General features: G+C 40.7%; 4 protein-coding genes across 5 annotated transcripts; 1 reads left to right on the top strand and 3 right to left on the bottom strand.

Annotated features, from left to right (window-relative positions):
• Positions 1-25,331: 25,331 nt before the first annotated feature.
• LOC129720101 (uncharacterized protein K02A2.6-like) lies at positions 25,332-30,284 on the bottom strand. The gene is made up of 3 exons (XM_055671521.1): positions 29,489-30,284; positions 28,899-29,422; positions 25,332-28,217 (listed from the first exon to the last, which is right to left on the bottom strand). Exons 1-3 carry the CDS (start codon positions 30,282-30,284, stop codon positions 25,332-25,334), a joined length of 4,206 nt encoding a protein of 1,401 aa, XP_055527496.1.
• A 743-nt stretch (positions 30,285-31,027) lies between these two features.
• On the bottom strand, positions 31,028-34,720 carry LOC129720100 (uncharacterized). Its single transcript, XM_055671520.1, has 4 exons — positions 34,652-34,720; positions 33,482-34,189; positions 32,132-33,343; positions 31,028-32,056 (listed from the first exon to the last, which is right to left on the bottom strand). The coding sequence occupies exons 1-4, from the start codon at positions 34,718-34,720 to the stop codon at positions 31,028-31,030; spliced, it is 3,018 nt and encodes a 1,005-aa protein (XP_055527495.1).
• Positions 34,721-35,789: 1,069 nt separating this feature from the next.
• Positions 35,790-59,049, top strand: LOC129725656 (probable ATP-dependent RNA helicase DDX56). 2 transcript variants are annotated; one of them, XM_055681712.1, is made up of 6 exons: positions 35,790-35,971; positions 36,027-36,775; positions 57,381-57,480; positions 58,177-58,514; positions 58,577-58,718; positions 58,775-59,049. In XM_055681712.1, exons 1-6 carry the CDS (start codon positions 35,906-35,908, stop codon positions 59,012-59,014), a joined length of 1,635 nt encoding a protein of 544 aa, XP_055537687.1. In that variant the 5' UTR covers positions 35,790-35,905; the 3' UTR covers positions 59,015-59,049. The 2 variants fall into 2 exon arrangements, with proteins under 2 accessions (XP_055537687.1, XP_055537686.1); XM_055681711.1 differs by having other exon boundaries at positions 57,369-57,480.
• On the bottom strand, positions 59,038-59,945 carry LOC129725661 (39S ribosomal protein L14, mitochondrial). Its single transcript, XM_055681717.1, has 2 exons — positions 59,689-59,945; positions 59,038-59,619 (listed from the first exon to the last, which is right to left on the bottom strand). Exon 2 carries the CDS (start codon positions 59,516-59,518, stop codon positions 59,066-59,068), a length of 453 nt encoding a protein of 150 aa, XP_055537692.1. The 5' UTR covers positions 59,519-59,619; positions 59,689-59,945; the 3' UTR covers positions 59,038-59,065.
• Positions 59,946-72,089: the final 12,144 nt, after the last annotated feature.

The raw sequence follows: 72,089 nt of genomic DNA, 5'->3' as shown, positions 1-72,089 counted from the left end.
TGTTTAAAATAAAATATTAGCAAAGTGTTGCCATATTTACTGCTTTTCTCTTTGCGTATCTCTTTATAACACAGTCTCTAGTTTGCCCGTGTTTGCCCCATGTTAAAATTGGAGAGTGACAAATAATTATCCTTGACCAATTTTTTATCTGTCAAAATGGGACAAATATTTGACGCTCGGTCAAAGAGTGTACTACAGGCTTCAAAAGTGAACCTACTCTGAACAGAGTTTTTATGATATTACTCATTTATGGGTAGAGTCACCATGTGTCAGAAATAGAGTAGGAATTACCCTCTTCTTAGAAAACCGCTTTGAAATGAAGCTGAGTAAAAGCTACTCAGTTTGCTCGTTTTGACTTTTAATCCCTCTGATGAATGAAACTGCCAGAGGATTGTTGCATACAATTATAACAAAATCACAAGTTTTTTTTTTCAAATCTTTGTATTTTGCATATACATATATGTAATAAAAAAACGAACCTTATTAAATCATTAGTGTATCTTCTGCCTTAGGAGCTTCATTAAAAACCGCAGCAATACGGTTCACTGTTACCCGGGAACTGTGACTTGAGGTTTTAAATAGTACACATGCCAAAAAATCCATGACCATTCTCATATCTGGAGGAACTCTAATACACAAATAAAAAACACTTTTTTCAAACAACAATACAACACGTTTTTCCAAACAACAGCTTATTGTTGCATACAATTATAACAAAATCACAAGTTTTTTTTTTCAAATCTTTGTATTTTGCATATACATATATGTAATAAAAAAACGAACCTTATTAAATCATTAGTGTATCTTCTGCCTTAGGAGCTTCATTAAAAACCGCAGCAATACGGTTCACTGTTACCCGGGAACTGTGACTTGAGGTTTTAAATAGTACACATGCCAAAAAATCCATGACCATTCTCATATCTGGAGGAACTCTAATACACAAATAAAAAACACTTTTTTCAAACAACAATACAACACGTTTTTCCAAACAACAGCTTATTTTTAGCGGAACGTTTTTAAATGTTTTCAATACCACTCAAAAAAAAGAGTAAAGCAGAAAATTATGACAATCTGAGTAACTGTTACTCAGTTCGGTAAACGAAACATAAGCCTGTAGTACACTCTTTGTCTAATGGTCAATATTTTACCGCAGACAGACGTCCAAGCTGAGTTCCAAACTTGTGTAAAGTTTTTTGTAGTAGCAATCCGTAACCAGATAGCGCTACCAGTACCGCCAGCCTCGTACACCAGCGAAAAAAAAATTATTGTAGCGATAAGGTCACCAGGCAGCGCTAGTGTACAAGTGATTTATAACGCAATTTACTTTGAAGATTTACACGGAAATTTTGATCAATGTTGTTCTTGCTTGGACGTCTGTCTGTGATTTGACCTTCTGACATAATGGTCAAATTTATTTGACATCATGGTTGTTGTTTGCCCGTGTTTGCCCCATGTTAAAATTGGAGAGTGACAAACAATTATATTTGACCAAATTTTTATCTGTCAAAAAGTGCCAAATATTTGACGCTTGGTCAAGGAGTGTAATACAGGCTTTACTCAATTTTTGACGTTTTAAGAGACAATGTAAAAATGAGTCAAAGTTGCTCAATTTGGAGTAAAATTAAAGGAGCGTGTACTATTCAGTAGTCCGCAAATCTGTCATTTTTACTGATACCGCTAAATCACAGAACGGAAGGTCATCTGTGATTTGAAAACTGCTGAGTGCTCAGTGAATTTTGCAGCGCTCCCTTATGGTGGAAAGAACGCATTTTACACGGAAAATAAACAGAATTTATACTTCTTTTATTGACATCTGTCATACACACTGGTATAAATCTGCCAAGCGAAAACACTACATGTGCACTCTTTTAATGCGGTTATGTGTTTATTCTATATTATTACTTTTAAATTCTCTCAAGTTTCCTAGCAATAACGGTTATCACAAGCATTTGAAAGATGTTTTATATTACACTTTTGACGTATGAGTACGAATAATATAATCGATCTGGAAATTTGCAAATTTTTACTACTGAAAGGTACGGGGATGAAAGCAATATTTAAATTGCGTCCGTCACGAAAAGTGATTAGGATTCGAATGCTTATTGAATCTGCGATCTCGAACCGTCCCACATGGGCTCGAGGTACGATGCTAGCCTACCAAGCCAGTTGTCGTAGGTTCGAGTCTCGGCTCAGAAGAGACTGTTAGTGTCAGACTGACACTGTTAGTAGGATCGTAGTGCTAGCCCCGCAATTGTCCTGTACACTCAAACAGTTGGATGCGAAGTCGGTGTATAACAGAATGTCGAGTTCCGATTTAGAATGTAGTAGCAAGGCTTTGCTGTGCTTTAGAATCTGCGATTTACATAGAATCGCTGCACCAGAGAGATTGCATATGCTATTTGCTTAATCCTTTGTACTACCATTGAAAAGAAGATATTGGTTATATTCACATAATGTGAAAGATTATTCTAAGACTTATTTCAATTTAATATAAAAGTATTCTAAATTAGTTTCGCTTCGACGCAAATTGATTTTGTGGAATAGAACTCTGTGTGAAGAAGACCTGCTTTTTCGTGTGCATTTTTCGAAATAAGACCAGTAAATCAGGAGGTGTGAAATGACCCGGGGACAAGCTATTTCATTCGCACTCCTGCTCAACATGCCGACTGGCTTTGGCAAAATGTATAACTGTGTTATTTAGGCCGAAGAGCAAGAAGAGATTTTTATTAATTTTCTATTGTTATCCTTCGGTTTTAAAATTCCGATTTAAAACAGTTCTAAATCTGCTCGAAATCGCTACAATAACAGTTCGTCCATGTACCAACTGTCATTTATGCGATTTTTATTCTTCATTAAAAAATTGAAGGACAATGATATAAAATCACGTTTGTTCAGAAGATTACACTCTTTTAGCTGATATATAAACACCAGAAATCCGTGAATAGTTAATATCGAAATATCGTTCGCAAAATTAATATGCTACAACCACATTATCCGTTCGTACAACCACATTATCCGTTGCTTCAGAAGCTTATCCAAGTTTATCTAACGTCATCCTCCTTATTTTTATTCCATCGGATGCATCTAGCATCAATGAGTCCAAAACCGATATACCTTCAGAGTTTGGATCTCGGGTGATCGATAAGCATGTGATATAATGAAATAACAGGATGAAATTTGTTTAGAAATTTCATGGTCGACTAAGGTATTGATTCAATATTATAAAATTTAAGCTCGTAGTCGGCAGCGAGCATAAAAAATTTGCCTTTAGCTTATAAGATATTTTAGACCATAAGGCATTAGACTTAATTGGCTCCGTAAAACATTAATTTGTATTTTCCCGTGTCAAATAAATGTTGTGTGACCAAAATAGTAGGAGGGTGGTAACCAAGACACGACCGCATAGTTGACGTAGGACTACAATAATTTTATAATTTTATTTTGAAGCTATGTTTGATTTGAGCTCGTTTTACTTTTGTAGTTTGCTTGATTTATTTCAACCAATTTAAGCTCAAAATCTTCCAAAAGGAAGGTGTTTTGGTTCCGGTGGTAATATCAAGTATCTAGGTCGTCAGCCCAAATTCATCAAGCGACACCTCAAACGACTTGGAACTAAAACTAGTTCATTGGTGGCCATTTCTACTGTTAAGGTCGTCTTTGACCATTTAAAAAGTCGAAAAAGTCATGAAAAAAACCGTTCATTATTGGCATGGTTCGATTTTGGCAACAGAAAAAATTCTGAGGTGTTGCCAAAATCGAACGGGGTCTGTATTTTGATTATTTCTTTGTAGCACTCTATCTTAGAAGAAAAAATATTCTCTTTAACATTCACAATGGTCCAGAAACCAAATTTAGGAGAAAATTTGGGTCTAGAGCTCTATAGCAATGTTTTAGAAAAAAACTTTATTTTACAAAGTTACTTAAAATTATTGGAGCTATAAAATTGTAAAACAAGGTTTTCTATCTACAAAAATAAAAAAGTTAGATACTTGATTTTCCCCTAAATTCGGTTTCTGGACCATTGATGAATACCTTTCATTCTAATACAGCGAACTTTCTTTAATGCGCGAAAAGGCAACCTTCTATAAAATATTTAATTGAGTACGATTTAGTAGAAATTAAACTTCCTTCTATATCTATTTGTCTTGTTGAAGTTGGCTCACTCACCGATCACAAAGCGCTAAGATGTCACATAAATTTTTTTCCTGTAATTACAAGCTCGTGGAAAAAATATCGATTACGAATTACAGTTCTAGTAGAAAATGTATATTCACAGAAAATTTGAAATTGACATAGAATTTTATGAACATGTTAACATTCAATTCAGGTCAATTTAAACATTTTATCAGTATACAGAATCAATCAGAAAAAAATTTGATCAGTTTCAAGATACCAAAGAACAACGAAGATACCATATTTGAAAGTTATATGTCCGTTATCTTCGAAAATAAACTGGGCTAGAGTGATGCACATCATTAGCCTCAGCAATTAATGTTTGCATAGCGTTGTTCAATTACAAGTAAGGGTATGGAAAGTAATATTTTCTTGCAAATGCAAATTCAAAAAAATTTCAATTGAAAAAAACAAACACTAACGTCGGAACTCTAATATCAAGATGAAATGAATTTGGTTTTTCTCTAAACCGCCACCGCGTAATGCAACTAGTATTGTCATATTGGACTAAATTCATTTAGCTAGTAAAATATAATCATCAGTACAGCTCGTTAACTACCTATTCAAAGATCTGTACGGAGCATTTTGGTTTTCTATTGTCTTTTAAATACCTTATATTTAGTTATTTAAATAAATCTAAAAAAAAGGCAGAGTGTAGAGTTCAAAAATAAACAACGCATTTTGTTGTCCCCGGCGGCGCAGCCTATTTTGCGACATCCGAAAAATCATATTGAATTCTGATATTTGCTGCTATACGAAACAAGAAGAAGAAGAAGACAATTCAAACGGCAATTCGATTGTGTTCCACGCCCCACTGTGCGTCAACAGTGGCAATGTAGTTTTCACTTGGCTTGACTGCACAAAAATGAATAACAAGTTTTCCTGCACTGATAGACGACGAGTAACCAGCGCTCTGTTCATACATTACTTGGTGCAGTACTGTTGCCTGTGCCATCATATTCTCCTTCAAGACATCAGTTTTATTAACATTAACATATTTGTTAACAGCAGAACGTAAAACTGTCTGGTAGTGGAGGTGGTTACGAACTTTCCGAAAAAGCTTTACCTTCAAGTCATCAATTTAGTCTAGGCTGATGGAAGCTAACGTTAGTTGACCTATTGGGACGGGGAGATTCTGTCAAATTTTTTTTTGCCACTGCTATACAGGATATCACTGCAGGCAGTTGGTGTCTATTCATGAAGTTTATGCTAGGCGTGCTCGCATATGATTGGTACATTGTTGGTGAAAATTCGACCTTGAAACTTTTATTCAATTTTCACTGTTTAACAATGAAGTGATATGAAAATTGAAGAATCACAAAATTGTCCATCATTTTATCAATCCAACGACATATCGATTATTGTGATCCATCATGTGGTTACATCAGTATAACCGTTTGAAATCTTTCATTCCGTCGTTACATCTTGGTTTTTGTTTTCGCGGAATGTATCTCGGTATAGTGCGGTTAGACGTAGTCCTACGTCAAAAAATATTATAAAATATCTAGATATTTGCCAAACAAACTTTATCTGTACAACATCTTCTTACAACACGAAGTAGCACTTCCTTTAAACAGAAACAAAAAAAACACTTCATATTTGATTTATGACAACGATAAAGTTTCAAACTAATTTTTATAAATATCTGTCGCTAACACATGATACAATCGTGAGAGGAAGACCTTCGCAATAATTGCATCATTAACAGTTTCGAACACCCGGTTTTAAATAGTATTGATTGCGGTTCGTGTTCCAAACCAACATGTACGGGACATCAGATAGCTCGTGTTGATACTTTTACTTCCACTATGCCACATTATAGATTTTCGAATATAAGAAAATGCACAAATGTGAAACTTTGCTGTTTTCGCACAACGTTTTTGCATTGCACGTAAAAGTTCGAATTAAACAGGTTAAACTGTTGAAATAACCGTCAATATTTATTAAATTTATTTATAATTTCAGATCTCTGTTTTCAATCGACTTGAAGTAATCCTGCAGATACACGGGTGTTTTTCTTTCTCGGACTGTACGTTGCAAGACATTTTGATTCGGCTGAGCACCTTTTGTTCTGTCCAATGGCTCCGTGTTATTAGTGTCGCGCCACGGATAAACCTTCTTTGTTTGCGATACATGGCGTTTAAGAATTTAGCCTGCGTCGTTCTTTAAAGTGAAACTACCGTTTTGTTCTTCAACTACCGTGTACCGCAGAGGGCAAAATCGAGTTTCTCCATTTGCCCGTGACAAACGTTCGACGATTACATTATCGCCGGGTTTTACTCGACAGGGCCGAGCATTTCGCCGTGGATCTTCACGCTGTTTTGCTTGTCCTTTAGCTTCTCTATCCCTCTGCTCCAATAATTCCTCATCAATGTCGCTCTTTTCGTAGTGTAAAAGTGGAAGGTTACGTTTGATTTTAGGCCTGTCAGAACTTCTTCCGAAGCAATGTTAGTCACCCTGTGGATAGCAGCATTATGTGTAGAGGTGGGAAAAATGGTTCACTATAGTGAGCGGATCAGAGCGGTTCCGCTCACTAAGATGAACTAGTTCTATTTAACAGCTCACTCGCTCTTTTCGTTCCTACATAATTTTTGGTTTTTATCAGTGTAGCTAATTATCAGACACCGCAAGCGAGAGCCAGGTGAAAGCTTTACACCCGATTTGCAAAGCGCAAGGTCGCGCGCAAAATTACAATAGAACTCCCAGCAACAAGTTGCCAACAAACGTCTGCCCTAATATGCATGACTTGCATTTCTCATCACCCAGCCACCAAAAAAAAACAACTTGTAACAGTCCATACACAGGTACAAGGGTTGACTAACGCCGAGTACGCACACGAATGGATGTGGAACGAAAAGAACGAAAGAACTGATTCACTGATCTGGCAATCCGCTCGCAGGCTGATCAAAAGATTCAGTTCTTTGAAAGAGCGAAATCTTTCGCTCTCAGAATAACTGGTTCTTCCGATGGCTCTTTTGTTCAGCTCGCAGGCAATCCGCTCGCGATCACAAGATTTCGATCTTTCAAAGAACTGATTTTCTGATCAGCTCGGGAGCGGGTTGTCTGCATAGATTCAAAAGATCAGTGAACCAGTTCTTTCGCTCTTTTCGTTCCACCTTTCGTTTGCGTCCCGGCGTTAGCCAGCCCGTGTGCTGTGTGTGAACTGTGGCAAGTAGATTTTATTTTTTATTCCCGCGGCCGGTGGTTGGTTATGCATAGGAGAGCAGGCAGCCGGCGGCAGCTATTTTCTGGGAGTTCTATTGCAGTGTCGCACGCCGCATTGCGCTTGGGGTGTAAAACATTAATATGGCTCTCGCTTGCGGTGTCTGATCAACAAAATCGGCTTCAGCTTTTTGCTTGAAGTAAGGGGTGAGTTACCGCTCTTTAAAAAAGCGCGATAGATCACTCACTCACTTTGAAGAACCAGCTCTTTAGATCAGTTCGTGAGCGGATTGCACACCTCTAATTATGTGCATCTACAGCTGCCCGAAGCTCTGCAACGTTGTTAGTTTTATTAGAAGATGCAGTGGACATTGCCTTGTTTATTATCTTCATGTAACCTTCTACAAGACCGTTTTGCTGAGGAAATAAGGAAGTATAATAAATGCTGTTAATTCCGCGTTCCATACAATAACTCTTGTATTCCGTTCAGTTTAAAGGTGGACCATTATCAGTTTTAATGTTCGCCGGGTAATCTTCCCTTCCAAAAATCGTTTCAAGTGCATGTTTAGTGTGATAGAAGCTTGTCGATTTGACAGGCTTTGCCATCAAATACCGTGATCGATAATCAACAACTACAAGTATATATATTCCACTGAACTTAACATATGGGCCGTAAAAGTCTAGAGCAATTGTCTCCCAAACGCCCTTTGGAGCAAAAGTACGTTGCATTGGAGTAGGTTTTTCCGGCCGACCATTCACAGCGCAGACAACACAAGCTTTCACCCACTTCTCAGTATCTGCGGTTATTGACGTATTCGTTGACGTAGGATAGATTTCATCTTTGCCGCTGACGGATGACCTATGTGTGCGACCTCTAATGCTTTCTTCTGAAGTTGTTCGGGAAGTACCACACAACCAGTTTTCACAACAATACCATCACGATTAGTTAAATCGCTTTCCAGTTTCTCAAACCTTCGTAAATGAGGGGGCCATTCTCCGGTCTGCAAGTATTGTATTACGAGCTGCAGTGTTTCATCTCTAGTGGTAGCTTCTATCACTTCTGTGTTTGTCAGGACACCAACGGTGTTTGCTTGTAGCGAAGCAATCTCCCAAGGACTTGTTTCTTCATTAAAAGGAAGGTCACTTCCATTATATAACCGTGATGAGGCATCCGCAACGTTGTCCCTTCCTCGAACATACTCAATATCATAATCATATGGGCTAAGTCACAGCGCCCAGCCATCAGCTCGAGTAAGAGCTCTTTTTGATTCTTCCCGGGAGCGATTCAGGATGAATGACACTCCCTGAGCATCTGTGCGTAGCGTAAAATGTCTGCCTAAGAGAAAATAAGAAAAATGCTCTACTGCCCAGACGGCCGCTAGAGCTTCGCGTTGATTTTGCGGGTATTTTTTCTCGGTCACTGTATAGGGTTTTAGAGGCGAATGAGATGATTCGGCGGGCTTGATTATGTCCTCTTGAACAAGCACAGCACCCAGTGCTATCGGAGAGGCGTCCGTGAACAAGATTGTTTTGTCTGCTTCTGAAAAGAATCCTTGTGCTATGGTACATTGTATTATCCGTTCTTTAACTATGTTAAATGATTCTTTTTGCTGGGGTCCCCAGTTCCACGAGGTTGTTGCAGTCCATACTGGGCTAGTTAGGTTAGCAAATTTTTGAATGTGCGGACTGACGAAAGAAGCAAGACCCAAGAAGCTTCGCAGTTCCGAAATCGTTGCCGGCTCTCTGAAAGACTGAATGCTTTTCACTTTAGTCTCTTCGATGTGAAAACCATTTTTGTCAAGCTTGTGTCCAAGGAATTGGATATGAGTTTCATCAAACTCACACTTTTTTGTGTTGATTGTTAAATTATTAGCCCTCAATGCTTCCAGCACAAGTGCTACTGTTGCGCGGAGCTCCTTTATCGATACAGCATAAATTAAAATGTCATCGATATACACACTTAAAATTTTTTGCCGGGTCTCGGTAATTTATTGCCGAGAACGGCACCACTGAGTGCTCGGTTAAAAAAATAATGACAGCTGTCACATTTTTTCGTGAATCTCGGTTCACCTAACTGACGTTTCGGCTCGTTAATATTTTGTGCCGAAACTTCAGTTAGGTTGAACCGAGATTTTCGAAAAAAATGACAGCTGTCATTTTTTTTCTAACCGAGCACTCAGTGGTGCCGTTCTCGGCAAAAATTACCGAGATCCGGCAAAAAAATTTAAGTGTGTAAACGATTACGTTGTATATGCCATTCAAAATACGAACCATTTCGCGTAGAAATATTTCTGGCGCACAGTTTACGCCAAACATCAATCTCGTAAAACGGTACATACCATTTTCAGTCAGAAAAGTTGTAAGATCGCGAGACTCATTGCACAATTCTAGGTGATAGTATGCATTACTTAAGTCGAGCTTTGAGAAATAACGAGCACCATGAAGTTTAACTTTCATTTCGTCAATTAATGGTAGGCGATAGTACTCCAGATTAATTGCCTTGTTCGGTCCCCTCATATTGACAACCAATCGGAAATCATCTTTGCCTTTCGCGACTGCCGACATACCGCTTATCCACACCGGGGCATCAGTGACTCGCTCTATTATACCGCGAGTTTCCATCTCTTGTAACCTATCTCGCGCCCCCTGTCTAAAGGCAGCCGGAACATTGTAATAGGCGTTTTTGACAGGAACAATGTTTTTATCAACACTGAATTTAATTTGTATTCCCGGCATTTTTGGGAATTTCTCGTTACTCGGGTTCTCACAACTGTTTAACGACATTCCTACATATAGTAGCCTAATGTCGCTAGCAGTTGATCGACCAAGTAATGAAGGTCTTCCCTCACTGGCTACATAAAATAATGCTTCAACTGGGTAGTTTGTGGTACCGTGCACACAAATTTTAGCTCTGAATGCTGCGTTGATATTTATTGGTTCTTTTGCGCCGAAAGCGTGTAAGGTGTTGCTTACTGGAGGTTGAAGTACAGCGCGGCCTTCATGAAATTCTCTTTTTAATATACTCAATTCGTTATCTCCGATGACATTTACATCGGCCCCAGAGTCAATTAAGAACGTTATTGGGCTTGGTGATCCCACAATACAATCAATCAATACATCGTTAAGGGATAAGGCATTTACTTGCTGAAATGTAAATGAAAAACAGTTTATTTAGTTGTAACATGAAGGTTCTTGTTTTATATTTTTATATTGTATAACTTATGAATTCTTATTTAGTACCTTTTTGTCTGCAACCCTCGAGGTTGCAACTAACCCAAATTTGTGTAAAAAACGCCGAGCGTGTAAATATATGTTGCTTGTCAGTTGTGTGTAGGAGTTGTTTTTGTTTTGATTTTGGTTGTAGTGACAAGCAACATACTCGCTGCTGCATGTTGCATGTGTAATTTTAATTCGTTGTTTTCACGTGAGATTTTATTTAGCAGTTTGTGATAGGTGTTTTAGTAGATAGGTTATAAATTATCGGTGTGAATTGTCTCGCGTGTGAATTAAAATTAGGCCCCGTCTCTCCTCCCGCGGCGGAAAAGAAAAATGCATTAACGGCGAGCCAAGTGCGGTTGTGTTGGTTCGAAGTGATGGGAAAAAACGTCAAGCGGGGTGTTTGATTATGCTACGGGAGGAGATCGCAGTGAACCGCAAACAAGAAAGTCGCGTTTTGACCGCCGGGAAGAACTTCGACTAAAAAGCGTACACTTACAATTGGCGCCCAACTGAAATAGAATTTTTTCAACCCTCGAGGTTGCAATTAACCCAAATTTGTGTAAAAAACGCCGAGCGTGTAAATATATGTTGCTTGTCAGTTGTGTGTAGGAGTTGTTTTTGTTTTGATTTTGGTTGTAGTGACAAGCAACATACTCGCTGCTGCATGTTGCATGTGTAATTTTAATTCGTTGTTTTCACGTTGGATTTTATTTAGCAGTTTGTGATAGGTGTTTTGGTAGATAGGTTATAAATTATCGGTGTGAATTGTCTCGCGTGTGAATTAAAATTAGGCCCCGTCTCTCCTCCCGCGGCGGAAAAGAAAAATGCATTAACGGCGAGCCAAGTGTGGTTGTGTTGGTTCGAAGTGATGGGAAAAAACGTCAAGCGGGGTGTTTGATTATGCTACGGGAGGAGATCGTAGTGAACCGCCAACAAGAAAGGACGCGTTTTTTGGTCCGCTTGAAAAGGAATCGCGATGGGAGCGTGAAGTGTGCGTGGGTGAGCGGAAAAAAAAAGAAACGCTGTGAGAAGTGCCGTGTTGAAGAAACCCGAACGGTGCGTGTGCCCCCCCCCCCACAGTGAAATACACCCCGTCAGTGTGGAAAAAGCCGCTACAGAGAGTGCTGGATCGCCACGCCAGCAGCGAGTAGCCGAAATAATTCACTGCCAACGGCTTCCTCTGACAAACCCGCCATTGCGAGGAGTCGGCGAGGAGGACGGAAGGTTAGTGTTAGGTTATCTTGTTTTCATTTATTTTTTCTGTTTTATTATTTATTTTATTTAGTGTTTTGCGATTATTTATTTGTTTACATTAAATATCCACCCAATCTAACCTCTTTTTGGGAAAGTACCCCAGTGCTTCGCCGCCCGCCGGGTAAATCGGCCCCGCGAAAGCTGGGGTGGTAAGCGAAAACTTACATGTCTCTCTCCTCATCAGACCAACCAGGGGGGTTAACTTGATCTATCTCTCGTACCACAGTGTTTACGCGCCGCTTCCGGCAAGTCGAAATGAAATGTCCGCGTTGTCCACATCCATTGCAGCTTTTGTCTAAAGCCGGACAAACTGTGCCGATTCTGTGTGAAGGTCGATTACAACGGGAACGGTGGCGACGCCCAATAGGCCACCTGTCAGAGCTGCGATATTGTTTTTGTTGCTGTCTATCATCACGATCATCCTCCCTTATGCGCTTTCGATTCATCCTGGAAATGGCTAAATTTCTGGTCTGTGCTGCTTCCGCATCGTGAGCCTCCTCCCTTGAAGCTGACTGAACGATAAAATTGATGTCGTAGTTATAAACTCTTGCGTTTTTGTAAGTTCGGTGTTTCGAAGACCATTCAGTAATTGGGCTCTGACGAAGCGCTCTTGATCTGTGGTACTGTAGCCGCATAACCTAACCTTCTCCTGAAGTCTGGCGTGGTAGACCACTGCGGATTCTCCGAGTTCCTGCTGCATTCCAGCAAACGTTTCGTGCTCTGCTCCGGTGTCTGTCATTGATTGTAAATATTTTTGGACATTGCTAACGAAAATTGAATGGCAGTCAGACTGATCCAAACTTGGTCTTAATTTTGCTGCTCTGACGATGCCCTGAAACTCTTGCCCCAAGCAAAGAAATAATAACTTGGATCGTTGTGCGGCGTTAACGGCGTTTCCAAGAGATGCAGCAATTTCAAAATTTCTCGATAAACCTGTTCCACTCTTCCCACATCTTGTTTGCGGGAATACCACTCGGGAAGGGCCTTATATGATCCCATCTGACTACGGCTTGACTACCGGCTTGACGGTCGCTAGAGTCATGAGAAATGCTCCAGTTTGCGTCAACCTCGGAGTGTTTTCGGCTGCTGAGTTGTTCGTACGTGTTCAATCTTCTGCTATGGTCCGCTATGACTTTTTCCAACTGCTCGATCTTTTCACTGGTGTCAGATTTTAACCTTTTTCCATCCTCCGAAGATATTGCTTTGATTGTTTCGGAATCCTCTGGCTCCAGATGTTCACTGCTATCGCTCAGTTCATTTGAAGATTCAGTAGAGTCCGATGTAATAGAATCGGCATTCTCGTTATCCTGTTCACTCTCATAGTTGCGTTCACACACGTTTGTTTCATGTTTCCGGTTGTCTGGATTGGAACAATCCAAATCGTCACATTCATTTTCGGGGTCTACGGCTCGTACGTATTTTCCTTCGTCCTCCATATCTGTTTTTTCGCAATTGCAACCTGCAATTTATATATACAGCACTGAAAAATCTTCGTGTTTTAAACAAAACGAACCGGTCAGGGTCGGATAGCTTTCATAAAATGCATGAAATGTTGGAAATCAGCCTTGTCTTTTATTTTCGCTTCTCGAAAACCTTTCTATTAACGATCGTCCCGATTCGTATGGAAAAGAGAGTGGCTCGTAACCGCACGAGTGTTTTTCTTTGCGATTGTCCCAAACCACCATTTTCCGGAAGTCTTTTTCTCTCTCCTGACCTCCACGGCCCATTGAAAAAATAAACTGGCTTTTTATTACCGATCGTCCCGATTCATATGAAAAAAAGCTCGTTACCGCACGAGAGTTTTTCTTTGCGATTGTCCCAAACCGCGATTCTCCGGAAACCTTTCTCTCTCGTGACCTCCGCGGCCCATTGGAAATAAGTTATGTGAAAAAAAAGATTAACCATAATCATAGAACATGGTTTAATGCATTAGCCATCTAATGCCAGCATTCCAACGTATAACTTGTCCTATTTATTTTGTATTCACTGACCAAAAACCCTGTTCAGAAATAACTTCTTTTTTTTGCATGCCAAGTGATTCCCGTTTTCGTTCTGTATTTTTTTGCCAAGCTCCAAGAAACCAATTACCCAGAATCGATCTCCTGGCAGGATCGCCAAAATGTGAGTGTCATACTTGAGACGGGAATCACCCAGCATGCCAGAACTTCATACTTAAACCTTCGCATATCAATGCGACTTACCTCGAGATCTGCCAATGGTCGAAAGAGACGATTCAATGATGCGCGTAGGCTTGGGCTAGCGTGTTGCCAGCGCTGATAAAGGCATCTCCTATAAATGCAGTGATGCCGAATAACTGGATACGCGGATCCTCTTACGAGGGGTACATTGGGCATACTCACAGTTGGCTCAAATGACTATTCTACTGAAAGCTGGCGAACTGTCATTAGTTGTATTCGGTATTTCATGCTGTCTCGGTTCACACAGTTTGCTATTAATATTTGAAAATTTGCCGCCAAAAAAACTTAAATATAGAACGCGTAAATTGTTTTCGAGTATTTGGTTGATTCTAGTGATGAAGAAAGTGATTTCGCAGAACAAATTTCCTTATACGCGATTAAGAAAATGGTTTTTGGAAAGATTCGGGGCGGCTCTCAGCCTAGTAAATAGCCAAATATTGACCGCCATACGGAGGAAGGTGCCATCCAGCGTTTTAACAATGTTTTTATCGGAAACACCGGTCTATACCGCTGACCATTTCCAACGCCGCTTTCGAACGCATCTTAGGTTGTTTTTGAAGATTGAAACAGCGGTGAAGGAGAAAAATGGTTTTTTATACAACGACCGAACGAAACGGGAAAACCTTCCAGGTTTATTGAATAATATTGGCCAAACTTGTGAGGATTTGAGCTTTCCGCATCGTGTAGGTTGCAGACCAAAATGGTCATCTCAATAAAAAAAACCTATACAAAATGTTTACCTGCCCGAAAAAACACTCTGTGCAAAATTTCAGCTCAATCGGAAATAAAATTGAGTAGTGGTTCACGCCGACACTTGCGTCCTACGACGTGTTTAACAAGCGAGGCAAAACGCTTCGTCTTCCGAGGCCGACCAATTGAGTCCGCATTCGAAACACTCATCATCTTCGTAATAAATATTATTACGAACATTCACTATCGAGCACAAAAAAAAACAACAACAGTTTGACATTTCATCAAATAGCAACGATTCGGCTCGTTGCTATCGCGTTGCCAAATTTAATAACTCGCTACTACCCGAGGTGAGAATTTTTTTTTTAACTCTAATATTTATTTAGGCCCAACCGCAAAGCATAACGGGGCCGAATTTCTTTTGGAGTAGGGAAAAGCCAGCTTGAGTAGAGCCTGTATCTCGACTGCTCCTCCTCAAACAGGCATAAAAACCCTCTCATCTTTTCTCTTTTATAAATACAATTTAAAAATACATATCATTTGAACCTACGGCTAACAATAACAATAATAAATAAAGTTCTTCTCTGTATGAGTAAATATCAATTCTTAATACTATTCGTTAAGGTGTGATGGTTCCTTATCTTTTTAGAAATCAAAACTTATATCTATGTTTGGTGGATCATGTCTCTCAGAAAGAAGCGAAGATTCATGTGTCTCTAAAAAGATCAATAAAAGAAAAAAAAGGAACAGAATTAGTGTGAAACTTTTTGATGGAGGTTGTGTTGGAAAAATAAGAAGAAGATAAGGAGATAATCAAATTCGATACTTGATATCTCTTAAAAAGTCATAAATAGGTATTACAAGCGCTGGGTTGCGGCTAGCAAGCGCATCCCGTACTTGCATTGTAAATGTCACTTTCTGTTTTCGGAGAGAATCAATAAGCTTGGTCCTTGCTCTGTGGTACTTAGGGCATACGAAGACTATATGATCTATATCTTCGTACCCTCCACATTCGCACAGATTACTATCGACTAAGTTTATTCGATAAAGGTGTGCGTTTGCAACATAGTGATTGGACATTAGGCGCGAAATAACTCGAATGAAATCTCGAGTTAAATCTAACCCTTTGAACCAAGCTTTTGTAGACACTTTGGGCGAAATCGAGTGCATCCATAGCCCAAGATCGTCTTTATCCCATTTTTCCTGCCAGTTTGCCAGGGCCAGTTGTCGAGGCAGGTGAAAATACTCGGTAAAGATGATCGGTCTATCAAATATATCTCCTTCTATGGCACCCCTTTTCGCTAATAAATCAGCTCCTTCATTGCCTGGGATTGAGCAATGAGAGGGGACCCACACAAAGCAGATAATAAAAGACCGATCAACCAGCACTTCTAATATCCGTCTAATTTCCGGAAGGAAAAAGGACGGGTGCTTGACCGGTTTAATCGATCGGAGAGCTTCGATAGAACTGAGGCTGTCCGAGAAGATGAAATAATTGCCTGGTGTTTTGAGCTCGATAATTCGCAGCGAATTGTGTATGTCAGCTAATTCAGCTACATATATGGAGCAAGGCTGTGCCAGTTTGCGGGATATGTGATGATCTGTGTTAAAAACGCCATATCCGGATTGTCCATCCATCACAGATCCGTCCGTGAAAAAGGAGTTCTGTTCTGGGAGGTGGCCGAATTTTGCCGAAAATATTAATGGCACAACTGTTGGTTTAAGGTGTTCGAGAATTCCATGGATTTCTAGTTTCATCGTCAAATCAAATACAACAGAAGAATTGTTGAGCGATGTTGAAATCTCACGGGATGGAGCAACAACCGAAGGGTTTATCTCCATGGTCATGAACCGCTGGTATACTGACATACAGGGTTTCTGAACAACTTCCAAGCACCTCTCATAGTTCTCGATTATCATTGGGTTTGCTATCTCCGATCTGATGAGGAAACGAAGAGCCAACTCGAATAGCCTCTCTTTGAGTGGTAGTACTCCCGCAATGACCTCTAGAGACATGGTATGTGTCGATTGCATGCAGCCTAGAGCGATACGCAAACAACGGTATTGTATCCTCTTTAGCTTCAGCATGTGTGAGGCTGCGACTCCTCTGAAGCATATGCTGCCGTATTCTATTACAGGCAGAATAGTGGTTTGGTAGAGTCGTATTAAATCCTTTGGATGCGCTCCCCATGATGTTCCTGTTACCATCCGAAGAAAATTAATTCTCGGTTGGCATCTTTGCTTCAGGTAATTGATATGTTTTTCCCATGTGCACTTAGAGTCATACCATACTCCTAGATACTTGAAGCTAGGTGACTGAGTGATGGGTATTCCGGACAGAACTAGCTCGAAGGGAGGTGGTGGTCGCTTTTTTGAAAAGACTACCATCTCCGTTTTTTCAAGCGAGAATTCGATTCCAAGACAACTGGCCCAACCGGTCAGATTATCTAGCGTATTTTGCAGGCTGTTTTTCATGTCTACAACTAGAGTCGCCGTGACTGATACAACGCAGTCGTCAGCTAACTGGCGCATTGTACAGCCGTCCGTCAAGCATGTGTCGATGTCACTGATGTAAAAGTTGTACAACAGCGGACTCAGACAAGAGCCTTGGGGGAGACCCATGTAGCTTGTTCGTGTTATTGTTGAAGAACCGTGGTTGAAAAGTAAATGCTTTTCAGACAGCAGGTTAATCAAAAAGTTTGTTAATATAGGGGAGCAGGGTTGATATTTGTTGACACTCTTGAATGAAAGCGAAAAAAAGCATCCATAAACGTTATTTTTTTACAATCCTTTCAGAGTTCTCCTTTCCCGCTTTTTGCATGGAAGTGAACTGTCAAAACACCTCATTATATTTCATGCGATGAAAGCGAGACAACAAAATCAGTTTATCAGTTAACAAAGATTGTCAAGGCATCGGTCAGTGTCAGTGAAAAAGTGTTTCGGTTAGGTTTATTTTGGTTGAGTGGACTGTTTGTTTTTTTTTCGCTTTGAAGTGAAAATCATTTGGTTGGATTCGTCGTCAAATTTGATTCCGTAACCGTGAACGATGCGCGCGATCTATTTCATCTGAGTATAACAGCACGCTACTAGGACGAAAATCTAGTGTATCTGAAGGAGTGCTACGATCATTGGAAGTGAAAATTGAAAATGATTGGCTGTAATTTTCGAAAAATTATGCTGGGGAAAATGACTTTTATCAGCACTGTAGGGGAGAATCCTTTCTGATGCAGTTTCTCGGAAAGAATTTCGATTGAAACTGAATCAAATGCGCCTGTGATATCCAGGAAAACCGAGGTCATTTGTTGTTTGCTGCCAAGAGCCATTTCCGCTTCTGTGGCTAGCAATGCCAGGCAATCGTTAGGGCCCTTGCCCCTACGAAAGCCGAACTGGGTCTCTGATAGTTGGTTAGTTGTTTCTGCCCAGTTGTCAAGTCTACGCAGGATCATTTTTTCAAGCAATTTGCGTATGCATGAGAGCATCGCAATCGGCCTGTGTTTAAGATTTGCTTAAACCTTCCAGGTTTATTGAATAATATTGGCCAATCTTGTGAGGATTTGAGCTTCCCGCATCGTGTAGGTTGCAGACCAAAATGGTCATCTCAATGAAAAAAAAACCTATACAAAATGTTTACCTGCCCGAAAAAACACTCTGTGCAAAATTTCAGCTAAATCGGAAATAAAATTGAGTAGTGGTTCACGCCGACACTTGCGTCCTACGACGTGTTTAACGTGTTTAACGCTTCGTCTTCCGAGGCCGACCAATTGAGTCCGCATTCGAAACACTCATCATCTTCGTAATAAATATTATTACGAACATGCACTATCGAGCACAAAAAAAAACAACAACAGTTTGACATTTCATCAAATAGCAACGATTCGGCTCGTTGCTATCGCGTTGCCAAATTGAATAATAATATTTAATAAAGATCCCAAGCACTAGAGTCGATTTGTCGCGATTCGACTTGAAAACTGCTTTGAAAATCATGATCTAGTAGACCTACCTCTATTTTGAGCCTTGTTATGGGCAAAAACTGCAAAGCAGACTACACTGAACCAAATTGCTCGCACATAAATGTGTTATCATTGTTTGACTTTAGCTTTTAACGATTGTATATCATTTTAGAACTGATTATCACCCTTTGCTTGCGCAGTTCAAACAAATAAGGGCAACACTAAACAGATAAAATGATTGTCATTAACTATGGGAAAGATTATGGATGAGCACATCGAAAGTGAAACGGTGTGAAACTGAATCGTAAAACAGTTCATGTTTGTATATGATTTCCTTAACCTGTTCCCGGCGGAGAGTAATAAGATTTTATCTCGAAAAATGACCTTCAAACTCTTATTACTCAGCAACAACGCGTACAATTAACACAAACTGGGTTGCGTATTGTAGATTGATCTGTTCTCAAACCGTATTTAATAGTTTAATCGTTCAAAATATCAAGTTCAATTGTTAAGTTGTAATCCAAATTCAGATGTCAGGTGATGCCATACGGCATCACCCGCCGGGAACGGGTTAATCGGGCTGACATGGATGATTTTCTTTCACATATGCGCTTGAATTCATGTTGTAACAACTATCACTGAAAACGTGTATTGTATCGTGGTCCCCGTGGTTCTGTGGTTAGCGCTGTCGATCGGCTAGCTCTTCCACACGGCTGTGATATCGGGTTCGATTCCCGATCAAGTCGAGGATCTTTTTGATCTGGAAATTTTCTCGACTCAGCACTGGGGTACGGTGTATCGTTGTACTTATCCTACGACATACAAAATGTGCCGAAAACAATATCGATAACGAATTCTCTCAACTAATCTAGTTGATCGAGACCGCATTAGCCCCCCAGGCTAGCGTGTGATATTGTTTTTTATCACTGAAAACATAAATGCAAAATTTTTCATTGATGATATTATTTTACAAGTGTGCATAGCGAATCATATCATTTAACGTGAATTATTAGTGCATCGAGTATTTCATATGACTTTTTTAATTTCACCCGTCTGATACTTCTGAATAATGAATTTTCTGATAAAGACTCGACGATTCCGTTCAGTGTATCGACGTTTGACGTTACGTTCCCAAGCAGATCAACTTTATACATAACCTATAAAAATCCAGCGACGTTACTTATCTAGGGACTAAGAGCAAGCCCACCAGTGGCTAAATTGAAGTTTCTAAAGCTAGTTTGGCAACTCCCACCATAACGCTGCAACCGCACCGGGCGTTGCTATGTTGGTTTGGGAAATAGCAATCCCCACCTCGGGTAGTAGCGAGTTATTAAATTTGGCAACGCGATAGCAACGTGCCGCATCGTTGCTATTTGATGAATAATGTCAAACTGTTGTTTATTTCATTCCCTTTGGATGGTTGATCTTTCTCTTTCTCAAATAATGTTGTTTGTTTTGTTGTGCTCGATAGTAAATGTTCGTAACAATATTATGAAAATAATGAGTGTTTCGAACATAATTTATCGGCCCCGGAAGACGAAACGCTTTGCCTTGGTTAAACACGTCGTAGGACGCAAGTATCGGCGTGGACCAGTCTATTTTAATTTTGATTGAGCTGAAATTTTACACAAGTGTTTTTTTTCGGGCGGGTAAACATTTATAGTTTTTTTTTAAATTCGAGATGACCATTTTGGTTGGCACTCTAATCTACACGAAGCATAAAGCTCAAGTCCTCACAAGATTGGTCAACCATGTCATTATTTCAACAAACCTGGAATTATTGTGCCGTGTCAAATAAATGTTGTGTGAACAAAAAAAAAATCACAAGAAGGTTGTATGCAAAGCCACGACCGCAAGGTTGAAGTAGAATACTTTTACAAGAAAGATAACCCGGCTGCTTGCGTGTCAGTCATTTTTTCTAGTAAATAAACGTTGACCGTTCATTGGCAGTATTGTAATTTCTTTTTGTCTGATATTTTGAATGAAGTTCATTGAATATTTTTAAATTTTGTGCAAATGAGAAGTTGAAGTGCTGCCGAATTGTAATATGCACATTTAATACGACATCATTAAACGGGAACGGAACAAAGGCTACGGTTATGCAGAACGCGAATGCCGGCGCGATGCGATTCGCCTTACCGTAATGAAATGTACAGCTCTTTCTAAGGCGAAGTAGAGCTATACATTTCAACAGATTTCGTCTTGCCGAATCGCATCGCGCCGTTATTTGTGTTCTGCATGACCGTAGCCAAACACTAAGCGACGCAAACACGTAATAATAGTCAGAGTATGCATGAAGATGAAGATAATTAACTTTGGATTATAGCGCAAAACGAGAAAATATTAACTCTTCAAATAATCATTTGTGTTCTTCAAATTTCAGTTGTTCAAATTAATATCCGATGAAATGTTTATTTATTATCTGATGAAGCTCTTATATAGGCCAAATGATGCATTCACAATTTACTAGGTCCATAACTCTGCCGACCGTGCTTGGGAAAGCGCGGTATAACGACCAATCAGAGGTCGAATTTTGTGTTTTGACAAGGCTTAAGAGTTTTCAATAGTACAATAGTTCGAATGATAAAATTGCAATTTCATGCATTTGGTAGGAATCTTAGAAGATTTTCTAATCGATTGCTGCAAAAACGAAGGAAATCCATCGAAAACTAACTGATTTATTAGCATTTGAAATTTTTCTCACTTTTTTCAGTTTTAGATTTTCATTTTACATCCCTATGTAGCCGAACTTCCTGAGAGAAGTATTCTAATTCAAAATTAAATCTTCATTAATTCATTTGTTGTCCTTATAAGGACAATTGTTCAATTTATCATTGATAGTGAGGACTAAGGCGCACGGTCAACACAATGAGAAAGGTGTTTTCACATTGAAAACTAGACACGGCATTACTGGAGGAAGTGTTGGCAAATGCATCTACCGCTAATACCACCGCTATCATACGAAAGCGCGTCGTTTCATGTGGGGAATATCAACAACGAAAAATGACGCGCGTCTAAGCATAACCCGAACTGTGTCGCTGTGCTGCTCCCATTTACCTTTACATCGGCCCCAGGGAAGTACCGGCTGCATCTGTATCTACCGCTGAGGCTGTCACTATACTGCTATTGGTACCAAAAGCTATTAACTCTTCAAATAAGTGTTTTATTTGTTCTCAAAAGAACAATTATTCAATTCAAAATCGGATTTACGCAATCGCATCTCTGTAATATTACCGACAATAATATTCTTCTGAACAAACTGATACAACTTTCCCATTAGGCCTCTGCCACAATAGACGCGAAAAGCGACGCGAATCGATTCGCTCGGCTGTAGGTTAATGTACAGCCATCAGTAGAGCTGTACATTAACCTACGGCCGAGCGAATCGGTTCGCGCCGCTTTTCGCGTCTACTATGGCAGAGGCCTTAGAGAAAGTTGCTGGCTGATGTATTCACTTCATGCAAGCCTGCTGCTGATGCTTTCCGCTACCACACTGAAACAGCATTTTAGTAAAGGGAGTGTCGTTGCATCAGCTCACCCTGCTACTATTGATGCTGATATACCCGCTGCAACAGCTACGCTATGCATAGCCATGCCACAGTTGTGGCCGCTATACGCTGGCCCAACTGCTGAGCAATTGCTACGCTTATCCGCAGCCATGCCACAGTTGTGGCCGCTATCCGCTATCGATGGTACCCACTGCACTGCTCCCGCTGCTGCTAAGGGAGGACTGCTGTCGTCGCTGTTCAGAACTATTATGAACGGCTTCGACTAAAACAGGCTCTGATATAGGGATGAAAATAGGAATAAATTATTTTACGTACGTGGTGGAATGATATAACTTGAAAAATATGTGTGACTACATTCTGGCTCAGAGCGATCATTTGATGAGCTCCACCTCTTTTTTCAGTTTCGAAAGTTTTTCCTCAGTTTCGTAGCACGGATGCACAAAAATGATTTCTTGTCGAGCCGGACCGATAGCACTCTCATTGAAGCAACTGCAGCTTGGTTGAAGAAAATGTTCCCGTCCCCATGTCGCATGTAAGCAGATTATTGCGTTCAGTAGATAGTGTATCCAGCGAATAAACACCGATGGTGCTCTCACACACGCAACGGTTTTAACCCGTATCTTATTGCGGATTGTAACATCAAGCAATTTCGTTTGCTCGCTGTTGCGTGTTGCATCATGTTGCAACTTAGCAGCTGGGAGGCGACGAAATTCTGTTTATGCTGATTGATTGAATCGACTTCATGTTAGCTCTGCATAGTCGAACTAACTGCTTTTGTGAATGCGTACTAACAGGGCAGTTAATTATTCAATGTCGGTTATGCTGATCGCAGCCTTTGCGCTGCCCCTACAGTGGGGAGTTAACTAAATAAAGTGAAAATTAGACAACTACAACAGAATTTGATTGCATCCCGCACAGAATGTCTGCTTGTGTTGATGCCAGAAAATTATTAACCTTCAATTATTTTTTTATTTGCTTTGAAAAAAGCATGTTGCGGTTCAAAATCAAAATCAAATTGGGGGAATTAAGATACACGGACAACATGCACTATGGAAGATATTTCACATTCAGTAAATAAGACGGGTGCGACAAATTTGAATTGCTAGGATGCAACACAGAATGCTTGCTTGCGTTGACAAAAATTATTAACTTTCAATGACTTGTTTATTTGCCTTAAAAAAGGCATTTTGATTTCCGAAATTGGATTTCCTGATGGCAATCATCATGCTGCCCCAACACGGGGGGAATAATGGCTGTCTGGCGACACACGCTGAGAAAAACCGCGCTGCTCCTGAGACGTGGTGACCAACCACAGGGCTAGTGCTGCTGCTAAGGAAGAACGACTGCTGTTGTCGCTGTCTAGAACTATTATGAGCGGCTCCAGCAGAAACAGGCTCTTATATAGGCCAAATAGCATGTTTTCAATTGCAAGGTATATGATCCTGTCGACCGTGCTTAGGAAGCAAGCATATAACGACCAATCAGAGGTCGAATTTTTCGTTTTGACAAGGCTTGACTATTTTCAATAGTACAATAGTATGAATAATAAAATTACAATTATCTTATTTTGGGAAGAATCTTAGAAGATTTTCCAATCTATTGCTGCAAGAACGAAGGAAATCCATCGAATACTAACCGATTCATTAGCATTTGAAATTGGACATATTTTTCACTTTTTTCGGTTTTAGATTTTCATTTCACATCCCTATGTAACCGAACTTCCTGAGAGAAGTATTCTACTTCAAAACAAACCTGAAAGGTTTGAGTGAATTGCTCGGGAGTATTACCGACTATTGCTGCTGACTCTTTTGAAGGCATGTTAGTCTCAGTTTCCCGTTGCGTTCGGTTGTTGAATAAAAAACCATTTTTCGCATCTACACACACTTAATTTATCTTGGCGAACTTCCCAACAGCTGATCGATCTCGGCAAATCTTTCCAAAACAGTCAGCAATATATTTCGACGAACATTCAGCAAATATGTCGATTTACCGTGAACCAGCAAGTATTGACATCTCATTAACCGAAGTTCTTGAAAATTCTGCCGAAAACTTGTAAAACATTTCGCTGAATTTATCGGCTGTTGAGTTCTCGGCAATAAAATCTGAGTGTACAGCTGTTTTAATCTTCGAAAACAACTTGAGACGAATTCGAAAGCAGCGTCGGAAATGGTCAGCGGTATAGACCGGTGTTTCCGAAAAAAAACATTGTTAAAACGCTGGATGGCAAACTTCCTCAGCATAGCGGTCAATATTTTACCGTTTTCCAGACTGAGAGCCACCCCGAATCTTTCCAAAAATCCTTTTCATACTCGCGTATAAAAAGATTTGTTTCGCGAAATCATTTTCTTCGTCACTAGAATCCACCAAATACTCGAGAACAATTTCCGCGTTCTACATTTAAATTTTGTTTGGCTGCAAATTTGCAAATATTAATAGCAAATTGTAGGAATCGAGACAGCACAAAGTACAAAATACAGATTTGAGTATACACTAAAGTCGCTTTTTACGCGGGGGATACATGCCGCGTAAAAAAACGCGTAAATTCCGGAATCCGCGTAATAAAACCGCGTAAATTCCGGAATCCGCGTAAAAAAAGCCGCGTAAAAAGAAACCCGCGTAAAAAAAAACGCGTAAAAAGCGACCTTAGTGTAATAGTTATTGAAGGCAACGTTGCGAAACGTTCCGCGGTCTAACGCAATTACTTTAATTAAACATACAAGGATAAAAAAATCCATGCACGCACAAACGAAGAAACCTGCAACAGAATTGTGTTATCGATAATTTGGGAGAACGGAAACAAAGCTAAAACAGAGTTGCTTGAAATAAAGGGGATATTTTATGAAGCAGAAAGAACGCAGATCATTCCGGAAACAATTGACGGACAGATAAATTGGTTATTACAAGATGCGCAGAATTTTTGGGAAACACGACACACACGAACATTTTGCTAATGCCAGCTAGTGACGGTCTTTAGAAATTAGCAACTGCCGGCGTTTAAAAGAAATAGATTGTTGTAGTCTCCAACAAATAAAAGACTAGTTGTAGCTTTAACGTCTATATTCTTTGGAGGTTGGAACAAATATGAATAGAGAAAATTGTGCTGTCAACCAGCTTAATAATTCACAGGCTTCTTAGTTAAAAGTCTTCGAGTGTAATTGCTATGGAACATCTCCCCCTTAAAAGAGATCGTAGGATCCGAGCCATGCCGGAAGCCTTCGGTTACGAACGGGTTGATTGGAGCACTGCGGATTGATGCCTTCAACAACGACTTCTGGTGCTAGAACCTTTTCTTGGTCCAATGTTGGTTCGGCAGGGTGCAATACTTCAGGCAATTGTTGAATTGGGTGTGCCACTTCTGGCAGCATTTCAGGCGGTTGTTGAGTTTCTTTGGAATCAGGATCGGCAGTTTCATCCGAACATGGAGTACACAGATTTTGCATTCCAAATTCCTCAAGCAGCACGGTCCATGGTAAATTTGATTCAGTAGCTTCACTAATGGATTCTAGATGACGCTGTCGTAGCTGATTCGTATGAGAACGGATGAGACGACCGGTGTCCAGAAGTACAGCATACATGACGGAGCCTTTTCTCTCAATCACCTTGCCAGGAACCCATGAGGTTTGATAGTGATGATGAACCTCTGCGTACACTAAATCATCAGCGGAGAACTCTCTCTTGACGGTACCATGGTGTTGATTGAACTGGTTATTCTGCTTACTGTTTACAGCTGGTGTGCTTGATTTTCGGGGCTTAAGAAGATCCAGTGTAGTAGTGAGGGGTCTACCAAGAAAAAGTTCTGCAGGTGACTTATGATCACGAGCACTTCGATTGGGTGTGGACCGGTAAACGGAAAGGAAAGTTTGAAGATGTCGGAAAGTTGCTGGATTTCCTCCCTCTCGTAACTTCTTGAGTCCTCTTTTCAAAGTGTCCACAAAGCGCTCAGCCTGTCCATTAGACTGTGGATGGTAGGGCGCAATTGTTAAGTGGGTGATGCCAGCTTCATCACAGAATTGCTTGAATCGGGCGCTAACAAATTGCGAGCCATTATCCGAAACCAGAATTTTTGGATTGCCGAATCTTGAAAAAATCTCGTCTAGCATTTCCAACGTTTTCGTTGTGTTTGTGCTTCGAGTGCGGTAGATTTCTGGCCATTTTGAATATGCGTCAATTACCAGAAAGTAGTAGTATCCATTAATCGGGCCAGCATAATCGATATGGACTCGTTCCCACGGCTTCGATGGAATGGGCCACGACTCCAGGTCCGTCTTGCGTGGTGATTTAGCAGCTTCAGCACAGGGTCTGCAGCATCGAACATATTTTTCGACGGCATCATCGATGTTAGGCCAGTACACGAAACTTCTTGCTAGGGATTTCATTCGCTCCATCCCCGGATGGCCTCGATGTAGTTGCTGAAGAATGCGTTTGCGAAAGCGGTTTGGCACAACAACTCTATCGCCGAACATGATGCAACCTTGGACGATCAGCAGACTGTCTCGGCGGATAAAGAATTGTTGGACAACTGGATCATTAATTGCTTTGGAATGATTGGGCCATCCTTCATTGATATGGAACACCACCGACTGGAGAACAGGATCTTTCGATGTTTCAGTAGCGATCATTTCAGACGTCACAGGTAGACTTGAAGTAGAATCACTGAGAACGGTGTTGACATCGGCTTCCATTTGGACAGAAGCAATGACATACTCTTCGTCAGTTGTTGAATGGCATTTCATTAGTCGTGAAAGGAGGTCAGCGTGTCCAAAGTCTTCAGTGCGCACAAACTGGATGTCAAAATCGTACAGCATTAACGTAAGCGCCCAGCGTTGAAGCCGGTTAGCCGTGTATACCGGAATTCCTTTTTTGCTCCCGAACACCTTAAGAAGTGGTTGGTGATCAGTCTGCAAGGTAAACTTCCGGCCGAATACCATCTTATGAAACCGTGTTACAGCAAAAACCAGTGCCAAAGCTTCTTTTTCTATCTGGCCGTAATTTTGCTCCGCAGGAGTTAGAGATCTTGAAATGTGCGAAATAGCCTTCACTGATCCATTCGGAAAACGATGCATAATAACAGCGCCCAAGCCATTCTTGGATGCATCACCTGCGACGATGATTTCTTTGTTCGGGTCAAAATGTGTCAGCAACAAGTCGGAAGTGAGCAGCATTTTGAACTTGTCGAACGACTTCTGACAGTTCGCAGTCCATTCCCATTTCACGTTTTGTTTCAGTAAATAATCCATGGGTGCTCTTAGCTCTTTCATCTGCTTGACAAAACGCCCATAATAATTGATAGCTCCAAGATACGATCGAAGCTGTGATACGTTGGTTGGAGCTGGCATTTGCGAAATTGCGGTTGTCTTCGCGGGATCAGGTCGTAAGCCGTCTTTGTCGATGATATGGCCTAGGAACTTAATTTGTGATAGACCAAATCGACATTTTTCGATCTTCAGATGAAAACCGTACGTTTTGATCCGCTCCAGGATCTCATGAAGGCTTCGATTGTGTTCTTCTTTTGTCTTACCAGAAATCATGATATCGTCTAGATACGGTTTTACTCCAGGAATACCAGCGACCATACTGTCAATAATCCTTTGGAAGGCACCAGGAGCGGACTTGATTCCAGGCGGCAGACGGTTGTATTTGAACAGTCCTCGATGAGTGTTTATCGTCAGATACTTTTGTGATTCCTCTTCAATCTCGACTTGCAGGTACGCATCAGAAAAATCGAGTTGGGAGAAATAACGGCAGCCAGCTAGATCAGCAAAAATATCATCTGGATGTGGTAGCGGATGGGCATCTGATTCTAGCGCATTGTTTAACCCTGTAGAATAGTCGCCACAGATACGGACGGAAACGTTGTCTGACTTACGGACCACTACTATTGGAGTTGCCCAGTCGGAAAACTTCACTGGTGAGATAATTTCCTTGTCCTGAAGACGTTGAAGTTCGGCATCCACCTTGGGAAGAGCAGCATATGCAACTGGTCTCTTGGGATAGTACACGGGACGGGCGTTGGGCTTCAGGTAGAGTTTAACTTTTGCCTTGGTACACCGGCCAAGTGTGCTCTGGAACACTTCCGGGAACCAGTGTTGTTAGTCTCGCTCGTAAGCAGCATACAACACCTCATGTGAGGTTCTCGGTGTCGCCGCTTTCACACAGTAGAGAATTCTCCAATCAAGCTTTCTCTCGTTCTTTCCTGCTTTATTTCTTACTCCCGAGATCATATGCACACACTCCCGTCTACTCTTCTCGTGTGTACTCGTGTATATCTACTCCCCAACTCACGAGAACGACCAGCCGAAGACAATTGATTCAAGATGCTTCGCAAAGGAAAAAAATGATAGGGTATCGGACTACTTCGGCAGCGGTTCGCTTTGGCTGGTTTTGCATTAGACTGCTGTAAAAAACTTACCGGAGCAGTCCGATACCCTTCACGTTGCCCCACTGTCGGCTGTCGGTATATGTCGGGAAGGAAGCATTTTCGTTTTCGAGCACAGTTTTTCAAGCACTCCTTCTAGTCAAGCAATTTTTGTCGAGTACTCCTACTCACTTGCAGGAACTGGCGTACTCTTTTACGGTAGCTGAGTAACAATACGGACGAGTTTATTCGTGTCGGTGCGTGCTTGCTGCCACTCAGGGGAATGCATTAAGAAGAAAGAGTATCTCCAAAGCGTGTGTGCAGAAGACTTGAGAAGCGTAGCGTATGTCTCGTTCTCAAGCAGAAGGGAGAAGAAAGGTTTTGCTACTCGCTCGATTTGCAACGCTGCCGGGAACTTCGTAGGCAGCTTTTGCTCAATGTCTTCCGGCTTCTGATGCACAGCATTGACCAGTGAGTTGAAAGGAATCGACCATAGATGGAATAGATCGATTGTTTCAATTCCAAGGACATTCAAATCCGGGCTTGATGACACATAGACAATGCCAGCTTTTGTCACGCTTCGGATGGTTATGTCTGCAAGGAACTCACCAGCCATGTTAATCTTGTCTCCGGAAGCGCTGATGGCGGTTATGTCAGTTTCTCTGATGGCTGGTTTGCCTATCGCCTCCCAGGTCTGCGTAGAAATAATGGTGATATCAGAAGCGCAATCTAACTGAAGGACAGCTTCTTTGCCATTGATTCCAACAGTAACGTATTTCCTCTTCCCTTGAAGATCGATGCGTTTCACTGAAATTCCTTTGGACTTCACAAATGCCTTGTACTTTTGTTTTTCGAACTTCTTTGCTGGCTTTGATTTTGATTCAGCGGATGAGCAGTAACCTTCTTTATGCCCTTTTCGTTTGCACTTGTTGCAATTGTGGTCTTAATAGGAACATTCCTTTACGAAATGTAAATCACCGCAAAACCAGCACGGAGATTTCGGTTGTTTTTTCTTAGCAGGCTTGGTGGAAACAGCGTTGACGACGGATTTTTCCGGACCGGGCTTCTCTACCAACTTGGTGTCCTGCTTTAGATTGTTGAACCGATGACACTCCTCGACGAGATTTTCCAAGGTTAGCTTTGTGCCGTCTGCTGGCGGAGCATGCTCTTCAGCTTCCAATTTGCCGATCAATCGAGTTCGGATGTCTGCATCGCGGGGAGATTGTAGACCGCAAACAAAGCGTAGCGCCTTGAATTGGTCATCGGTGAGCTTGGTGAGTTGGAATGCTTCGCAACGCTTGTTCACAGAGGCAGCATAACTTGAAAAATCGTCTGCTTCGTTCTTAGTATACTGAAGACAACGGTAACGATCGTTGAACAGCGAGGTTTGATGACCAAAAAGTTTCTTAAGTTTCTTCACCGTTTCGTCCAGGCCAAAATCGCGGGGATGTCTTGGCAGGATACTATTTACGTATCGCTCGTGGAACTGGGTGCCGATTTTTCTTAAGAGTAGCCTCACCTTCGCTGGATCGTCTAGATTCTTGCCGTCGACCTTGAAGACATCTTCGTAGCGAGCAAACCACGCGTCGAAGAACACTCCACCGTCAGGATCGTAGTAAAAATTTTCAATTCCCGTGGCCAACGATTCGATTATCTTCTCGCTTCCCGGTTGGCTGGCTTGACCGGTTCGCTTGAGGAGTTGAATCTGCTCTTGTTGGTTGACTTCCAGTTCGGTTAGTCGGAGAATCGCGTTTTTCAAATCCTGGTCGGACATCTTGCAAGAGTCTTGAAGCAGCTTAAAATCCCATCCTCGTCGCCAAGAATTGTTGTAGTCTCCAACAAATAAAAGACTAGTTGTAGCTTTAACGTCTATATTCTTTGGAGGTTGGAACAAATATGAATAGAGAAAATTGTGCTGTCAACCAGCTTAATAATTCACAGGCTTCTTAGTTAAAAGTCTTCGAGTGTAATTGCTATGGAACATAGATGAATTGGTAATCCCCAATAGCAACGACCGGTGCGAACATCGGTTGCTATCCAAAATAGCAACGGCCAGCGTTGTGAAAATAGCAACTCAAATGGCGACTCACCGGTGCGCTTGCTCTAAATAATCCAATGGGAGTTGCCAAACTAGCTTTAGAAACTTCACGCTCCTTTAATTTTACTCTAAATTGAGCAACTTTGACTCAGTTTTACATTGTCTCTTAAAACGTCAAAAATTGAGTAAGTTTCATTTACCGAACTGAGTAACAGTTACTCAGATTATCATAATTTTCTGCTTTACTCTTTTTTTTTGAGTGGTATTGAAAACATTTAAAAACGTTCCGCTAAAAACAAGCTGTTGTTTGGAAAAACGTGTTGTATTGTTGTTTGAAAAAAGTGTTTTTTATTTGTGTATTAGTGTTCCTCCAGATATGAGAATGGTTATGGATTATTTGGCATGTGTACTATTTAAAACCTCAAGTCACAGTTCCCGGGTAACAGTGAACCGTATTGCTGCGGTTTTTAATGAAGCTCCTAAGGCATGGACATGAGTTGGTCGACGAAAGATGGCTCAATGGTAGCGGAAATTACTGCAGCTGGTGTTTTGCGTTGCTCGACGGTAACTTCAGGGCTCTGACTACTGTCGTGAAATGGTTGAATCGGCCATTCGCAGCGGTCGCGTTTTAACCACTGTGGCCCGTGCCACCACAGGTCGCACTTTAGTAAAGTTTCAGCAGGTATGCCTCTGGAGATGTCGGCTGGGTTTTCCTGCCCGGCTACATGGTTCCATGAACAGTTTTGGGTGGCGTTCTGGATCAGTGAAACACGATTGGCAACGAACGTTGTCCAGGTAGAAGGTGCTGCGTTGAGCCAACAGAGTACGATTGTAGAGTCCACCCAGAAGAAACTTTCTGCTTCAATCCCAAGAGACAATTTCACTCGTTTATACAGTTCCGCTGACGATTTTGCCCCACACAGTTCTAGTCTGGGAATACTTGTTTTGGTTTTTAGCGAGGCCACCTTGGATTTGGCAGTAAGTAGAGATACTTCGACGTTACCGTCTGCATCTGTGGAACGTATGTAGACACAAGCGCCATATGCGTGTTCTGATGCGTCGGAGAAATATAGCAGCATGCTGGTAGAGTTCGGTAGCAGGATGCAACGGCCGATGCGAAGTTTGTTAAGTAGAGTAAGTTGCGATTGATACGCGTGCCAGCGGTCCTTTATTGCTGGCGGGAGATCACTGTCCCAGTCCCAAGGATTGCCGTCGTCGTCTTTCAAGGTCCAAAGTGTCTGCATAAAAATTTTGGCCGTCGTTACTACTGGGCCAACGAGGCCAAGTGGATCGAAGAGTTTTGCTATGTAGGAGAGCGCAATCCGTTTACTTATTAGCGAATCCGCAGATGTGTTGACGGGATGGATTTTATACCGGAGTTGGTCGGATGACGGTTCCCAGTGCAAGCCGAGAGTTTTGATGCACTGATCCTTGTCGAAGTCGAAAGATTCCTGCAAGCCGCGTTCTGCTGGTTGTACGTCCTCTAACACTGCTGCTTCATTGGATGCCTATTTACGGAGTTCCAATCCACCCTTTAGCAGAAGCACCCTGAGTTGGTTGAGCAATGCTTTCGTCTCAGTTACGTCGCTGCTACCAGAAAAGAGATCGTCTACGTAGAAGTCCTTGCGTAGAACCTTGGCTGCTTCAGGAAACTCGTTACACTCGTCATCGGCAAGCTGTTGTAGAATACGGGTTGCAAGAAACGGAGCGCTGGCAGTACCGTAGGTTACTGTTTTTAGTTCGTAGGTTTCAGTCGGACTATCGGGCGAGGGTCTCCCCACAATGCGCTGCAAAGGTGTATCCCGGTCGTCCACCAGGACTTGGCGGTACATCTGCTTGCTATCGGCGATCAGCATCACTTGATGAGTTCGGGAACGCATTATGATCGAGCGGAGGTCTTCTTGGACGGTGGGGCCCACCATGAGTGCGTCGTTGAGCGACGGGCCATTGGGTATCTTGCACGATGCATCGAAAACGACCCGTAGTTTGGTCGTTGTGCTATCTTCACGTACTACGGCATGATGCGGAAGATGATAGCACGGTGTTGGAGGATCTTCGTAGTCGGACACACGCTGCATGTGCCCTAGCGCATGGTATTCCTCCACGAAAGCACGATATTGGTGTTGCAAATCCGGGTTGCGCACTAGACGAGCTTCTAGTTGATGAAAGCGGTGAAGAGCGGAGCGACGGTTGTCGTTGAGCTTGGAGAGAATGTCCTGCTTGAGTGGCAGTCGAACCACATATCGACCGTCGGCGTTTCGGGTTACTGTCTGGCGAAAGTGTTCTTCGCAGGCTGCTTCTTCTACCGAGTAGCAGGGATCAGTGTCGTCTTCTTCGATGGACCAGAATTTCTCCATCAGTGCCTGTAGGTTGTGCGTAGTGGCGAAGTTGGCGGTAACAGGAGCAGTACGACGGTTGAGGGTGGACTTTCCAGACATTACCCAGCCGAAAACAAAATTGACGAGAACAGGCAGGTCTTCACCTAGAGGAATTCTGCCAGCGACCTTAAACAAATCGAAGAAGATTTCTGCACCCAAAACCAGGTCGACCGGAGTGGTGCGGTGGAATGACGGGTCAGCCAGTTGAACACCAGGTGGAATCTCCCAGGATGATACGTCAACGGAAGCGGATGGCAAGTCGATGGTAACCTTCGGCAAAACAAGAAAATCGAGAGTGTATGTATACTTGCCAAAGCGGGACCGAACCGTAGTGAGGAGTGTCTGGCGGGCATGTGCTGAAGACTGACCAATGCCGGCAATCGGTAGGTGAACCTTCTTCCGTTGTGCCTTGATTCGCTAAGAAAACGATTCAGTGATGAAGCAGCATTCACTTCCAGAGTCTAGCAGCGCCCGTGCTGCGTGTTCGACTCCATTGTCGTCGACGACGATGATAATGGCTGTAGCGAGAAGGATTGTCCGTTGTCCTTGTCCAACCGAGGCGTAGCTGGAAGGTTCACTGATGGAAGCGGATACAGCAGAAGTTGACTGGTAGCTGGTAGATGGCGTTGAAATTAGGACTCGTGCGTTGGATTCTGCCTTTATTGGAGCATGTGTTTTGACCTTGTCGATGCACAGCTGTGTGTGATGCCTACCGCGACATTTTCGACAAGTACTGTTGGATGGACACTCTGCCACTAGATGGCCCTTGCGTAGGCAATTGCGGCACAAGCGATGACGGCGAACTTCCTTTTCCTTATCCTCAGGGCATAGCTTCGAAAACGTGGTACACATGTAGAGTGGACGGTGATCGTGGCAGATAATGCACTTTCGCAGCTCAGGTTGTGTTGCTGCGTGGCTGACTGTAGCTCGTTGGGGTGGTTTCCTTACCAGGTTAGTTGGCTGGGACTCTGTTGGGTTACCTTGAATGTTCTGCAATACGGTGACTCTCCTTTGGATTAATGCCGTCAGGTCCCTGAACGAAAGTGGGTCCTTGGTTGAAGCATACTCTTCCCAGTCTCTCCTCGTCTTGGAATCAAGGCGGCTGCTCAGCATCCGGATTAGCAATATGTCCCAAAACTGCACCTTTTCACCTAATTGTTGTAGCACTTTGACATTAGCTTCAAATTTGTCTACCAGCGAACTCAATTCTGAAGCACACTCCCGTTTTAGCAGCGGAAAATCAAAAAGTGAATCTACGTAGGACTGTTTCAAGCGCGCCGTATTTTGAAAATGGTCAATGAGTAAATCCCAAGCCACCGTAAGTTATTTGCGCTTATAGGGATCGTTTGTATCAGTTTTAGCGCTTCACCTGACAACGACGACCGTAAGTAGTAGAATTTCTGAATGGTGGATATGTCCGCCGACAAATGTACTAGCGACACGTATAAGTCGTGAAAATTTAACCAAGAATCAAGATTACCGTCGAAAACCGGAAGTTTTACGTCGGGAAGACGAACGTGCGAAGGGATATGGCTGGCTGAAGAAGCTGAGACATTCACACTGTTGGATTTATTGTTAGCCAAAAGGAAGCCCTTGACTCGATAGTAGGCTGACTCGTACTCCGTCCGCTGCTTAAGTTGTTCATCTAGGTTAGACTCGTCTAGCGTTTCGAGTTCAGCCTGAACTGTATTTATGTCCGCCCAAAGTTTGATGATGCTCTCTAACCGCACTGGCACTTCGTTGGCATCGCGTTCCCCGTCGTACTAGCGTTTTTAGGCGACGTTCGGCAGCCATTTTAGTTGAAATCTGGAAAACAGAAGACCGCGTAGCGCAAACGAGACGCATGACGGGATTTGGAACCCTAATTACCTTCTAAAGGCAAGAAAATGCCTTGAAAATCAAAATAACAGCGATCGATGTCCCTTCTAGACGCTCACGGGTTGTAGCAGTAACCAGCAGATGAATGTAAGTGGCAGCGGGAAGATGAATTTTAGCTGAGAACAGGCAGAAAATGCCTTGAATTTATTCCAACAGTGGGTTCCTTTCCGTATCCACGTTTTGATTAAAGCGAGTAGAGGTGTACTCAGATTATGCGATGGCGGCACAGCAAACAGTAGCAAACAGCAGCGAACAGCAACAATCGCGATGGCGAATTTACGACGCTCCCAGTGAGCGGTACAAAGCAGGAATGGCGACGAAACGATGATCAGAAACGGTGCGGATTACGGAGTTCACGTATATCCGGTTCGAAGGACCAAATGTCGATTGCTCAGGTGAGCAGCAGAATACCAAAAAATCACCGTTTGCCTCACAGGTAAGTATAAGCACTAAATCAAGTAAGTTTAATCACTTTCTCCGTTCAGGTTGCAATCGAGAACGCGGGATGTAAGTGAAAACACTGTATTTGACTCAACTGATAACTATATTAATTACATAACTTAAATAAATTGCGTATAAAAATCGAATAATTTGTCTGCTTGCTGTTGACGAATGAAGTGAAGAGAGAGCGCACTGACTGTTGACGTTGTTTATATATCCTAGAGTCCGGAAGCAATAGATGGGCGAACTGGCTGGTAGCACTGCTTGAACCGGTTCTCTAGAATAATTTTTCTAGCAGTCGGGGTTGTAATTGGGGGCTGACGAATGATGACGTCTGATGGTTTCGTTATGCACGAACAACGTCTATACGAACATCGTTCTAAACTGAGTCAGATTTGCTCAGTTCATGAGTTATTTACGAGCGTGTAGCTTTAGAAACTTCAATTTAGCCACTGGTGGGCTTGCTCTTATAATATCGATAATTATCGTTAACGTCACAAAATAGCGATAATATCGATACCTGGAATTTATCGGATATCGATAAGTTTCCCATCATGGCCTAAACGTCATACTTAAAAAAATACTACAAGAGGCGCCACAGCAACCTTTACATAAAGTGAACCTACAGTTTTGTTAGAACTAAATAAAGACTTCTGAGAGATGAGTAATTACAATGAAAAGTTTATGAACTTTCATCAAATGGAAATTGATGAAAGAATTCTAAAGGTAAGCTTTTCTATATAAATGCTGTTCGGATATAATTGATTACGCTTATAAACAGGCAATTGCCAGGCTTGGTTGGAAGAGCCCTACTTTGATCCAGGTAAAAGCTATTCCTCTATTGCTAGAAGGCAAAGACGTTCTTGTTCGTGCTCGTACAGGGTCTGGAAAAACAGCAGCGTTTTTAATTCCTATTATTCATAAAATTCTGGTTAATAAGCAGAATGCGAGTGAACAGAATACAAGTGTTCTTATTTTAGCTCCTAGCAAGGATCTTTGTCACCAGACAATAAAGGTAATCGAGAATCTGACAGTTAAATGTGGCCGCTTGGTTCAATTTATTGATTTAGCATCTAAAATGGACAAAACAGTTTTGAAACACATGTTGACGGAACGCCCTGATATTATTGTTTCTACACCGGCAAAACTGATAAGTCAACTAAAAGAAGGCAATTTAATTAGCAAAGAAAGCTTACAGAGCCTAGTAATTGATGAAGCAGATTTAATGTTCTCATTTGGATTTGAAAATGATTTGAGAGAAATATTCAATTATTTTCCATATATTTATCAGTCAATCCTTGCCTCGGCCACTTTAGATAAGGACGTTCTGAGTTTGAAAAAAATAACTCTGCATAATCCAGTAATTTTGAAACTTGAAGAAGCAGAACTAGCCCCGAACACACAGCTTTCCCATTATCACATTTTAGCTGAAGAATCAGACAAAGCTGCAATACTCTATACATTGTTCAAATTGCAACTAATTAAAGGAAAAACTTTAATCTTCGTAAATTGTATAGATCGATGCTACAGGTATGAAAAATTTATTTGCTGTCAATATTTGTAGACCAGTCGTACGGGGTTTCTTGTGATCCTTTTTCCCTTAAATGTAAGCCTGAAACTATAATACACTGGATTCTCTTTTTACGCGATTGATGCGTGCGCACAAAAAAATAATCACGTAAAAACCTCGTAATTTTGAACAAATCGCGTAATTCATAGCAAATCGCGTAAAAAGATCGCGTCGTTACAAAATCTTTCGCTACATGGTAAGTGTGTGTCTTTGTATGTGTGTATGTTTGTGTGTGTGTTACATCTTGGCTCATAAACAATATTAAATCGTGTAAAATAAAATCACGTAAAAAAAGTCTCGTAAAAACAGAATTCAGTGTATACATATTATTGGCCTTTTCAAAGGCTCGACCCCTACAAACACAAACACAACCTTGCAATATGGCTGACGACAAATTGACCGCCTCCATTTTTTTTTTGTAAAAAAAAACAATCATTAACTCAAATTTTATGAAACAATCTAAACATATACGCAGAGCCGGATTTAAGGGGGGCCCAGAGGGCCCGTGCCCCCACATTTTGGAGGCCCCCACAAAACGAGAAAAAGTTCTTTTCTCTATCAAAACTGAGATTCAATCAAAAGTTCAATTTACAACAAAATAATTTGAACAGACCATTTCAATCTGAAACTTTCCTTCAGTGTTATTTTTTCGCGAGCGCCAATATCACAAACACATCCATAAGAGTTCACCTTCGATTCTCTTGGAATGACACATTAACACATCATTTGAATCGAACCAGCGCGCATGGGAGATCCGGGAGATCAAGCAGGAAAGAATATAATCCACAAGTTTTTTTAATGCATTGCTGTTGATTCCAAAAATAAGTTTACTTGTCCGAATCAGAGATACCATAGATTTGCGTTGCAAAATGCAGATTTTCAGAGTCCGTGTGCAGATTTTATTGACTTGCAGATGTGTGTATTTTTTTCGAGTTTCTGTAGATTATTGGCAGCGTAGCCTTATACTTGCGCAATCTTTCTCAAATTGTGTGCAATATTTTGCCCCTGGATCGCATTTTTTCAAATTGTGGTAGTTTTTTTAGATATTAAGAAAAAATTTCCGGATTTCGAGCAGTTGCAGACATCTTGCGAAAACATCTGGCACCTCTGGTCCAAATCGACAGTTAGATCTGGCTGTAAATCAGGGGGAATCTATCTGTCAAATATCGTGTAACCGTGACCAGCATATTTGGCAACAAGGCGTCCGGTTGTTTTGGTTTTTGTCGTTTTGATTGGAGTAAAATTCAGTAGAATTGTAACGTTCTTTTTTACCAAAACTCTAGAAATCGCGGAAAACTTTTATTCATACTGCGTTGCGTAGTGAAATTTGGTGGAGCAGCCTGCAATTAGCTGAAAATCATAAACTTTCCTCGCCACACAGGAAATCTTTTAAACGTCATGGACCAACAAACTTCATGGACCAGAGTTGATCTGCGATAACGCACACATATATGAATTTTGACAGCAGTAAATCCCCCCTGCTGTAAATAGTGAGCATGAACCGATTTTATTATTACATTTATTCAAAACTAGCTGACCCGGCAAACTTCGTCTCGCCTATTTTATTGTTTAATTTAATAATTTCAAACATTTCAAACTCATTGATTCCTTGCGATTGGTTTATATCGTTTGAAATGATTGGTTTTATCGGAATGACAACATCCTCGACTTTTGGCTTTTGTACATGACTTCTATTCCGGATATATATTGGGTGCATTTCAGTTATTTTCGTTGCTTTCCAGAAACTGAAAGTAGTCATCTTCTTATTCAAAATGGTGTCCAGGGTCAATACTTGGCTTCTTTACATCATTCTGATTACGGACATATCCATATGTAGTAGTATTCGGTTATTTTCGGCTGTTTCCCAGAAGTTGCCATTTTTCAATTCAAACTGGTGTCTGAGGTCAATTTTTAGCTCCTTGCATCATTCTGGATCCGGTAATACTCGCCATCTTGGATTTTGAAATGGCATTTGGAGACAATTTCTGGCCCCTGAGCGTCATTCTGTATAAGAAACACCCATATTGGGTGTTATTTGGTCATTTTCGGCTGTTTTCCAGAAACCGGATGTCACCATCTTCGAATTCAAAATGGTGTCTGTGGTCGATTCTAGCTCCTGTTTATCATTCTGGTTCCGAAGATACTCATATTGTATGTAAATCGGCCATTTTCGGCCGTTTTTAGAAACCGGAAGTTGTCATCTTTTTTTTTTCCGTGTTGGGTATTTTCGTCACTGCGACCAATTTTTTGATATTTTGTGACATTCGAAGTTGCCATCTTACAATTCATAATGGTGTCTGAGGTCAATTTTCAGCTTCATTCTAGTTCCAGAGATACACATATTGGGTGGTATTTGGTCACTTTAGGCTGTTTTCCCTACACCGGAAGTCGCTATCGTACAATTGAAAATGTTGTCTGAGGTCGATTTGTGGCTTCAGTGCGTTATAACAATTCCGAAAATACCCATATTGGGTGGTATTTGGTCATTTGCCGCTGTTTTTCAGAAACCGGAAGTCGCCATCTTGGATTTCAAAATGGCATTAGAAGACAATTTTTGGCCTCTGAGCGTCAATCTGGTTGAAGAAACACTCATATTGGGTGTAATTTGGTCATTTTCGGCTGTTTTCCAGACACCGGAAGTCGCCATCTTACAATTCAAAATGTTGTCTAAGGTCGATTTGTGGTTTCAGTGCATCATAAAAATCCCGGAAATACCCATATTGGGTGATACCAGAGGCGACGCGTGACCAAGTGGGCTACCTGTTCAATCAACATTCGCAACACTGAAACAACAGTATCGTGATAACAGTTTCGAAAACTTTTATCTCTATACATTTATCTATATGGCAAAGAAATTCTACGGTCTATTATGACCGCAAGTTTTCCGATAATTTTCTCGTAGAATAATGATATCTGCATCATTTCATAGAGGAAATCTTTATCCACATTTATCACATCATGATTCTCAATGATCGGTTTTAGTCGTAAATAACTCTGGATCCGTCGAAGAACTAGAAATGTCAGAATCATTCAGCTTTGGTCCAACGAAATTATATTTATGATCTTTTTGCCTCTAAACTTTTCGCATGAGTAAAAAACCTATCTTTGTTCAATGCTAAAGCGTTTCCTTTGACGATGTTAAAATTTTAAACTAAAAAGAAATCAGCGCGTAAGAAGACAAACGTATACTATGCGGACTATGCGAGGTTCAAGTTTTCGAATGAACAAAATGGGTGTGGAGGTTTGAATGAAACTATACATCGACGGAAGAATTCCACCACATTGACAAAAATATGAATGAATTTGCTCGTTTTTCATTTGCACTACGAAAGCTCTGAAGATGGATCTGCGAACTCTCGCGGCCACGTGGTCTCTCTTAAATTTTAATGACGTCGAGAGAAGAAACAGAAAGGCATAACGAAACAGATTACCAGACACTAAAGAGAGGTGATGTGTAATGAATGTTTACTCTCGCTGACATCGGTTTTGTTCAGCAGAAAGTTTGAACCAAAAATGTCATTTGGTGAGCATAAATGACTGCGTCTACCTTGCCGCACTTGAAGGTGCAGAGAAGTGTTGAACGACGGTTAGTTCAGGTGAAAATTCTGAACAAACGGTAGTCATTATTGCGTGTGGGATGCGTTGCGTGTGAGTTGTATGGTGTAGTCTGAAATGTAGCCCATCAGGTTACATTCTTCACGGTGCATACATTTCCACTATGTATAAAATAAAATAAGGATGTTCGGGATAACAGTATTTGTATTAAGTATTTGTAATTTGTAATTAATATTAAGTACTTGTAATTTAATTACTCCGATGATTTTTCATCCACTCTACAAATGTGAAAAAATCACTTTTTTTCTGAGATTGTCTACCTGTCCTATGAACAGGTTGAACAGGTGGACGAGACGCCTCTGGGTGATACAGGTATACCTCGATTTTACGCACATTCTCGTTTTTGAAATGTGCGTAAAATCGAATTGTGCATAAAATCGAATCAAAATTTTTATTTTTTTATAGCCCAAAATTAACTTCTGTGGTCGGAAATGTGTAAGAAAACATGTAGGGGCCATCCAATTAGTAAGTAACGTTCGAAAGGGGGATTGGAAAGCTTGACAACTCATAGAAACAATATAAGGGTCCAAAAAAGAGAGTGACATAGCAGTGGGGCCGAAGAAGGTTATTATTTGCGTTACGTAAATGATAGACGTTCTCTAATGTGCCGTAGGAAACTCACCCAGAACATATGCAAAATGCTTTAAAGGAATTACTTAAAACAATGAAATGGGCGTGTGTGTATGTGAGTATATACGTGTATGTGTGTTCGCGTGTGTGCGTGTGTATGTGTGTGTATGTGCCAATATGTGTGTGGATGTGCGTATATGTGTGTGAATTTGTGTATGTATGTGCGTATATGTGTGTGAATTTGTGTATGTATGTGCGTATATGTGTGCGCGTATATTTGTGCGTATATGTGTGTGTGCGCGTGTATGTATGTGTGTGTATGTATGTGTGTTTGTGTGTCTGTAATAATTGGAGTAATTTCCAAAAGAGATTGTTTGCGAACGACGTCAAATATTTTACGCGTTAGACACGTATACAACCTCGAAAAAGTTCGCTGTTTCGCAAAAGAGGTCTTGTTGTTACTGTCTCCCGGTTTTCGGCAGTTTTCCCAGTCTATATGGACGGCCCTTTATTAGTGAACCATGTCTAATATATATATAACCCTTCATTACGTACAATTCAATGAAGAAAACATACGAATTTAAAATGTGTTTGAAAAAAGTGTGCGTAAAATCGAGGTAAAATGTGCGTAAAATCGAAGTACGTAAAATCGAGGGTGCATAAAATCGAGGGTGTATAATCAAGGTATAACTGTATTTGGTCATTTGCCGCTGTTTTTTTCATAAACCGGAAGTCACAATCTTGGATTTCAAAATGGCATTAGGAGACAATTTTTGGCCTCTGAGCGTCAATCTGGTTGAAAAAACACTCATATTGGGTGGTATTTGGTCATTTTCGGCTGTTTTCCAATTTCTGGCCTCTGAGCGTCAGTCTGTTTAAAGAAACACTCATATTTGTTGGTATTTGGTCATTTTCGGCTGTTTTCCAGACACCGGAAGTCGCTATCTTACAATTCAAAATGTTGTCTAAGGTCGATTTTTGGCTTCAGTGCGTCATAACAATCCCGGAAATACTCATATTGGGTGGTATTTGGTCATTTGCCGCTGTTTTTCGGAAACCGAAAGTCGCCATCTTGGATTTCAAAATGGCATTAGGAGACAATTTTTGGCCTCTGAGCCAGTGCTTGAGAAGGGATCGAAATTTGATTGTGACTGCGATGAATGCACATGCTTTTTTCGTTTGAATTGAACGGCAGAAACGATCGGGCGAACGAAAAAAAGTTTTTCTCTTTCTCTCGTGTGACGATTTTTTTTCTAACGATAGCGACCGCAGTTTCGGAGAAGCCGATTTTAAAACTCTCTCGCTCGATCATTTACAATGTATGTTGAACGGAGCAAACTAGAGTATGATCGGCAGCATGTGGTGTGTTTTATTTTCGTTTCTCTCGTTCTTGACTGGTTCTTGACTGGCTGTCGGAACGGTCAAAAAACGGTCGATGAATGCTTTTTCGCTGTATCGGATGGGATTGGGGCACTGCTTACAGATGCACGTTATTTTTTGGTGGAGAAGTTTGTTGTTGTTGTTGTTGATGTCTAGCGATAATTGCTCGAGGACAAATGAGGTGGAGATATAGTTTGAATATTTCTTCATGCGAAATGCTGAAGTCCGTCGTAGTTATACGTCGCAAAGCGCCGACAGGCACAAGTAGTGTTTTTACTTCTGCCAACGCGGCTAGCATTATACCATATGTTGCGTTGCGCGCGGCTGTAATTTATATTTTTCCGAAGCTTATTCAGATTCTTGCTTCGCTTATATCATAGGCCCAACAGATAAGCCGATATATACTCTATTCTTTTTATATCCATCGTTATCAGTAGGCTAATTTCTCAGTCAATTTTTTTTTCTGATTCGTTATGCATAAATAGTGGAAAATGTCAATCCTTAGGCCCTGACAAATCACGTTCTACAATTGAGTTGATAGTTTTGTGATGTTTTGGTTGATAACCGTCTTACAAACTGTGTTTTTTTAGATGCAAAAAATTAAATAAAGGTAGATTGCAAATCAGCAGAAACATTAGAGGTCACCTAAATTGAATTGTTGAAATTAGCTCAATTTTAAATGTGAGTTGTTAGTTGTTTCTGGTACCCAGGAGCGGATTAAGGCGAAGGCGAAGCAGGCGGACTTCAAAATTGATGTTTGATGCATGAAGAGGATCTTCAACAATGTATGGAGAACACTATTAATGTATAACGAAAAAGAATTTCCCGCATACAAATTGACTTGAAAAATTAGCCTCCTGATAACTATCGAATTCAAAAGTATCTATTTGTTAGGCCGATGATATGAAGGTCGAAATCGATTATATAGAGACTCGATTATATATTGACTCGATTATATGTATATGATTCTATTATATATAATTTTAAACTCGATTATTCTGCCGTTCCAAGCATAGTTGTCCCAGCGTGCATAAGAACGGCAGTATGTATAGTAGCAAAATTTTTTTTTAAATTTCAAATGTGATCTAGAGCGAACATTTCGTAAGAGAACATCCAGAAAATACGTTACGCTTGATAGAAAGGGAAAAAAATAAAAAATAATTACAAACAATGAAAAATTTTGGTTTTTTTTAAAGAATTTAAAAATTAAAAGAAATTGAAATACCTTAATAAAATTACCTCAATAAAAATAATTTCAAAAATAAAAAAAAAGAAATTAAAAAAATTTAGAAACAAACGAATAATTAGAAAATTTTCAAAAATTTGAGAAATTAAAAACAAACGAGTTGACAAATCAATATATACTGATCTAACTTTTTCTTTCCATTTGACAGCAATTACACCAGGAATAGCTACAAGATATATGTACAATTTTCATAAGAACTGTGTAGCAAGACTTTCAGGGGGATGAGTCAAAAATAAAATTCTTCCTATTTATTCGAAAATAATAAAACATCCATGTAAAATGAATAAAATACATTTTTTCTCTGATTCGATTATATATAAAATTCGATTATATATAGTGAAAAAAAAATCAGAGACTATATATAATCGAGTCTGACCTGTACTTAGCTTCGGACAAAGTACACCACCGCACAGTGGGGAATCGCTGGCCATCGACCCAAAATTGAAAATGTGTATTTCATTTCAATTATAGTTTTCCTATAGTTGTATACTATTGAAGTGACAGGATCCAAATTTTTAGAGCATTACGACAAAATTTGAATTTTCTATGATTTTTCAAAGTGTACTGAGTCAGCGTTTTTTAGCGTTTTTCTTGAAAAAAATGCAATGTTGCGAAATTTGCTGGAGCTCCAAGAGTAACTTGAATCTTGATGACGTCTAAGTAAAAGTTGTCTATAAAATAGTGGAGAATAATTCCTCATCATTGGATAATGTATAATCCTCATCATTGGATAATGTATATATGTATAAATTGACGGAATCAAAAAATTACGTATTTTTTGCATAAAACAGCGTTTAAAGTTTAAACGGCAGGGTTTGGCACCATTGGCATTAGTTTTAAAAGATAGCTTGGAAAAAATGCCTTAAAATGCATCTAGTCCGATCTTGCGCAGAGTTGCGCAGAGTACCTTTCTTTCGAAGAGAAACAACGAGTGTTCGGCACATGTCGGATTTCAAAAATGTAAATTTGAATTGTACACTACAAACCGTCTACGTAATAACAAATGGCTCATATTAGTCTGATAATAACAACGTTTTCAAACAAGTTTCAGTATAATTAATCACACTATTTGCATATTTACAAGTTTAACTGATCTATATTTCGATAATTTACGAAGTATCAAAAACTAGTCATTGTTTATGTTTTGGATCACCAGCACTGACTACCAAAATCATGTTTTAAGTTTATATCATACCAGTCACAAGTAAAAACAATCGTGTAAACATAAACCGTGACATAATACATCGCCTGCTAATTTCTACAGAGCAAATAGTGAATAATTATTTTGACGTTAGAAACTGCATTTCGAAAACCCTTCTTGAAGATATTAAAACTGTATTGAAAATGAACACAAAAATAAAGATGAAGGTGAAAGTGAATGGAAAAAAATGCAAATGGAAAAAAATGCGAATGCGATAAAAAGAATCAATAGTCACTTTGAAAAAAAAAACAAGTCAAGTAATTTTCAACACGAAGCATATGTTTCAATTTTTTTTCTTTTTCTTGATAACTGATTAATATTTAATGTTTTTTATGGCATATGAAAGTCTTTCAAGCATCATGCATTTTATTTTCCAAAAGATTGAAACCGACGTAAAATTTTCCTCATATAATATATATAAAAAACATGAAATTTTCTCTGGCGTCAAAAATACGCATTTTCATGCAAAAATAATATCAAATTCGGACTCAGCGTCCCAAATTTATATAAAAACCATCTATTTTCCATGATTTGAAGATATTTTTTCGCTTGGCCAGCATTTGTATGGAGCCGCCCCACTGTGCACCGCCGCGACGCGAGCTGCGCAACATAAAGTGCTAGCCGCGTTGGCAGATGTAACTACACTACTCTTGTCCAAACGCGATGCTTTGATTTCCATGGATGCTTTAAGAGATGTATGAAGAATTAATCAAACAGCTTCAACACCTTACTTTTCCATAATCGCTAAACATTAACAACAACAACAAAAACAAGCGCCTCCAGCCACCAAAATGCTGTAACAGAATATACGCATCAGAAGCATACAGCGACTGCCGGTCAAATGAATTTTTTTCCGGTCGTTCATTGCCACTAAAAATCAATGGATATTGAACAAAAGGAAAATGCGAAAAAATCGTCATAAAGTAGTGCGAACAGGATTGCGAGGATTCTACACTAGAGAGGAAAAGAGATGATCGTAATGCCCGTTCGTTTTATTTTGCAATCGGAAAACGAAATTGAACGCGACAGCTCGGAGAGACGAACGGTGTACGAAGTCTCGCACAAAACGGATAAGATGAAATTGAATGACTGATATTTTTGTGTTCGGTACAAAAAAGAATTGATCAGAGCACTGCTCTGAGCGTCAATCTGGTTGAAGAAACAGTCATATTGGGTGGTATTTGATCATTTTCGGCTGTTTTCCAGACACCGGAAGTTGTCATCTTACAATTTGAATTGTTGTCTGAGGTCGATTTGTGGCTTCAGTGCATCATAACAATCCCGGTAATACCCATATTAGGTGGTACTTGGTAATTTGCCGCTGTTTTTCAGAAACCGGAAGTCGCCATCTTGGATTTCAAAATGGCATTAGGAGACAATTTTTGGCCTCTGAGCGTCAATCTAGTTAAGGTGAAACCTCATTGAATCCACAAATGGCCGACTTCGAGTCACCACTTCGAATTTTCGAAAGCACAAGACTCAAAAATAGTTAATGCGTTCCCTGTGAAAATACTATTTTGTGTTTGCTGTAATGAGCATACAAAAAATAGAATTTTCATAGGGAACGCAATAAGTATTTCCGAGTCTTGTGCTTTTGAAAATTCGAAGTGGTGACTCGAAGTCGGCCATTTTTGGATTCAATGAGGTTTCATCTTAGAGAAACACTCATAATGTGTTGTATTTGGTCATTTTCGGCTGTTTTCCAGACACCGGAAGTCGCCATCTTACAATTTAAAATGTTGTATAAGGTCGATTTGTGGCTTCAGTGCATCATAACAATCCCGGAAATACCCATATTGGGTGGTATTAGGTAATTTGCCGCTGTTTTTCAGACACCGGAAGTCGCCATCTTGGATTTAAAAATGGCATTTGTAAAAATTTTTTGGCCTCTGAGCATCAATTTGGTTGAAGAAACACTCATATTTGGTGGTATTTGGTTATTTTCGGCTGTTTTCCAGACACCGGAAGCCGTCATCTTACAATTCGAAATGTTGTCTTAGGTCGATTTGTGGCTTCAGTGCATCATAACAATTCCAGAAATACCCATGTTGGGTGGTATTTGGTCATTTGCCGCTGTTTTTCAGAAACGGGAAGTCGCCATCTTGGATTTCGAAATGGTATTTGGAGACATGTCAGGAGAAGGAAGGGTGTGGAAACATTATGGACATGTTTGTTATGCCTAAAAACATTCACCTGCCAAAATTGATTATATTTGCTTGATTGGTTCTCGAGCTGTGGGAAATTTGAGTTTCATTTGTATGGGACCCTCCCTTATAGAAGAGGGAGGGGTGTCAAACCATTATGGATATATTTGTTACTCCTGAAAACAATCACCTGCCAAATTTGCTTCCATTAAGTTGGTTAGTTCTCGAGATAGGCAGAAATTTGTGTTTCATTTGTTTGGAACCCCTCCCTCACAGAAGAGGGAGGAAAGTCGAACCACAATGGACATATTTGTTACCTCTAAAAACATTCAAATACCAAATTTGGTTGTATTTGGTTGATTGGTTCTCGAGCTGTACGTAAGTCGTGTTTCTTTTGTATGGGACCCCTCCCTTGTAGAAGAGGGAGGGGTGTCATAACATTATGGATATATTTGTTACCCCTAAAAACATCCACCTACCAAATTTGGTTCTATTTACTTGGTTAGTTCTCGAGATGTGCAGAAATTTGTGTTTTATTTGTATGGGACCCCTCCCTTCCAGGGGAGGGAAGGGTGTCAAATCAATATGGACATATTTGCTACTCTCTTGGTTTGCTTGGTTAGTTTTTGAGATGTGCATGAATTTGTGTTTCATTTGTATGGGACCCCTCCCTTCCAGAAAAAGGGAGGGGTCTCGAACTATCTTAGTCACCTTTCTCGGCCCCTATAACCCTTATACACAAAATTTCACGCCGATCGGTTCAGTAGTTTCCAAGCCTATATGGAACAGACAGACAGAGCTTACTTTTATATATGTTTAGATGAGCGATCGCCTGAGAAGATTAGACGAAGAAAAAAATCAAAAACTCGTTAGTGCCTTGCAAAAATTATTTTATTTAGGGATTTATTTGAGCCTAATGATCTCGAACGCAACTGGAGAAAGGTCTTTTTCGAAGATGAAACTGATTGAAAATAGATTGCGTACGACTATGAAGAATGAAAGGCTGTCAAACTTAGCATTGTTAAGTTGAGAGTATAATATTCTGAAGGAGTTGAATGTTGATTATTCAATCAATAAGTTCTCTGCAAAAAAACTCGTAAGAAAAAATTCTAGCAAATTTTTGGTAACTTTTCAATAACAAATAAATGTTTTCAACTCGTACGATGAAAAAATGGTTTAGTTTTATTTTGGGGCCCCCACTGTAAACTGGGCCCCGGGCCCCCACAATCGTAAATCCGGCTCTGCATATACAAGAGATGAATAGTTTTTTGATAAAGTTTTTTTTTTCTTCATCTATAGTTTATTTGACACGGCACAAATACAATTCAATGTTTAACGGCGCCAATTATATCTGGTAGCTTACTTTCTAAAGTATCTTAATAACTAAAAGCAAATTTTTTATCCTCGCTGCCGACTACGAGCTGAAACTAAATCTAACTTAAAGCTAGAATATTTTGCATTAAAAGCACAGGTTTGCTGTTTGATGGTTTTCATTGCCATAGGTAAGCAGCATATTAAATTTGTTCCGCTGCTGGGCCAAGATATTACGGACTGGCATATTGGGTTGTTTCACTCGGGCCTTGAGAGTATCGTGCGGGTCTGATTGCTGTTTCCGGATCCGGGGTCTTAACGTGTTCTTGTCGTTTGGTTGGATGTAGGCGGAAGGGGATAGGACTAAACTGGGGCGTGGATGGATTTCAGGAAAACGTATATAAGGGACATGTAGGATAGGTCACGGCTCGCCAAGACATCACGAACAGGAACAGCCGGCTGCCTACCTTCGGCCTGCAGGGAAGCTATTAATCTAGACCTGGCGTCACGGTGTACAGGGCATGACCAAACAACGTGCTCTATGTCGTGATAATCTTCACCACAGGCACAGATACCACTCTCCCCGAGCCCAACACGACGGAGATGCGCGTCAAATCTATGGTGATTGGACATAAGCCGGGACATCACGCAAATGAAATCCCGACCTACATCCAACCCCTTGAACCACGGGTTCGTCGATACCTTGGGGATTATGGAATGTAACCACCTTCCCAGTTCCCCCTTGGTCCAAGAATTTTGCCAACTGATGATCGTATTCTGACGTACAAATGCGAAAAATTCATTAAAGGCAATTGGTCTTTCATAAATATCACCGTTTGTTGCGCCCACCTTAGCCAAAGAGTCCGCTTTCTCATTACCCGGTATCGAGCAGTGAGAAGGGACCCACGCTAAGGTAATCTGAGTAGATTTTTCGGATAAAGCACTCAGATGTTCCCGTATTTTCCCCAGGAAATACGGAGAGTGCTTAACATCTTTCATCGATCGGAGAGCCTCAATGGAACTGAGACTGTCCGTAAAGATGAAATAATGGTCCGTGGGCATTTTTTCGATAATCCCTAGGGTGTACTGAATTGCAGCTAATTCTGCGACGTAAACAGAAGCAGGATTATCGAGCTTATGGGAGACGGCTAAATTGTTATTGAAGATACCGAAGCCAGTGGACCCATCAAGAAGTGATCCGTCAGTGTAGTACATATTGTCGCAGTTGATATTTCGATATTTATTGGAAAAAATTTTAGGGATCTGCTGCACGCGTAAATGATCCGGGATTCCACGAGTTTCTTCTATCATGGATGTATCGAAAAACACAGTAGAATCAGAAGTATTTGATAAGTCGACACGATTTGGAATATTCGAAGAAGGGTTAATATTTTGGGACATGTGATTGAAATACAATGTCATTAAACGGGTTTGAGAATTAAGTTCGATTAACCTTTCAAAATTTTCAATCACGGGACGGTTCAAGACCTCACATTTGATATTAATACGAGAAGACAGGCTCCAGAAGCGGTTTTTCAATGGTAGTACTCCAGCTAAGACCTCCAAACTCATCGTATGGGTCGACTGCATGCAACCCAAGGCGATACGCAAACAACGATATTGTATTCGCTCCAGTTTGATCAAATGTGTGTTTGCTGCGGAGCGGAAGCAGAAACACCCGTACTCAATGACAGACAATATCGTTGTTTGGTAAAGCCTTATAAGGTCTCCTGGGTGGGCTCCCCACCATTGTCCGGTTATTGTACGAAGAAAATTCACTCTTTGTTGACATTTTTTCATCAGATACCTAACGTGACAACCCCAGGTGCCTTTAGAGTCGAACCAGACACCAAGATATTTGTGTACCAAAACCTGAGAAATCGTTTTACCCATTAATTGTGTTTGAAGCTGAGCAGGTTCATGCTTCCTAGAAAAAACTACTATCTCAGTCTTCTCCGGAGAGAATTCGATACCTAGCTGTAAAGCCCAAGCAGACAAATTGTCCAAGGTATCTTGCAATGGTCCTTGCAAATCGGCAGCTTTGGCTCCTGTAACAGAGATTACACTGTCGTCTGCAAGTTGTCTTATCGTGCATGAATTTGCCAGACATTCGTCGATGTCATTTACATAAAAGTTGTAAAGAAGGGGGCTTAAACATGAGCCCTGGGGAAGACCCATGTAGCTAATGCGAAAAGTTGCCAAATCGCCGTGCGTAAAATGCATGTGCTTTTCGGACAGCAAATTGTGCAAAAAATTGTTCTAAATTGGAGAAAATCCTTGTCGGTGAAGTTTACCCGAAAGAATGTCAATAGAAACGGAATCAAAAGCCCCCTTAATGTCCAAGAACGCAGACGCCATTTGTTCTTTGCGAGCATACGCCAGCTGAATATCTGTTGAAAGCAACGCAAGACAATCATTCGTCCCTTTGGCACGGCGGATTTTGATAAAGTTATCGACTTACAAAACTAATGGGCAATAAAACAACGATTTTGGAACAACAGTTTCCGCGACTTTAAATTACTTTCTCACGGTTATTAATGCCTAATCGACAAGCACGGACGAATAATTTTTGTTAACGGCTTATGCAAAATGGTGCAAAATCTGAAAAAATAACATGGCAACACGGTTATGGCCTTAGTGTTTTTATTTCACCTCTCCGTTAAATTCGAATTTATATAGTGTAATTCTGTCTATTTTAAATTTATTTTTGGACTGGCCATTGGCCAATGTGTTTGCTTCAAGTAACCGTTGCGAACTTGCCTGAAATATTTTTGTTTTTATTTTACCTCTCCGTTAAATTCGAATTTATATAGTGAAATTCTGTCTATTTTAAATTTATTTTTGGACTGGCCATTGGCCAAGTGTGTTTGCTTCAAGTAACCGTTGCGAACTTGCCTGAAATAACTTCATTTACGGCATTTTCGAGTTGCTCTGTGCAGAATTCTTAGCTTCATTGTAAACAAAGCACAATAGACTCAGCGGTTGTCGGCAGCGGCTGCCTGTACGGCACTCGGCAAAAGGCCGCATATTCGCTACTGCAATGGTTTCGGTTCTTTGTGGGGCATGCGCCCTGAAAATACCGAGTGAATGTGATCGAGTTTATTGCTTTGGTGGTTGTGATCGAATTCTACATGTTAAGTGCTCTGATTTAAAACTACCCGCTGTTACCGTTTTGAAAGAGAATGTATCTCTAAAATATATATGTTTCAGTTGTCGAAAAAAACAAATTAGCCTTAACGACATTCAGAATACATGCGATGAACCACTCGATACACTGAATAATCCTCAAAAAGTAAACGACAATCTCTCTCACCAAGTTTGCACTGACGTTATGAATAAAACTTCAATTTTACTTGAGTCTAAACTGAAAGTACTGGAAGATAGGATCATTGAAAAACTTACTGATAAACTACGTGGCGTTCTTAAGAATAGTGTTTATGCCGCTAAAGATAACTCGACTCCGCGTTCCTATGCAGCTGTAACTCGACTTACCACTGATCAACCATCAACAGCACTGAAACGAAAAGCCAATAGTACACCTACTCATGACCATCCAAGTAAGTAAAAAAAAATAAATTTTGGACTTATTATAAACGCTGAAGCAGGAACACTCCGCTCGGGTAAACGTCGCATCGCCAGCACAGCCGATCATGAAAATCTGTATGAGACTAATGATCTCGAACTGCAATCCTGCCCAGCCGTGCCTCTAAGTTTAAAGCAGTCATAAGGATTGAACAAACTGTATGTATAAAACCAAAAAGTGTTCAGAATGCGGAAATTACCAAACAGGATGTTTGTGATAAACTAGACCCAGTCTCTCTCGCTATAAAAGAAGTTCACTTCAAGCCGAATGGTGATGCGGTACTTAGATGTGGCTCTCCCACTTCGTCTGCGAAACTGATAGAGATGGCAAACAAGGCACTAGGTGAACACTATGACGTCGAGATGCAAAAAGCGCTTAAACCCCGACAAAAAATTGTTGGATGCACGGAAGACAAGAATGATAACAATTTGCTTGAGAAAATGCGAAAACAAAATGGTCTGTCTAACGATGCCGAGAGTAAAGTAATTCGATCTAATTCTGATTCTGTGGTTATTGAGACTGATTCTAAAACTTTCAACACGTTTCTAAACTTACGCCGCATAAACATTGGATGGGAGAGATGCCGAGTTTTTGAATATTTTGATGTACTTCGCTGCTCAGAATATGGCCACATTGTATGAGCGTGCTCGAAATAAATATGTTGCCCCAAATGCACAGGAGAACATGAACGTAAAGATTGCGTGAATGCGTGAATTGCAGTATTGCGAACTCCTCGAGCTCACTAAATACTGACGTACCTCTTAATACTGACCACCCTGCATGGAGCTCCCAATGTCCAATTCAACAGCAAATAATTAAAAAAATGCGACAACGAAATTCATCGTAGCAACTAGCATCCCTCTTCGCGCCAACTCATTGCTTTTCACTTACTGACGAATCCAAAATACCGGTTAAAAATTTCTACAAATTATCAGAGTCAGCGATAACACCTGCTCTGTCAGGTAAATTTACACACTTTATATGTCCAGCTGAGACTAGGATAGATACTGCACCCGATTTAAATAAATGTGACTTCCAGCTTTGTGCAACGAGAATTACCGATTGTGGATTCGAACATCTTACCACACATGAAACATCGGACTGTGCTGATGACGATCAACAGACAGATTTGATTGGAAATAAAGAGCCAGATGATTTTCCTGCCCTGTAAAGATTTGCACAGTATATGCCCGGTCGAAGCTAGGCTGGATTCTACACCTCATTTCAATGTTGACAACTTTCAGCGATGCTCTGCAATTACGAGACAGCGTAGTGAGTCTAACTGCGTTATCAGCATTTTGTACCAAAATGTGAGAGGATTGCGCACCAAAGTGGATGAGTTCTTTGTCGCTGTATCTGATGCCCAGTACGATGTCATAGTGCTGACTGAAACCTGGCTTAATGAGTGCTTCCATTCAGCGCAACTGTTTGGTGATGCTTATCACGTGTACCGATGCGATCGAAACCCACTCAGCACAGGAAAGAGTAGAGGTGGTGGTGTGTTGATAGCAGTTGCTAATCGATTAGATTCGCAACCTTCGTCAGTACAAATATCTGATGCGCTTGAACAGCTTTGGATTAAAATTGTCGGTTTACATAGAACTATTTGCCTTGGTATCGTTTATATCAGCCCCGATTGCGCATCGAATGTAGTCTCAGTCGAAACACACATTGATTCTGCGCTAAAACAGTCAAACTGTTTGCAGCCCAATGATATGCATATTATTATTGGAGATTATAATCAGCCAAACTTGTCCTGGATCAGATGTTCAAATGGTTATGCATTTCCCGATCCCAGCTCATCGACATTCGCTCAAGCCAGCTCTGCTCTCGTCGACGGGTTTGCTCTAGTGGACATGAGACAAATGAATACTATAGTTAACAGTAGAAATCGCACGTTAGATTAAGTATTTGTTAATGATGCAGCTAAAGATGCGTGTACACTATCTGAAGCCCTCGAACCAATAATTGAGGCCGATTTGTTGCATCCCCCGCTACTGCTCAATTTGTGCATTACACTTCCTACGTCGTTTGATTCTAGTTTAGAAGCAGCGAATTCAATTTTAGGAAAGCTGATTTTGTTGCACTAAACCATTCGCTTCTTAATACGAATTGGGCTGTTCTTGATGATGTTGGCGACGTGGACTTAGCTACTGACTTCTTAAGCGACACACTGAAGCAACTTTTTCGACAACACGTACCACTTTCTCGACCGCCCATCAAACCGCCTTGGTCCAACGCTAGACTCCGATTTTTGAAGCGCAAAAGAACTGCCGCCTTGAGAAAGTATACAATTAGGCGTAATCTCACAACAAAGTTAGTTTTACCCGTATTAGCAATGAATATAAAACCTATAATCGAGCTCGTTATTCCGAATATGTAAGACGTACGCAGAATGCTCTGAGAAAGAAGCCAAAACGGTTTTGGTCATTTGTCAACGAGAAGCGAAATCAAAGTGGACTGCCATCTAATATGTTTCTGAAGGAACTGGTGTCTACCAACTCTCAAACCACCAGCGACCTGTTCGCGAGACATTTTGCAAGTGTTTTTAGTTCTACCGTAGCTTCTGATTCGCAAATTGATGATGCCATGCGTAATGTTCCCGAAAATATGTTTGAGCTAAACTCAATTCACTTAAGCGAAGACGACATCAAAGCCGGTCTTTTAAAACTTAAATCGTCTAATAAACCAGGCCCAGACGGGATGCCATCAGTGGTGCTTAAAAAATGTGCCGAAGTGTTATGCAAACCATTACACCAAATTTGCAACATGTCACTCGCACAGAATAAATTCCCAAAATCCTGGAAAAAATCCAACATCTTTCCAGTCTAATAATAGAAAGATTGAGGCGAATGCTCAAGTCGACACAGTGTACACTGATCTCAAGGCAGCTTTTGACCGCATTGACCATAACATACTATTACGAAAACTAAGCCGTCTTGGCGCTTCTGAAGATTTTATTAATTGGCTGCATAGTTACCTGACAAATCGCAGCCTCTCAGTGAAAATTGGTTCCACTGAATCTCATACCTTCTGCAATCAGTCTGGTGTCCCACAGGGAAGCAACTTAGGTCCATTACTTTTCCTAATTTTTTTTAATGATGTGTGTTTCGTAATTCCACCTGGATATAAACTATTATATGCGGACGATCTAAAATTATTTCTTGTTGTACGGTGTCAAGAAGACTGCAGGCAACTACAGACGCTTATCAACCGGTTTGCAGAATGGTGCCGTCTGAATAACCTTATCATAAGTGTTTCCAAATGCTGAATTATAAGCTTCACTCGGCATAAAACTCCAATCATGTATAGCTATGAAATCGATGGCACTCCTCTCGAAAGAGTTTATGTGGTTAAAGATCTGGGAGTGATACTGGATTCTAAGCTTTTCTTCCAGAATCATTACTCAAGTATTATCTCGAAAGCCAACCGCAACTTTGGATTTATTATGCACATGGCCAAGGACTTTTGTAACCCGTACTGCTTGTGAGCCCTCTACTTCTCGTTAGTGCGCTCCATTCTTGATACTGCCTCTGTGATATGGAGTCCGAATTTACACATATGGAAATCCAGAATTGAAGCTGTGCAACGTAGATTCATTAGATTTGCTCTACGTCAACTTCCTTGGTCAAACCCAGCCAACCTACCACCATATGAAGACAGATGCAAACTGATAAATATTGATACTTCAAGCAAAAGGAGGAACGCCTCTAGAGCTATGTTTGTTGCTAAACTATTAGTGTGTGAAATCGACGCTCCCGAACTCCTATCGATGCTAAATCTTAACGTCGGATCCAGACGTCTTCAATCTCGGGACTTTCTTCGACCCGTGTTTCATCGTACTCAATATGGAAAGCATGAACCGGTTCAAGCGATGTGCTGTATTTTTAATAGCGTATACCATTTATTTGACTTTTCCGCTTCATTGGAGCAATTTAAAAACAAAATTCTTAGAAGCGATGTCTTAGATTAGTTTTACTGCGTGTCATTGTTGTAAATCGTATGATATTCCTGACTGATTCGTTAATGTTTAGATTAATGTTTTTAATATCCTTGACTGATTTATACGTTCATACTATTGTAATTTTATATTTATGAACTTTGTAATATCGTTCTTAAAATGGGTTTTTGTGCCGATTTGAGAGTGGTTTTGATGTTGTCAGCTCAAGTCGGCTTTTCCCATTGTTACATCATTGAGACTATGTCAGTTGAAGTTAAATTAAATAAATAAATAAATAAAATACGTTGTACATATCAACATGTAGATGAAAAACAATATCGCACGCTTAGCCTTGGGGCTAATAGCGGTTTCGATCAACTAGATTAGTTGAGAGAATTCGTTATCGATATTGTGTTTGGCACATTTTGCATGTGTAGGATAAGTACAACAATACACCGTGCCCCAGTGCTGAGTCGAGAAAATTTCCAGCTCGAAAAGATCCTCGACTCGACCGGAAATCGAACCCGATATCACAACCGTGTGGGAGAGCTAGCCGACCGACATCGCTAACCACAGAACCACGGGGACCACAAACATGTAGAAGATGATGTGCAAATTTAGGGTCTACTACGAAAGGCTGAAACACGAAAGGCTGAAATCACGAAAGGCTGAAAACTACATAAGGCTGAAAACACGAAAGGCTGAATCACGAAAAGCTGAAAATCATAAGGCTGAAATTCACAAAGTTCATTTCGAAAAGAACACTCGCGGCCTACGGCCGACTCGATTATCCGAGATGTATGCTGTCTTTACTCGCTATCGCTCGTTCGGACTAAACTAAGGGATCACCCTTACGAGTCAGTAGACCTAGGAAAACGAACGCACCTATACAGAGGTGATTTCTGCGGGGGGCTGCCCCCCCGCAGTGGCCGGCGCTTCCGACGGCGGGTCGCCGGCGCACACTCGCGGCCTTCGGCCGTCTCGCCCTGAATCATCTAGGAAACGTGTACAAGAGTCAAGTGTGTATAGATTCAAATGTTGCCGAAAATTAATTTTCCATTGCACAAACCAATTAATACTCAAACATTGAACTCTGTCACCTTATAAAGGTTTGTTATCCATGTGTCCGAATTTTTCAACAATTATGATTCAAGTTACAAAAGTTTCAGCCTTTCATGTTTCAGCCTTTCGTTCATTCAGCCTTTTGTGGTTTCAGCCTTTTGTGCATTCAGCCTTTCGTTATGAAACATACTTTTCAGCCTTTCGAGTTTCAGCCTTTCGGGTTCCAGCCTTTTGAGTTTCAGCCTTTCGTTACTAACCCGCAAATTAATTATGTACATATTTTTACTAACTAAACATAACTGAACTGACCGAAAAAGTCCCGCATGCCAAAAGAAGCCCTGCACAACGTAACATTTCATGATGATTTGAGTTTGGTTGATGCAACATAGGATGCATTTGTTTTGCTTTCTTTGGTTGCGAGATGATAGTGGACTAATCTTCTCACTGACTTTTGAATCATCAAAAAAAAAAAAAATTGTAATAAAAGTAGTTCAACTCTAGATTATTCTACAGGTTAAAACTTTTTTTGGAGCAATTCAACATACGGTCATGCATTCTGAACTCAGAACTTCCTGTCAGTATAAGATGTCACACCGTTAACCAGTTTAACCAGGTAAGACAGAAACCTCCAAGGATAAAAATTATCACTCACGCTCATTATTTTCGCAAGCCGATAGCTCGTTTGGTCGGCGTTCAAAGTTTAACCACCCCGTATGTTTTCCGCAAGCTGCTACTGAGAATTTTTGTTATAATAACATTATGAACTGTTCAAATGATTTCATTTTTTCATGAAAGATAGTATATCAATTTCAACATCCACTGGTGTTGAAAACGCAATTTTCTTTAAAAATGGCGCTTGATTCGGTCTGGTCGCATGCCGACCATTTGATATGCACATTTTTGAACAACTTTGTATGACGAACTTGAAGTCCTCAAGTAGTACTACAACTTTGTCGAGGAGAGTATTGCTCGTACTCAAACACCGGGGCCGTGAGAGCAGATTTAAGAAAACTATCGCGATAATTTGCCAGAATGTTCTCTTACAGCTCCGGTGTTTGAGTACGATCAATACTCTCTTCGACATTGTTGTAGTACTACTTGAGAACTTCAAATTCGTCATACATAATTTTTCAGAATTGTGGTTATTAAATTTGCTATCGCCTTGTGAAAAAAATTAACGCGAGTGATATTCTTCATCCTTGGAAACCTCTATGTACTATTATCTACCATGCTTACTTTGTTATTTGAGTTTCGATCAAGCCTGCCTATCTCTACAATTGACCACCTAGTTACAAATCTTTTTTTACAGGGTTTATATGATATCATAATTGCATCCGACGAATTACACGTTATAAACCCAATGGGTGAATCCAGCGCCCAAAAAAAAGTCAAAACAAAAAAGATATTCAAAGAAGTTGATGGGGAAGCTGGAGTTTCCCGTGGAATCGACTTTCAGTTTGTATCCAACGTTATCAATTTCGACTTTCCAAGAGATGTCAATGTGTATATTCATCGTGCTGGGAGAACCGCTCGGGGAAATAGTTTGGGAAATGTACTTTCTTTTGTCGATATGAACGAAAGATCGTACCTTGATACAGTGCATGAACATTTGAAAAATAGTTTAAATACAAAAGAAAACGTTATAAGGTATGTATACATATATTTTTCCCATTTTTTCCAGTTAAATACATTCTTGCTCGAATTTTTAGAAATTACCTATTCAAGATGGATGAAGTTGAACCATTTCGATATCGAGCAAGAGATGCTTGGAGGACAGTCACAAAATTTTCGATTCGAGAAAGTCGTATTAAAGAAATAAAAACAGAAATAGTAAATTCCGATAAATTAAAGGTTATACAGTTGGTGAAAATTGTAATTATTTTTGGTAAACGTTCGTATTATTTCAGAGCTTTTTCGACGAGAATCCACGTGACTTACAAGCATTAAGACATGATCGGTCACTACATACTATCAAAGTTCAAGAACATCTCGGTGACGTACCGGAGTATATTGTTCCAAATTCCTTAAGACATATCACTGCAATAACTAACAACAAACAAAAATACGGTAAAAAGAAAAGCTATGATAAAGTTAACAATCCTCTCCTGGTTTCTGGAATAGATTACGCAAAAAAAAGACGTGTATGATGTATGGAGATTGATTAAAGAAATTTATGATTAAATTGTATTTTATTTATTTCAAACAAATCTATTAGTTATTCCAAGCAATTTAGAATAATCGGTTCCTTTCGATTGTGCCTTTTCTTTTAATGTAGTCCTCAATATAGTTGGTACCGGAACGTGTATTCTCGTCCCCAGAGGAGTGCCATTATCATCAATCAGGACAATATTATTGCTGTCATATTGAGGAATTTTAGACTGTTGTCTTTGTTTGCATCCGACTAGAATGGCCTTCTTCTTTTGCCCTTTGACCGCAACCAAAACTTTATCGCCGAGTTTTGCTACCATTCGTTTGTTATACACGTGAATGCACTTGGGTGGTTTACCTTCTGCCATTGCTCGTTTGCCAATTTCACTATTATCTACCACTCGTAACCGTGCTAGTTTTCTAATTTCAGCATAAACGGAAGTAGTGTGAAACTGATTTCGAACAATACATCCGAACAACGATAATTGTCTAATTGAAATCATAGCTTCTAGAAGTAGAACTTGAACGATATTTAAAATATTTATAGAGTTTAATAATCGAAATCGAATTGGCGTTGACGGTGTTGCTGATATTTGTTTGGTTTCTGCGTGCGAAAAAGAAAGAAGGAAATATTTTTGCTTTTGTCATCACGCACATTTTAACAATTACATACGAGAGTTCCCGTAGGTGCGAACAGCCTTCGAAATCTCTTTCAACGCGAATAAACCGAATTGGCCCTGACCTAAGTAAAAGAGATTTTTAATGTAGTTTAGGTTTTCTATTTTGCGGTGTAGCTACACCGCGGACTACACTTTGTCAGGATTGCCACATTTATTTCTGTATTTTCGCTCGTAAATATCTGTATTCGCGTTGACGGTGTTGCTGATATATGTTTGGTTTTTGCATGCGAAAAAGAAGGAAGGAAATATTTTTGCTTTTGTCATCACGCACATTTTGACAATTACATATGAGTGTTCACGTAGGTGCGAACAGCCTTCAAAACCTCTTTCAACGCGAATAACCCGAATAGTGCCTATATATAACTAGAGTGGCGCCGTGTCATCCAAAGTAACGCTGGTAACACTGAACATCCTTTCTCTTTTCCCCACACGTGTTCAATAGGTTGTTTGCTCAATTGGAATGACACTGACAGATAATTTTTGAAGTAGAATACTTCTCTCAGGAAGTTTGGCTACGTAGGGATGTGAAATGGAAATCTAAAACCGAAAAAAGTGAAAAATATGTCCAACTTCAAATGCTAATAAATCGGATAGTATTCGATGGATTTCCTTCGTTCATGCAGCAATAGATTGGAAAATCTTCTAAGATTCTTCCCAAAAGAAGATAATTGTAATTTTATTATTCACACCATTGTACTATTGAAAATAGTCAAGCCTTGTCAAAACGAAAAATTCGACCTCTGATTGGTCGTTATATGATTGCTTCCCAAGCACGGTCGACAGAATCATATACCTTGCAATTGAAAACATGCTATTTGGCCTATATATGAACCTGTTTCAGCCGAAGCCGCTCATAATAGTTCTAGACAGCGACAACAGCAGTCCTCCCTTAGCAGCAACGGGAGCAGTGCAGTGGATACCATCGATAGCGGATAGCGGCCACAACTGTGGCATGGCTGCGGATAAGCGTAGCAGTTTCAGCGGATCTCAGCAGCGATAGCAGCTGGGCCAGCAGATGCAGGTACAGCGGATACCAATGGCGGCGTATAGCGGCCACAACTGTGGCATAGCTACGGATAGCGTTGCAGTTGCTCAGCAGTTGGGTCAGCGTATAGCGGCCACAACTGTGGCATGGCTATGCGTAGCGTAGCTGTTGCAGCGGGTATATCAGCATCGATAGTAGCAGGGTCAGCTGATGCAACGACACTCCCTTCACTAAAATGCTGTTTCAGTGTGGTAGCGGGAAGCATCAAGCAGCAGGCTTGCATGAAGTGAATACATCAGCCAGCAACTTTCTCTAAGGCCTCTGCCATAGTAGACGCGAAAAGCGGCGCGAACCGATTCGCTCGGCCGTAGGTTAATGTACAGCTCTACTGATGACATTAACCTACAGCCGAGCGAATCGGTTCGCGTCACTTTTCGCGTCTATTATGGCAGAGGCCTAATGGGCAAGTTGTTTCATTTTGTTCAGAAGAATATTATTATCGGTAATATTACAGAGATGCGATTGCGTAAATCCGATTTTGAATTGAACAATTGTTCTTTTGAGAACAAATGAAACACTTATTTGAAGAGTTAATAGCTTTTGGTACCAATAGCAGTATAGTGACAGCCTCAGCGGTAGATGCAGCCGGTACTTCCCTGAGGCCGATGTGGAAGTAAATGGAAGCAGCACGGCGAAACAGTTCGGGTTATGCTTAGACGCGCGTTATTTTCCGTTGTTGATATTCCCCACATGAAACGACGCGCTTTCGTATGATAGCGGCGGTATTAGCGGGAGATGCATTTGCCAACACATCCTCCAGTAAAGCCGTTTCTAGTTTTCAATGTGAAAACACCTTTCTTATTGTGTTTGACCGTGCGCCTTAGTCCTCACTGTCAAGGTAACACAGAGATGTAAGATAAACACTACATCGTATGATAAATTGAACAATTGTCCTTATAAGGACAACAAATGAATTAATGAAGATTTAATTTTGAGTAGAATACTTCTCTCAGGGAGTTCGGCTACATAGGGATGTGACATGAAAATCTAAAACTGAAAGAGATGAGAGAAAATTCAAATGCTAATAAATCGGTTAGTTTTCGATGGATTTCATTCGTTTTTGCAACAATCGATTAGAAAATCTTCTAAGATTCCTACCAAATGCATGAAATTGCAATTTTATCATTCAAAATATTGTACTATTGAAAATTCTTAAGCCTTGTCAAAACACAAAATTCGACCTCTGATTGGTCGTTATACCGCGCTTTCCCAAGCACGGTCGGCAGATTATGGACCTAGTAAATTGGGAATGCATCATTTGGCCTATATAAAAGCTTCATCAGATAATAAACAGACATTTTATCGGATATTAAATTGAACAACTGAAATTTGAAGAACACAAATGAATATTTGAAGAGTTAATATTTTCTCGTTTTGCGCTATAATCCAAAGTTAATTATCTTCATCTACATGCATACTCTGACTATTATTACGTGTTTACGTCGCTTAGTGTTTGGCTACGGTTATGCAGAACGCAAACAACGGCACGATGCGATTCGGCAAGACGAAATGTCGTCGGTTTCGTGCAACACTGGCACAACTCGAAAATCATAGTTTCAAGAAAAACGCGTTTGAAAATTTTCGTCGAAAATTTATTTTTCGATTTTCAAGAAAGCTTTGAAGTTACCAATCCTCATTTAACACTTTTAGGTCTATCATGCACATATTATGAGCACGCTGTCCAAGTTAAAACCTTATTTTTACTAACTTTATGGAGAAATTTCGATTTTTGCAGCAAAATTTAATCATAATTCTGGATTTTTTTTTTTGAATTTTGAAACGGGGTTTCGTGGGATGAAACTTAACTATATTTCGCATCGTTTGCCATCAAAAACTCGAAAATGCAAAATTTTGAGTTGTGCCAGTGTTGCACGAAACCGACGATGTGTTGAAATGTATAGCTCTACTTCGCATTAAAAAGAGCTGTACATTTCACCACGGTAAGGCGAATCGCATCGCGCCGGCATTCGCGTTCTGCATAACCGTAGCCTTTGTTCCGTTCCCATTTAATGATGTCGTATTAAATGTGCATATTACAATTCGGCAGCACTTCAACTTCTCATTTGCACAAAATTTAAAAATATTCAATGAACTTCATTCAAAATATCAAACAAAAAGAAATTACAATACTGTTAATGAACGGTCAACGTTTATTTACTAGAAAAAATGACTGACACGCAAGCAGCCGGCTTATCTTTCTTGTAAAAGTATTCTACTTCAACTTGCGGTCGTGGCTTTGCATACAACCTTTCTGTGATTTTTTTTTATTGGTTTCAAACTTATAATCAGGCGAGTTAATCAAATGTAGTAACTGAACACTATATTGCTTATTTTTCTTTACGTGATGTTCACGCATGTTTTTGTTTATTTAATTTTAGTAGCTCCTGCTTGGTTAGCAACACAGCTTTTAGCTTTTAAAATTAAGCTCATAAGCTTGTGGGCCATGAGATATCCGGCTTTAGACTTGCTGCAATTCTATATAGAAAATATGCGTTCTACACAAGCCAAAGAATGTAGAATTAATGAAAAAATTCGCACAAATGATCTCAGTAACGGAAACATGAATTTACCATTCGGCATTGTGGCGTCCAACTACTCAGACACAGTTAAGTCATCTGTTTCATCGAATCTTCCGGTCAAAAAGTTTGTTCTTAGCGAGCAAAATTCGTTATCCATGTCTTGTCGATCAGTTACTGTTACGAATTTTGGAAATAAAATCATTTATATTTTCCAATTTCACGAATGTTTTAGAATTAAATAAAGCTTCCGTTTTTACAACAGGATCGATGAAATCGAACAGCTTTGCATTTGTTTCACAAATTTGAAATAAAAATCCCGTCAAATATTTCGAAACGTCATTTTCCGCCTTCGTCCAAGCCTCATCCCTCTTCTTCTGCAACGATACCAACATAAACAGCATCAGGTTTGTTCACAAAAGTTTGAAAATCGTTGAATCGAAGTTAATATTTCAAGAAATTGATTTCAGTTCGAATAGCAAAAGATTCTGTAAAATCTGTATTTTTGACAATATTCTGTAATTCTGTAATACAGATTCTGTATTGCTTTTTTAGTTCAAAAATCTGTATATGTGGCATCCCTGCACTTTGCCCTATATGATCTAAGACAAGACGTGACAGCTGGTCACCGTTACATTCAACCAATTTGAACCGGCTGCTGATTGGCTGAATTCGATAACGCAATCGTCACGTAGAAAATACAACGAGGTTACTTTTCACTGTAAAGCAGTGATGCTGGAGAGTCATAATTTAGCTATTATAATTGTTCATAAATAATGATGCCAAAGTATGCAAGGTACATGATATTACCGAGTAATGTATTTCACTGTTATAACTTCAAAAATGCATTGATTAATCGTTTATTACTATTTCGGTTGAAGTCCAAGAAACTTAGAAAGAAAAAATTTGGGTACCAAGAAACTTAGGAAGAAAAAGTTTGATAATAGAATTATGCTTTATTGAACATAAAATAATAAATAAGAATTGAGTATTATTCGCCTATATATCGCAATTTTTATTTGTTTTATTTTCATTGACCTGCAGAAGTTGTTAAAAATAATCATTCTGGCATCAACGGTATGGAACGTTCAAAAAAATTTCGACGGGGATGACGGCCGTTACGAAAAGAAAAATAAGAAGCCAGCTGTCACGTCTTGTCTAAAGCCTGTAGTACACTCTTTGACCGAGCGTCAAATATTTGTCCCTTTTTGACAGGTAAAAATTTGGTCAAAGATAATTATTTGTCACTCTCCAATTTTAACATGGGGCAAACACGGGCAAACAACAACCATGATGTCAAATAAATTTGACCATTATGTCAGAAGGTCAAATATTTGACCATTAGACAAAGAGTGTACTACAGGCTTAAGTATATGATGACTGTTTTTTTTTTTTTTTTTCATTTTCCGGACTACCCATTTTCAGAGTCTATGTTTATAATAAGAGTCCCGCAAAGATGAAACCAAAGGAACCAAATCAGTGTCAAACGAGGGTACCAATCGAGCAATGTAAATAAACAAGGTGATAATGTAAGGAGTGGATGAAAAGTGTTGTAATTGAGCGTAATAAAGAATATGTGTTTTTCTGAAGTTTTACTTACACATTTCAATCCAACATTAAACCTGTGCACTGGTTCACTTAAATTTAACAAAACATCACCGATGTAATCTTTCAAAACTGTGTACCTTGTGAAGAATTTCAAAAAATGATATTAGCTTATGCATGGTGAAAAACAGAACAGTTACTGTATATTTCTTGGCAACAAACGGCACAAAAACTGTGTTGCCGAAACGATAGATTTTCTCTTTGCGCGACTCTATATACACATAGACTCTGGACACTAATACATTCACACGCAGCAAATAGGTGCCCAAGCTTTCGCATTCATTTTTTGCTGTTCCATCCTAAATTGATTTCACAGTTCATCATAGGATTGGGCGATCTTCAGGGAAAGATCGATCTTAAGAATCGATTCAGCCTGGAGGTCCCATGATCGATCTATCTGAAAAATCGAAGCCGCAGGATCGATCTCTATTGAGTCGATTTTTAAAGCACTTTTTGTGTCGCTGTGAAATTTACCGAACCAAGTACCATTTTTTTTAATTAACTTTGATATTAACACCAGTGAGCAAGAATAATCTATTATTCATGAAGAATCCAAGTCACCTCAATAGTCGCCTCTCGTCACTGACGAGATCAGCAAAATGTTTTATTAGAGAATACGAGTGAAACTTTGCTGGTGACAGCTGAGTCGAACAGTCCAAAATCCAGCCGATCCACCATCTGCAATATCAAAATTGGTCAGGCGACTCGTCACTCGCCTCGTTTTCTGTAATAAGCCCCTATAACAAAAAATCCCCAAACGCGATTACTCGAAATAATATTTTTGGAGCTTGGTTCGACTGTTGTATTATGGGCAGGAATGGAATTGACTATATGGAGGCATGATGATGTTATAACCGCACGCAACCATTCAAAAGCCGATAAGATAACATTAGCCGGAAACGATACACGATACCTGACCTGACCAGAAACGGTACACGGTAGCTTGAGCTTGAAAGACCCAGGACTATGCTATCCCTGTCAAATCTCATATATTTGCTGCGTACTCAACATCTCAACGGTCTGCGGTTCGCCTGACAGATACGAAAAAAGTCCAGCAAAAATCCATTTAACTTGAAATGGTTGCCGGAAGAACTCTTTACTCTCGCATTAAAAAGGGATAGCATGATGTCATCCCGTTGGAACGACTGCACATGACCAGAAACGGTACATGATACCTGACAATTACTAAAATTCGCATCTAGAAAAAATTCTGCACGCACAGTTCTGCAAAAATAAATGAAATTTTCAAAAGATCGAAAGAATCGGATCGAAAAAAGCGATCTTTTTTTTTCAGGGCTGAAGAATCGATTAAAAAAATCGAGAATCGGGGCTGAAATGATCGATTCTCCGCAGATCGATTCAAGATCGACCAATCCTAGTTCATCGTTCGAACAGTTCGCTCCAACAGTTTGAACATGCACCAAAAAAATTTCAATGTCAATAGAACAAATTAAACTAAAAATCTTTGCCTAACAAATTTTCTTGGATCGTACACCTCACGACTGTTGAAACTATTTTAACCTGTTAGTTGATTTACTTGAATATTTTCGTTGGACTTGGAAACCGAATTTCTCGACCAACGACAATATTTTTTTCTCGTACCGTTTTTTACCTAACACTGCTAGAAATGCATAGCAGACGCGCTGTACCAGCACTGCTTACGACATTAGGTACAATATAAAAAAATGATTGTCGTTAGTCAAGATATTCAGTTTTCACCTTGGGCAACAATGAAATTCATTAGTAATCTATCTACATAAAAACCGTTGCGCCTATGCGGGTGGTAATGTCCACGGTCCATACAATTTTTTTAGAATTTATATGGGCAGTTGTCCACGGTGGGGAGGGGGGGTTCAAAATCGTTATAAATCTGTCCACGTGGTATGTGGAAGTGTCCAACTAAGTGTTTTGGAAAACAAGATTTTCTGCATTTAAATCGACATACTCAACTTTGAACAACTATAGTTCTTCTTAGGGACATTCTAGCTCCTCAGTGCCTTCTGTAAAGTTGTTAGGCATCTAAAATACTATACTTTAACATAATGTAGTGCATTATTAGAACAATATTGAGCTCTCTAGAAAGGTAAATGCATGGGCACAACTAAGGAAAATTTCTAGGGCGGGGCTAGTTTTCCTGTATGCATGGGCGCAACTGAGGAAAATTTCTAGGGGGGGCTAGTTTTCAGGTATGTAATTTAAAAAACAGAAAAAGGAGTTTTAATATGCTTTCTAATATCGCTTAAAATATTGTCGCAACAGCAGAAAAAAACACTTCGGGATAGAATCTCCGAAGATGTACTGAATATCTTGTACACAGCGTCAACGCCAACCTCTTTCAGCAACACTGATTTGATATCGAGGAGAGCCAGGTTTGGTAAACGGCTGGGCAGTGCTTTTCAACAGCATATCCGTACTAGCTAGAACAAAATAGACACCAGTATGGTTGCCCTATTCCTACCTCCACGTGTTACCGACTGGGATACGAGCAACCAAGAGAAAACCGGTGAACCGGTGGCAGGCATGGGGAAACCACAGCACTCCAATGCGCATGTGGCCCATCTGCTGATAAACACACCACGCAGGGCATTTCGTATTACCCTTCGTCGCAAGCTCAAGACAAAACACTGGAGAGCCATTCGTAAACACGCCAACCGAGGATTTATAACTTCGGCACATGAGGCAACCGAGGGCTTGCAGTTTCGGGGAACACACAAGCATTAGTCGCCACGAAGAGATTGACAATGGAACAATAATGGATAGTTGGATGTTAGCCATCGCTTACAACCACCTGTAATATTTTTTTCATATGTACTTTTGAAAAAATGAAGCGTTTGAGAAAACACGTGTAGGCATGCGGGCTCTCGAGGGCTCACGAAGTTGAGAACACTCGGGTTTGTGTTTGCCGAATCTTTTGAAGGGCTGTTTTATCTAGAACACTGCGAGTTTTTCGTTTTGTATACGCACTGAAGGGCAATCTGAATACCCTCCGTGGCATCGCTTGAAACACACACGCGGGTGGTGTGGTGGGTTTAGACATGCCTGACCGGTGGGAACTTGGACGTATGCTGACAGGAAAGGGGTAGTTGTTCTCCTTAGAGACCCCATAGGCTAGGGACGGCTCAAACAGCGACTGATCTGGACCGAACGGCTGAACTATGAAATGCGGTGTCTCGCCAGCTACACTTAAGGCGGCAGCCCCGTCACGAGACTAGGCATCGCAGCCCTAGTAAGGCAGCATACTAAAATAAACATACTACGAAGAATCAAGAATTCAAAACGAACCGGAACAAAAGGGAATGACCCAACCGACGAAATAAGGACGACGATTAAAAGCTCGGGACATGTAACAGTAGATCGCTCAACGCCCCGGATGTCGACTGGATTCTGCTGGATCAGCTAGAATCCCGCCACTTCGACATCGTTGCGCTCCAGAAGCTTTGCCTGAAAGGAGAGAAGGTTTGGTGGATTTGTGACCGCAAAGCAGAGTACCACCAAAGCGGTGGCACAACCAATGAGCTTGGTAGCGGTTTTAGAGTGCTGGGCAGGATGCAGAGTCGTGTGATGAAGTGGCAGGTTGTGTTTGTTTAGAAAAAAAGGTTGGTTCTACAACTACACTATTCCCAATCTGCACTGTCCTCACGAAGAGAGACCTGATGCAGAGAAAGAAAAGTTCTACGCACAGCTGGAGAAACTTTACGATAGCTGCTCGCGTAGAGACATCAAGATCGTCATTGGGGACATGAACGGAAGGAAAGACTTATATAAGCCAGTGATCGGCCCGCACAGCCTGCACACCGTGACGAACAACAACGGCCAGCTATACACCAACTTCGCAGCTTCCCGCGGGATGGCAGTCCAAAGTCCCTTCTTTCCTCGACCAATGTACAGCAAAACAATTGACCACGTTCTCATCGACGGCCCGTTCTTCTCAGACATTACATACGTACGCACCAATCACAGTGCTGATCGGACATGACTACTTCAATACAAAAAACTACAAAACCCTGATATAACCGGTAGTCCTCTACGGAAGTCCTCTTGGTGTTTTCGAACGGAAGGTGCTGTGGACTATCTACGGTGGAGTACAAACGGACGACGGATAACGGCGACAGCCCATGAACCATTAGCTACAGGCGCTGCTTGGAGAGAACCCCATTGCGCACCTGGCGAAAGACAATAGGTTGCGGTGGGCCGGTCACGTCGTAAGGATGCCGGACGACAACCCTGTGAAATCACTTCTCTTCAGCAAACCCTACCGGCACCAGAAAGTAAGGGGCGCAAGAACTGGTGAAACACAGCCCAAAACCGAGTAAAATGGCGACAACTTCTTGATACAGCACGAGTCTGACTGGTAAGATGAGCAAGAGAGCTAGGCTTGAGAAACGATCCTGGGTGCAGAACTAGTTCTTAGCCAATGAATGACGACATCTCAATTTGTGTTGATTTTGATGCTCTGATAAGTAGTATGGAATGTATTTATATTGAATACAATCATTCTCTGGAAAATTCTAGGGGGGGGGGGCTAAACACTTTCTAGAGGGGGCTGAAGCCCCCCCTAGCCCCCCCGTAGTTGCGTCCATGGGTAAATGCAAAAAAGTAGGTTTTCCCTCATAAATTTTCATAAAAATTTGAAATGCAATGCGCCAAGCGGAGACAAAACCAATCGACTTCAGGTTAGTTTAGGGTTGTTTGGGACCCCAAAAGGAACCAAAAAACTTGGTTCTGGAAAATCGATCATTTTTCCCCTAATTAAATTATGAACTTTAAATTATGAGCAATTTTTCTCATGGTCTGAGATTTCGAAATGTGAACGTGTAAACGACAAAGCGGAAGAAGTTTGACTTCCACTGAAACGCTACATATTACCACAATATACATATCCATTTCAAACATTTTTTCAAGAGGCGGAGAGAAGCTTCTCAGTAATACGGCGATTGAAAACGGAGCTCAGTAAGGTCAGCACATAGGATCAATTCTCATTTCTAGCTCTCCTTAATATTGTTTACTTGTATAATTTTTTTCTTCTAAATAATTCATTAGAAAAAATAAAAAGCTTCTCTCCGCACCTTGAAAAAATGTTTGAAATGTTTTGATTCAAACTTGGAACACTTCAAAATAAAAATCGAATTATTATAGTTAATGTAATCAAAAGTATGATTATATACCATTTACCATTTTACCATTTTGTTCCTTTACTGTTCTTTACCCAATGATGTGTAACCATAGGCGCCAACTTTGGGGGGGGGGGGGGCAAGGCACTTTTTGCTCCTCTAAGTCAGCGCCCATGTGTGTAGCTCTTTACTGTGGGACCACTTCCAGGGAATCAACAGGCATTGAAAAAAGTGACAGTCAGTGTTGAGACGGTTTGCCTTTCTATTTCTTAGTGATTAGTGTTCGGAATTTGAATTAAAGCCGTTTTCTGAATTCTCGTTATTTTCATATACAAAACATCATTCTGTGCCGAACACGCATCAGTATAGGACGTGTTTGGTGATCGCTCCGATAGAATTTAAAACAAAAGACGCGCGAGCAAGTGTTGGCATTGTTTGCCTGGTCGAGTGAAGGTTCAAGGTCGCCCGCCTTTGTGCAACTGTTTCGCATCGTGGCTGTTTGCTGGTGCGTAAGCCGATTTGGCTGCTAAGTGATTTGTGCTACAGCAGTGGACGAGAATCTCAACACAAAGGAGGAAAAAGAAGAAGCCAACAGTTGACAGCGAGTTGTGTCGCTGTGCTGAGTGATCACACACCCGGCTCGCTGCTGGTGCTGTTTGGAGCTGCTGTATTGGTGCTGCTGGCTGTAACGGCTGCAGCTTCGACCGTTCGGCCAACCAACCCTGCTGAAAGAAGAAGTAAAGAGGTACGTGTTCTGTCGGCGCTAGTGCGCTAGATTTAGCGCGATGGATGTAGATCCCTCGCCTCCCGTGCCACCATCCCCGAACCCCTCCGACCCTGTCCCTCCTGCCAACCCTTCCTCTGTTAATTCTCCAGTCCCCCCTCGCCCCAGGCTTTACCCGGACGGATCTCAGGGCAGCTTTACTGTTTTCTTTCGGCCAAAAGCAGGACCGAACCTGACGGAGGGGTACAAGGCCGTGACCGAAATCTCCAAGGTCAGACCCAACAAGCTCCGTGTCGTGGTCAGCGACCTGGAACAGGCCAACGCTATTGCTCGCTCCGAGCTTTTCACACGCGAGTATCGCGTTTATATACCCGCACGAGACGTGGAGATCGACGGTGTCATAACCGATTCGAGTCTGTCGGTCGAGTGTATCTTGGCAAGCGGTTTTGGCTGCTTCAAAAATGCTTTGTGTCACGACGTAAAAGTAAAGATCATAGATTGCAAGCAATTGCGGTCTGTGTCTCTTGTCAACGGCACAAAAGTGTACACTCCGTCAGACTCGTTTCGTGTTACGTTTGCCGGATCTGCTCTCCCTAGCCACGTCTCGATCGATCGGGTTCGTCTGCCTGTGCGATTGTATGTACCCCGTGTTATGAATTGCACCAATTGCAAGCAGCTAGGCCACACAGCCGCCTACTGCTGCAATAAGGCACGATGTAGCAAGTGTGGAGAAACTCATGCGGACGATTCTTGCAGTGTAAATGCTGAAAAATGTATTCACTGCGGGGAAAATCAGCATGAGCTCTCCACATGCCCGGTGTACATGCAGCGCAGAGATAAAATCGAGCGGTCACTTAAGGAGCGTTCAAAGCGATCTTACGCTGAGATGCTGAAGAAGACCGTGACCACTTCTACCATAACATCGAACCCCTTTGATCTGTTGTCCTCTGATGAAACCGATTCTGACGATTCACCAGCGGGAAAAACTTATGCCAATCCTGGGGCGTCTAGAAAGAGGAAAAATATTTCCTCTCCTAAACTTCCCCGAAAAGGTCCTAAGATTTTCCAAAGTGAAATGAAAGTTACAAACAAACCAAACAGTGCTGCGGAAAAACCGAAGCAAACTCCTCCTGGGCTTGCAAATTTAAAGTCCCAGAAGGAGTTCCCAGCACTGCCAGGAACATCTAAAACCCCAGTTGTTCCTTTTGCACTCCCAGTTGATGAAACAAACTCTGGATTAGTGAAATTTTCTGACATTGTGCACTGGATTTTTGAAACTTTCAATGTACCCGATCCAATTAAAATTTTTCTTACAGCATTCCTCCCAACAGTTAGATCATTTTTGAAGCAGTTGACTGCCCAATGGCCTCTCCTTGCAGCGATTGTATCCTTC

Source organism: Wyeomyia smithii, chromosome 2, assembly GCF_029784165.1.
Source record: "Wyeomyia smithii strain HCP4-BCI-WySm-NY-G18 chromosome 2, ASM2978416v1, whole genome shotgun sequence".
In the NCBI taxonomy this organism is placed as follows: domain Eukaryota; kingdom Metazoa; phylum Arthropoda; class Insecta; order Diptera; family Culicidae; genus Wyeomyia; species Wyeomyia smithii.
Note: the sequence above shows the minus strand (reverse complement) of the source record. Positions and strands in the feature narration are given on the sequence as shown.

Coding starts and splice junctions, on each gene's coding strand:
- LOC129725661 (XM_055681717.1), bottom strand. CDS start 59,518: ATGATTTCAATTAGACAATTATCGTTGTTCGGATGTATTGTTCGAAAT.
- LOC129720101 (XM_055671521.1), bottom strand. CDS start 30,284: ATGTCCGACCAGGATTTGAAAAACGCGATTCTCCGACTAACCGAACTG. Junction 29,423..29,488: donor ATCTCCGTGCTGGTTTTGCG/GTGATTTACATT, acceptor GCAAACGAAAAG/GGCATAAAGAAGGTTACTGC. Junction 28,218..28,898: donor CAGCGTTGCAAATCGAGCGA/GTAGCAAAACCT, acceptor GAAGTGTTCCAG/AGCACACTTGGCCGGTGTAC.
- LOC129725656 (XM_055681711.1), top strand. CDS start 35,906: ATGAGTAATTACAATGAAAAGTTTATGAACTTTCATCAAATGGAAATT. Junction 36,776..57,368: donor TGTATAGATCGATGCTACAG/GTATGAAAAATT, acceptor GTTCAACTCTAG/ATTATTCTACAGGTTAAAAC. Junction 58,719..58,774: donor TAAATTCCGATAAATTAAAG/GTTATACAGTTG, acceptor GTATTATTTCAG/AGCTTTTTCGACGAGAATCC.
- LOC129720100 (XM_055671520.1), bottom strand. CDS start 34,720: ATGGCTGCCGAACGTCGCCTAAAAACGCTAGTACGACGGGGAACGCGA. Junction 34,190..34,651: donor GCCAACGAAGTGCCAGTGCG/GTTAGAGAGCAT, acceptor CGCTTGAAACAG/TCCTACGTAGATTCACTTTT. Junction 33,344..33,481: donor AACCTTCCAGCTACGCCTCG/GTTGGACAAGGA, acceptor TCGTTTTCTTAG/CGAATCAAGGCACAACGGAA.